The sequence below is a fragment of the Perna viridis genome, chromosome 6 (assembly GCF_037379345.1).
Source record: "Perna viridis isolate PV_CMFRI_1.1 ecotype Kerala chromosome 6, ASM3737934v1, whole genome shotgun sequence".
NCBI lineage: Eukaryota > Metazoa > Mollusca > Bivalvia > Mytilida > Mytilidae > Perna > Perna viridis.
This window is the reverse complement of record NC_142450.1, coordinates 1,401,516-1,471,654: the sequence shown is the minus strand read 5'-3', so window position 1 is coordinate 1,471,654 and position 70,139 is coordinate 1,401,516. Positions and strand designations below refer to the sequence as shown.

Sequence of the window (70,139 nt, the reverse complement as noted above, 5' to 3'; positions counted from 1 at the left end):
GATTTGTAAGGAATTTTGGGGGAAATTGTTCCAATTGGCTTATCAATCCATCCAGTAAAAAAAACAGAATGTATACTTTTCTGTCCACCAAAGAAGATCAAAATTCATGTCATCAAATTCACTGATTATGCGAAATATTTACCATGTTTACCTTGCTTGCCTTGTCTTTGATGTTTCTGGCTTCTACACATGATACCGACATGTGAATTCCATATGTCCACAACTCTTTGCGAAAGAACTAAGTATATTTAGGTGTATGTATAGACAAGTATAATTAATTGTGAACATTGTCCATAAGCTACTAGGTTAACTTTCGTTACTTTGTATGTATAATTTTTGATATTTTATGTTCTATGTTGTGTGTGTCTGTTTTCCATGTCTGATCTTTGTCTCTGAATTACATTCTTTTAATTTCCACTAGAGAGTTGGTTCCTTGATTACTCCTTAACTCAAGATTTTAAATTTTTGTATAGAAATGCCACATGCCTATAGACAGAAAATCAAGAATGACTCTCGCAAACGTGTTAATACATTGTTACTTTGATTATTTCAGTTCAACTTAATACATATAATGATAGCAGCAAAATGCCGTGTTTCTGATATAGGACGACCGATGACGTCACACTGCCCAGGCTTGTCTGGCAAATCAACCGTCGGACATCGGAGTAATCTCAGACTTTGCTCCTAGCTAAATAGTTCTTTTTTAATATAATGCCTCTACAGTATGGAATAATTTGCAAATATCTGTTTAAAAATATCAAAGAAATCCTCATATAAAATAGCAGTAAACTAACTTTTGCAGCAATTGATGGCAAGTAACAATGAGGATGATGAATTTATTTATGATAAATTTAGAGTGTACATGTTCTTTTTTCTATTTTTAGGATAATAGTGTTGAAATATACAATTAGATATACATATACTATTTGGGTTTTTAAAGAGAGGCACCCAATTGGAATTATAATTATATAGCCTCAAGAATGGCAAGCCGAAGTGGACAGAAATCAATATTTTGTATACTCCAGCAGTGCTAGAGGTTGTTTGGCAAGCTATTTTCTAACTTGGTGCACGTGCCATCCTAACCTCTAGCGCGGGTCCAGGTCTCAAAAGGATAGGCCCACAGCAGCGCTAAGCCTGTCGTAAAAGGCAGCTAAATAGTGCTCAGAACCATAGCCAGGGGCTAAAACCTGTGTTTAATATATATCATACTGAATATGAATAGTATGTCCACATTGGTCCCCAAATGTACATAGTTCAAAAGGCTGTGGGCGGTATCATTCCAGTTAAGGGGAATGTTTAATTTGGTTATGCCTTATAAATCATTTCTTTTGAAGAATCAATTTATTGGTGACTTAAGTTACAGTCGCTGTAAGAATCAGGCAATGGGTTAAACATGGTGTGGAAAAACCCACCATTTTGAAAATGTAATTTGACTACATGTATTTACATCATCAGGATCAAGGAAAATAGACAAAATTTTCCATACTGTTTTGTTAATTTTAGTTACAATTTCATTAAAATGCACTGCAAATGAACATTTTAAGGAGAGATAACTGTCAAGGACCTTATTTTTCTATAGAAAAAATTTCTAAAGATTTATGCAGAGATCAAATAGTGGTCTTTTCAAATTAAGAAGTCATCCTTGGGTAAAAGCATATTGTCAGATTGGTTGTTTTTTTACATGCATGTTCCTGATTTTTCCCATTTTGCCTGGTTCTTACAAAGACCTACACAATCATTTTTTTCATTTTCGTCACTGCCCGATTTGTTTTATTTCAGGCTACTACCACTGTGCTAAAAATATAGATCATTTCGTTTGACCATGTTACATCAAATTTACATTGATGTCACCAATAAACCGAATAACATCAACTATGAACGTATTGGTAAAAAATCACATCTCACCCTATTGTGACAATTGTGATATTCTCTGTCTCGACTTCGAAACTGTGGTTATTATGTATAATATAAAAAACCAAAAAAGTCACTTCGCTGATAAATTATTCTGGCCACAACAATGTAAAAAAACACCCTCTTCACTTTTTTGGGGATTAAACATGGATGATAAGAGAGTAAAATGGAAGTCCCCCTCCTTGGTTTCAATTAATAATTGCATGAGAACCAAGATATTAACAAAAAATGTTTTTGTGGCACAAAATTGATTTTGATTACAAAAAGATCAAGTACCATTCGGCACCCCGGCGGGACTCTCATCCCTGTTTTCTTAATTATAAAAAAAAGTTGTGAGCATACTGAAGACCAGGAAATGTGGTCAACAACCGGATCTTTTTTTTTCAGGATATTTTACTATTTTTGTTTAAACGAGTCCATATATGTGGATTTTTTGTCAGAACATACTTTCACTACGTATAAAGTCACATTTTAGGATATGCTGATTTGAAGAAAAAAAAGATCAGATGTACTTGTGAAGAATAATAAGAAATATTGGCCAAATAAGGTGTCTATAAAGAGTGGAGAAACATTGACCACTATATGGACCACAAGGAGCCATCCTGCCAAAGGAAGGCTTGGGTTGATTTTTTTTTTTTTTGGGGGGGGGAGGGACAAAAGACAGTAGAAATGAACATTTTCTTGATGTCTTGAAGATAATTTATAAGTGAAAGGAAATGGGTCGCTTTGATATTGAACCACAATGTGCCATACCCATAAAGTTAGCATAGAATTGATTTTGGAGGTTGAAACTGGAGCCACTAAGAAATAAGGGACTGAAAAGGGACTTCTTTAATTTTGACCAAATTTTTATTTTGTGTCAAATGTTTAAGCTGCATCTCGTGAATTTCTATGGTTGTGTCATTTTCACACAATAATGACTGCTTTTGCTTGTATGTGTACATGCACCCATACGACAAATTTAATTTAATCGACTGCAGGCGGTAATGTAGTGATTTTTTTTTGTCAGCTTGAAATTATATGGCTGTACATATATTACTTGTAATTGCATTTTAAAGATGTGCATATTAATATTGGTCTCAATCAGATGAGCATTCTGTAAAAGCTCAGTTTTTATGCAAAATCACAGATTTTTTTAACCCGAAATCTTTTAAGCAGAACTCCTCTTGATTAAAATGAGACTTTACTGGATCTTCATATGAAGAATGGCATTTAACAGGTTACTTTTTAATGTTACCTAGAGTGGAAGCAGGTCTAATATTAAATTTTTCTGGTTCAATTAGTTTATATATACAAATACAAGGGGGTTTTACCCTCTCCTCCCTTCAGTCCACAACATGCCATGCCATAAAAAGGATAGCTTGGACTGATTTTAGGGGTTTAAACCCTCTTAGGAATTAGTGTTAAGAAAAAAAAGAATTTTTGTATTGTCGGGATAATAACTTGAATATGAGTAAATGAGTCTCTTAATTTGTACCATGAACTATTATACCACCAAAAGAAGTATGGGATTTATTTTGGAGGTTATGACTTGAATCATCTATGAGTAAGGGACCCAAACAGGGGCACATAGATTTTGGTCAAATTCTTTTCATGTGTCAAATATTCTATCACGATCAATATTTGGAGCTGTATCAAGCTTGAATGGTGTGTCCATACTTGCCCCAAAAGTTCTGTATTCAGCATATGTGGTTGTGTCAAGCTGCACCTTGTGAAGCATTAATTTTGGAAATTAACTGCCATAGATTATTGACCAGGACACTCATTGGTACAGGCCTGTGGTTTTACTAAAGTAGTAAATTTTGAACTGCTGTATAATTGCCAATTACATTGTAGGTCCGAGTTATCGGGCGGATCCAGGTGAGAGCATAATGGGCGTATGCCCCCCTTTTTCATCGAAAACAAAAAACAGAAAACAGAAAAACGAAACAATATCGTAATCTGCTAAATATTGTATTGAATATGGCAATTTATAATATTCATTCATCAAACATGTCATAATCTGGTTTCCTTTAATACTGATTCTCGTAATTACGCCTCCCCTTCATAAAATCTTGGATCTGCCCTGGTTATAGCTCCATCTGTTTTACATATACAGATGTACCAGCTTCTAACTGGTGGTTTTTACGGTCTTGACTATCCTTACGGATATTCCGCGATCGTCCATTACGGGGATTGTGTTAGTAAATGTTTGTTAGTAGTTGAAGGTAGCGGAACCCAGCCGTCGGGATACCTGACCGGACAACTCGGTCAGAGTAATTGACAATAAATAGAAGATTATGTTAGTGTTTTCCTTTGAGGTTCTTTTTTCGATGGATAGCCCAACTTTCGAAAGTATCCTGGTGTTCTAGAACACTCCCCAACCATCGCCATTGTTTCGTGCATTTACGAAAAAAAAAATAAACGGACAAAAATGTAGCTTATTTTTGACATGGGACACTTTTCTGTATATCCTTCTAAATGAAAAAAAATACTGTATCAAATAAAATATAAACTGGCAACTAAATTGAAAACAAATTGCGCACTGATCTTGACCTTGACAGGTTTTTATTACGGTTATCGTCTCGGCAGCCCGTATATTTTAAATTGATTTGCCATCGTCTTTAGCAAAGTTTTCTATTTACTTGTCACCTCCGGGCTGCCGAAACAGATTTGGCAATGCAATAATAGTTTCTAAAGCATGTTAGTCTGTGGGCTAGTGGTATTGGTTTTTGTAATAATAATTCTGTTTGGCTGTTTGACGTGTGTTTTGGTAATATAGTTGTTGGTAGTTCAGTGACTTAACTTGATTCAAATCGAAGAAAAACATTAAACAATTCAAAACAAAAAGCCTGTAGTCGGTTCCCTTTTTCCTTTTGTCTCATCCTTATTATTTGCAGGTTGACGATTATTTGAAACATTCGATATAAATTGATTCAGTACATGGGTACTTTGAATTTTAATCACCCTCTCACCCTAGTCCGAGATTGCTCTGAGGTCAAACGGCTGATTTCCAGTCAAGTCTCGTGTTTTTGTTATGGGACGAGCTCTGACGTCCCACGACCTCAGCTTGTCTGGCAGATCAACCGTTGGACGTCGGAGCAATGTCGGGACTACCCTCTTCCGTATGTTATGTTGATGCAGCTAAGTGTCATCCTGACAATCATATTAATCTACTTTAAGTAAATACCTACGTATTCCAAAAACAATGCAACCGATCATCTGTAAGACACAATAGAATGAAACTCAAGACCTTTTTGAAAACTTGTTGGAAGCTACTCCTCGATATCATCCTGTTACGAGATTGAGGCGCGTTCGAGCAAACCGACAAAACCACGCCCACCCTCAATAAACAAATTATACATTAACAAGTCGTCAAGGTATCATGTACTTCTTACACCGGAGACAATGATGAATTGTTTATAAATGAAATTATGATATGCATGGCAGATCTACTAGATTTACTAAAGATCTGAGTCCCCCCCGAGATATTCACTTGATTTGATAAAACAATGTAACGAATTAACTCGTCTCAGAGTTCTTTATCAAGATATTTTCATTTGAGTTTATGATACATAGATCGATCGTTAACTCGCATGATGTTTATCATACTATTTTACTTTTTAAAAGTTTTCATTATTTTAACATGAGAATACATTTAAAAGGGATTCAACTGACCAGAAGAGATACTACTCAATATCGAACACTCTCTGTAAGAACCAGGCAATAGGTGAAACATGGTATGAAAAAAAACAAAATTTTGAATGTTTAATTTGACTATTTGCACCATCAGAATCAAGGAAAAAAGACAAAATTTCCCATATCATTTTGATGCATTGAGTTATAATTTCATTAAAATGAATTGAAAATAAAACTTTTCAAAGGCAGATAACTCTGTCAAAAACATCATTTTTCAAACATTCTATTGAAAAATTTCAGAGCAAATCCAATGATACAGAGATCAAATAATGGTCTTTCCAAATAGAGATATTATCCTTGAATGAAATTATAGTGTCCGATTTGTGGGTTACTGATACATGTATGTATGTTTCTGATGTTTCCGATTTTGTCTGATTCTTACAAATATTTACACTTAATGTGAAGATTTCCTTTTCATAAAAATGCTTAGTGTCGATACTTAATCTCGACAATATCCTACAAAAATAAGAGAAGGACTATCTAGGTATTTTCGATTAAACCCAATGTGTTCTGAAATTCATGCACCTGGCTACACCCGAAATTTAAGGTAGGAAAAACGTATGTTTTCAAGTATACTTTGTTCATAATTTAATTACTTGTACATGTAATCCAATATTGGTAAAAATCGTTTGAATATTCCGGCAAATAGTTGTAACAGGTCTCGGTCCTTAACGCCCTCCATTCGCGATAAAGCTTTTTTTATACTTGACATATATCAGTTGTGTCGTTTGTGTGGCATATTATCTTTACCCAAAGCTAGTAAGACAAGATACTTACAACAGACCAACATTTTTCACGTAAATTTGCATTATTTTCTTTTTGATAATGCTTAAGCTAGGTCAGTTACCTAATAATATAGAGGGAACAACTTTACATTAACAAGTTGTGCGACTTAATATATATTACAATGCACGACTTGTCATAATTGCTGGACAACATTTATTAATCGTGACCATGATATACTAGTACCATTTACGGGGGCAGAATAAGGCCATGTGAAAAAAATATTTTAATGTCGTTCCCCCCCAAAAAAGTTATCTTGTTTCCTCAAAATAGTATGTTGTTCCATCTATTTATTATATAGATACTACGTCGTTCCAGCAAGATAGTTGTCTCGTTCTGCCAAGAAACTGTCGTTCTGTCACGAAACCGTCTTCTCACAGGAAACTGTCATTCTGTCAAGAAACTGTCGTTCTGTCAAGAAACTGTCTTCTCACAAGAAAATGTCGTTCCCGTTGTTCAATAGGTACCATATTTTACAATAAATTCTTCCAATATTTCTTGTATTCCTGCATTTTCACATGGCATCAGCGAAACGTATGAGCAAAGTTGGAGTTCTGACATATCATGGTTTTTAATACAATTTTCCGCTCCTCATTTTGCTTAGAACACTTGAAAATAAAGTGAATTTCACATTCAATCTCGCCCGAACCACACTTGGTACAAAGTCTGAGGTGTAGAAGAATGCCTTGGTATTTGCATCTTCTATTTCTAGGTGATTAGAAGACATTCTTAATTTGCTGATACTTCTCTTGAACTCAAAATTAATGATGATGTTGATATACTTATCATACCCAAAATAAGATACATTTCAAATAGGTTGTCAGTTTACCATCCGAATTCCTTGTTGCATCGCTCGAGTTTTGGATATATACATTTCTCAACAGTCTTTTAATTAATATTTGCTTAGTTTTTTTGATGGCCATGCTTTCTTAATGTAGATTTGGAACATTCTGAAGAATTATTTTGATAGGTCCATACCATGATGATTTGGAACATTCTGAAGGATTATTTTGATAGGTCCATACCATGATAATTTGGAACATTCTAAACGATTATTTTGATAGGTCCATACCAAGATGATTCGGAACTCTCTGAAGGATTATTTTGATAGGTCCATACCATGATGATTTGGAACATTCTGAAAGGTTATTTTGATAGGTCCATACCATGAATTTTTCGGATGGTGCACCCCAATGCGCATGCGCATGACGTCACATCCGGTGGCTGTGGCCTGTAAGTGACCGGTAGGGGTGGGACCGGAAGTGGACCATGGGTGACCGGAAGATTATTAATACATTTAATTTATAGGTGCAACTGGGATGTTTGTTTCTTGTTTTTTGTTTTTTTTTGTTGTTTTAATTATTTTTGTGTTATTTATTTATTTGTTTGTGATTTAATTTTCTCTTTGAGATGTTCAATGGATTGTGTAATTTGAATAGATGTATCGCGGATTAGACAGATGTTTTAAACTTTCCATTTTACTGGTGATTTTTTTTAGCCCGTGTATTGATTTTAACGGCTTTTTATTGTGCTTTATGAATACAATACAGGTGTAATGACGTGTTGTGCAATGTTTACAACAGGAAAATCACTAAGAAATAATTTTTTATCATTGTTTGAAATCGGGATCAGCGTGCTTGCATTAAAGTATTTTGAAATGTGCTTGCACATTCGTTAGTGAAATATGGTAAAATCAACGTATTTCATGATCGTCTAATTACCTCTTGACATTTATTTTAGCTATAAGATATGATAAGCTGTACAAATATTGCGAAAATATTTTTTTGAATTTATTTTTCAAAATGGACCAAAAATAAAACAAAAAAAAAAGATTTATTCTGGTGTGGCCCTTTTGACCCCTTATAACTCGAAAACTGTAAGATATATCCGAAATCTGATTGAAAAAATGCAGACAGGATTATTAATGAGGAATCCAATGAAGAATCCAAATTTAATGAAATAAAAAAATTCGAAATCGGACAAAAAAGTTATGAAAATGTTTTTAGGCGATGCCCAACTTTGACGCCCTATAACTTGAAAACGGTCCAAAACACATAAAATCCACTGTATATTTTTTAGCCGAATTAAATAAAGAACACATTAAAATAGAATATTTAAAATCGAAAAAAAAGACCAAAAACAATCTTTATTTTTACCCTTTTTGGCCCTTTTTCTAAAGCGGCAGTGACAGCAAAGTACAAATTAAATAGGAATCTTCTTAGAGGGAGATTTGCCAATGTTTTGTTTTCTCGAAATGTTTAGCAATGTTTCAAGTTTAGCAACAGACCTTATAAAATATCGAAACGAGTACATATATTCGGAAATATATCAACGTACATCTACATCAGAGATATATAAACCAAATAGGAAAGATTCACTTTATACGCTTTTACAATTTGATTTCCTGGGGGGGGGGGGAGTTACTGACTTTTTGCTAGTAGGTTTGTTGGCTTTCTGTTTTAGTGAGGGTGTTTTACTTTTGTTCGCATCGCGAAATTTGTTTTCATAATTCCTATAATTATTTTTCTCATAGGATAAAATTTCCTTCAAATCATTTTTAAATGGTTGATGCCAAACTATTTACCATATCAGGATGTAACCTGATCTATTCAATTGACCAAAACGTACAAAAAATTAATATCGAATCGGATAATTAAATAATGAAACATGTCGTGTGTGTTATTTTATGTAAAAAATAAGTAAGTACAGTTCTTTTACATATAACGAATATAGAACGATGTACGTCGCAATACAAAGAAGACGTCAAATTTTGCCGATTTCGAGGTTACCAAAAATGACACCAACACCGTACGCTACGTCATACCAAAAAATATGTCGATTTTTGGAGTGTGGCCCTTTGGCCCCTTATTACTCGAACAACTTTGAGATATCTGAAATCTGTGGCAACATCCTTTCAGCTCCTGCGTATGGAGTTTTCATACCACAACTCACACGTTATGACAGATCTTGCCGTAACTACGCAGTTCTTTTGTATCGCACTAGACTTCTTACAATTAGGCTTCTGGAACAGGGTTATGTTGTTACATGATTGAAGTCATCATTTCAGAAGTTTTATGGTCATCATCATGAACTCATGCATCGTTACGGTGTATCTATCTGCACTATGAGAAATGATTTGTCCAACGTGTCATAATTTGCTCTTTTGTTTACCCCGGACTTGACATTTTATAAGCAAATCGGCGGGTGTTTCTGGAAAAGCAGAGGGCGCTTACCCTACCGGTGCACTTGGTCCATGCTCCCAGTTTTTTTAGGAGTCCGAGTTGCACATTTACATTTGTTATTTTGTACGTATTATTTTGGTTATTATATGTTCTTTGTTGTGTCTTTCTGTTTTCCATGTCTGGTCTTCGCCCTTAGATTACATTCTATTGATTTTCGACAGCAATTTGTTGATATCTTGACGCAAGCTCTTCAGTATGCGTCATATCGTGAGATAAGGTTTCAGACTTTGTAAGATATAACAGCTGCCGGTTTGTCGGTTGTATCTTGAACATAGACTAACATCGGGATGTTCGGCTAACACTAGCAGGGATCTGCTTACACATTTCTGGTTCTTTTTGTTGGTGGTCCGTATAAAATGGTTCAGAGTTACGCATTTGACTTCTATGTAGCTGGATAATTTCACAAATGTAATGCACCCGTAAACATTTAACCCCGGTTACCCTGAGCGTAATAGAATAGACATTTTGGTAACACGTGACTCAGTCTGTCTCTCGTGGGTTATCTAATCGTGGTCTCCTATATTGATACATGTTACACTAACATACAGCAGGCAGAGAACATGTGCAACATCTGTGGTGGTTTAAATGACTGAAAAGGCGAATTTGTGAATGCATTGGCCAGAATGACATAATCACTGGTGACAGTAACTGGAACGACAAGATCACTCCTGACTGTGACTAGAACGACAAGGTCATTCCTGACTGTGAGTAGAACGACAGGAGCACTCCTGGCCCTGACTAGAAAGACAGGAACGCTCCTCACTGCGACTAGACAACAGAATCGCTCCTGACTGTGACTAGAACATCAGGATTACTCCTGACTGACTAGAACATCAAGATCACTCCTGACTGTGACTAGAACGACAGGATCACTCCAGACAGTAACTAAAACGACAGGATCATGCATTCCTGAAAGCGACTGGAACGACAGAATCACTCCCGATTGTGACTAGACCGACATGATCACTTCTGACTGAGACTGGAATGACATGATCTCTCTTGACTGTGAATAGAACGACAGAATCACTCCCGACTGTGGCAAGAACGACAGGATCACTCCTGACTGTGACTAGAACGACAGGATCACTTCCTCCCGACTGTGACAAGAACGACAGGATCACTCCTGACTGTGAATAGAACGACAGGATCACTCCCTCCCGACTGTGACAAGACCGACAGGATCACTCCTGACTGTGAAAAGAACGACAGGATCACTCCTGAATGTGACTAGAACAACAGGGTCATGCACTCTTAACTGACTACAACAACATGATCACTCCTGACTGTGACCAGAACGACAGGATTACACCAGACAGTAACTAAAACAACAGGATCACTTCTGACTGTGACAAGAACGACAAAGATCACTCCTGACTGTGAATAGAACGACAGGATTACTCCTGACTGTGACATGAACGACAGGATCACTCCTGACTGTGAATAGAACGACAGGATCACTCCCTCCCAACTGTGACAAGAACGACAGGATCACTCCTGACTGTGAATAGAACGACAGGATCCCTTCCTCCCGACTGTGACAAAAACGACAAGATCACTCCTGAATGTGAATAGAGCGACGGGATTACTCCTGACTGTGACAAGAACGACAGGATTACTCACTCCTGAATGTGACTAGAACAACAGGGTCATGCACTGTTGACTGACTACAACAACATGATCACTCCAGACAGTAACTAGAACGACAGGATCACTTCTGACTGTGACCAGAACGACAGGATCACTCCAGACAGTAAGTAGAACGACAGGATCACTCCCGACTGTGACAAGAACGACAGGATCACTCCTGACTGTGAATAGAACGACAGGATCACTCCCTCCCGACTGTGACAAGAACGACAGGATCACTCCTGACTGTGAATAGAACGACAGGATCCCTTCCTCCCGACTGTGACAAGAACGACAAGATCACTCCTGAATGTGAATAGAGCGACGGGATTACTCCTGACTGTGACAAGAACGACAGGATCACTCACTCCTGAATGTGACTAGAACAACAAGGTCATGCACTGTTGACTGACTACAACAACAGGATCACTCCAGACAGTAACTAGAACGACAGGATCACTCCAGACAGTAAGTAGAACGACAGGATCACTCCCGACTGTGACAAGAACGACAGGATTACTCCTGACTGTGACAAGAACGACAGGATCACTCCTGACTGTGAATAGAACGACAGGAGTACTCCTTGCTGTGACAAGAACGACAGGATCACTCCTGAATGTGACTAGAACAACAGGGTCATGCACTCTTGACTGACTACAACAACAGTATCACTTCTGACTGTGACCAGAACGACAGGATCACTCCAGACAGTAACTAGAACGACAGGATCACTCCTGACTGTGACTGGAACGACAGAATCACAAGCAATTAAATAATTCAAAGCAATATCTACCATTTATTTAAATCCGCAAACCAGTGAGTGCGTGTTCCTTCTTCCATTTTGTTTTTGTTTTTGAAGCTGTGACACTATTTTTTTTGTTTTTGAAGCAATGACTTTATTAAGTCTACATCTCTACAAACCCAAGAAAGCCAAATTTTCTTTCTTCCATTTTTTTTCATGAAGCAGCAACTACCAACTTTAAGTTTTTGAAGGAATGACTTTATTTAGTCTACATCTCTACAAATAACTGACAATTTTCACGTTGTATCAGCAGTGATTACTAAAGAGGACGCTTACCCTACCAGTGGAGCTCAAGTTGCTCATTATATTTTTGTTGCTTTGCCTGTATTATTTAAGTTTTTTTATGTTCTTTTGCGTGTGTATCTGTTTCCCCGGCCTGGCCTTTGTCCATGGATTACATTCTTTTGATTTCCGTTAGAAAATTGGTCCTCTTGATCACTCCTTTAAATCATCAAGGCCATGGGGTGGATCCATACACTTTGAAAAGGAGGGGTGTCAGCAAGTGTCCCTAAGAAGTAATGGTAAGGGAGCCAGGACATTATTTGTCATTTTTTTGCCAATTTTACACATGAAAATGACAAATTTTTGAATAAAAAGGGGAGTACCAAAGCCCTGCATACATCCCCTCTGGATCCACTACTGAAGCATTGACTACTAATTTAAGGACTCAACCTCTCGTACTATCTTACTGCTTCTTAAGGCATGGACCATTTGTTTCTGTTGGGGATGGGAATGCTAGGATTTTTATGCAAGACAGAATTCTTTGTATGCTGTCCACCTCGCCATCCAAATTATTATTTTTTCTATATGATGAATTTAAGAAAATTCAGATGAAAAATTGACACGAGATTGCACACTTTATCGGGTTATTCATACCCACACTTGTACAGGAAATTGATATTATTGAGCACAAAAAATGTTTACAACATATGCCCTATCTATATGAAGCAATACGCCAAATTTAAAATCAATCCATCAATTGAGGGCAAAGATAAGTCATTTGGTTGGACAGATGGATGGATGGACAAGGTGATTCCAATATACAACCCACTAGTTTAGAATAATTTTTTAGTCTTTCTAGACGATGCTAAACTGTTATTTGGACAAAAATCTAGGCAGAAAATTTTTTAACCCCGCCCCTTCCCCCCAAAAAAGTCTGGAAATAGATATCAGTTTGTGTCATTTTTTTATCGTCAAGTAACTAACAAACATTCATCTTTTATTTTCTGGTAAAAAATAAATACACCCGCAAGTCAGGAAACAAAACTTTCATATCAGCTAAGATTATTCCAGAAAATTAATATGAATGAAAAATTTTCTAACAAATTGTTAAATTACTGACATTTTCTGATGCAAAATGAGTTGAGTAAAACAAGATCCAACAACAGGGATCAAAGACTTAAAATATAAAAATAAATCACTAAAATCAACTCAAAATATAAAATCTGCACTGTACAGAACGTCCAAAAAAAAATTTAGAAACACAACTTTTTTCCACGTATCATAAAATAATTATATTTTCTAATTCAGCACAAAAAGACGATTAAAACAAGATCCCCACAAGTCATGTCAAATATTGAATATAAAAAATCATCATGAAAGTTGTCTGCTTCATTTTTGTGATTTTTCAAGGACAGAAAAAGTTGAAAAGCAACTTTTTCCCACAAATCCTAAAAATACCACTTTTATCTGATGCAGAACAATGAATTGATTAAAACAAGACCCCACATTAGGGGTCAAAAACTTAAAATATAAAAATAAATCATAAAAATCAACTCAAAATATAAAACATCCCGTTTATAGCGGTAATCAAAAGAATGACAAAGACCAGACATGGAAAACCGACATACACAACAAAGAACATAAAGTAACTAAAATCATACATACAAAGTAACAAAAGCAAATGAGCAACTCGGACTCCACTAAAAACTGGGAGCATGGACCAGGTGCTCCGGTAGGGTTAGCCTCCTCTGCTTTTCAAGAAACAGCCGCCGAGTTGCTCATAAAAAGTCATGTCCGGGGTAGACAAACGAGGAAAGGAGAACTGTGAGCTGTTGAATAAATCAGTTTTCATGGTGCAGATGGATACATCATAACGATCCACGAGTTCATGATGACGACCATAAAACTTCTGTAGTGATGACTTCAATCTTGTAGCAACGTAATCCTGTTCCAGAAGCCTATTTGTTAGAGTTCTAGTGCGATACAAAAAGTTTGCGTAGTTTCGGCAAGCTTTGGCATAACGTATGAGTTGTGATATGAACACTCCATACGCAGGTGCTGAAGGGATGTTGCCACAGATGAAAGGAAAGTTGACAATTCTGATTGAAAAGTCATTACGTTTGTCGTAAAGTTTGGTCAATAGTTTTCCTTTATCATCGATTTCTAAGTGTAGGTCAAGATATGATGCTGACTTCACAGTGTCTGTAGTATCCTTTATCTCAAGTTCTTTGGGGTAGATGTAATGTATCAAATCCCCGAAATTAGGATTGTTTAAAGAAAATACGTCATCTATATAGCGGAAACTGAGATTTAAGGATCTAGCCAGACGATATTCTTTCTTTCGGATCAGATCAGCTATAAAGTCAGCCTCATAATAGTGAAGGAATAGGTCAGCAAGTAAAGGAGCACAATTTGTTCCCATTGGAATGCCGACCGTTTGTTGAAAAACACGACCACCACACTGGACAAATATGTTGTCGATTAAAAATTCCAACATTTTGTAAACATCTTCTCTGTATATTTGGAAGATGATTTGGAAATATTTCTTACAAAGTATGAGGAATCTCTACAAAGGACTGTATATTTGTATATAGGTGTACCATCTTTTTTGGAAAAACAAAGATGTATAATGTTTTTAAGTCGGGATTTTAACTGAGTATGGGGAATAGAAGTATACAGTGTTGAAAAACATAGGTTTTAATGCTATTATATTCAGATAATAGTCTTGAACTGATTGTCTCCAAAAGATCTTTCGAATTTTTAGGTCCACATTGAATTAATACCACAACGGGAGTAACAAGTGTTGTGGTAGGACTGCAGACCCATACTTTGACAGTTGTGAGTATAGAAGTTAAACGTTTTGAAAGAGGTTTGGTGTTACATTTTGCAGATCCAGCTATGAACGTTGTTTGTATGGATTCTTGTGGAGTTTAGGAATCCATTTTATAGACGGTAAATCACAATCATCGTCCTTGGTAGAGAGACCCAAAGAGGATAGCACAGATTTATGGTTTTCCACAATCTCTTTGGAGAGTGTGGTAGCAGTATAGGTCTTATCACTGCTATTATTTTCTACGTCTACCTCTGATAATAAACATTGGATGTAAAACGTTTTGCAGACAAACACAATGTTGTTTTGGGCTTTGTCTGCTGGTACGACAACATATTTGTCATGTATAGTAGACAATATTTTTGCTACATCGGGGTCTTCGAAAACTGATGTAGTCTTAGCACTCATTGACCCACTTAAAACTTTCATTCGTTTCAAAATTAAAGACCTCACGGTCTTTAACCACTCTGGCAGAACATCAATGTCTTCCTGTTCTCGTTTTATCCATTTTCATGCGTAGTCCTCGACGGCATCCATAAGAACTTTAAAGTTATAATTCCAATTTATGGAGCGTGGTTCACGGTACTTTGGATCTTTAGAAAGGATATTACGTAGAGATTCGTTTTCGATGATGGTTAAATCTCCCGTAACGACGTGACCAGAAGGACCATATTTGAATGGAGAGTTTTTGCAAGAACAGTCTGGTGGTTTAGCCTTGAAGTGCTCAATCTCGAGGTTCTGCAATAACCTTTTATAATTGAAAATTTTGGATGCAATGGGTGAAGTATAGGAATATGAAATAATTGGTGTGGATTTGTCTTTGAAATGTGGGGGAATTGTGTTGGTAACGCTTTTGTGATGGAGGATGTTAGCCAATTAATTGCATCAATACCTTTGTTGACAAACGGTAGTGGAAGAAATGATTGTTTTTCTTTATCTTGACTTTTCACACAAACTGGTTTAAAGAGTCTGTGGAAACCAATATCCAAAATGATGGCAACAAGTCTGTATAATGATGAGGTGGGATCAGAAACAGGAGTGTTAAGACTTGTTTTGTAAAGGGAGTGTAGTAGAGTGAGAGGTATAGAATAAAGTTTGGTTCTAATGTGAGGAAGTCCACACACACACACATTCCAGAAAATGAAAACAAAATTTTTCACATATCATAAAAATAAATATATTTTCTGATTCAGCACAAAAAGACGATTAAAACAAGACCCCACAAGTCATGTCAAATATTTAAAACAAACGCAGTAAAGGGTCATTATAAATAAATCATGTATAGTTTATTGAGACATGAAGAATGAATATCAATCTTTTATGTAACTCTTTAGAAGGTTTTCAATTCTTTCATAGTCTGCTACATGTAAAGGTGTGCGACCCCCCTCCCAGCCTCTCTGTCTGAGGTCAGCAATACTCTGTGGTAACAATCTTATAATATCAGTATGACTGCAGTAACATGCAACATACAGCGGAGTCCATCACACTGTGACGCATCAGCATTTCTCTCTAGACACATTCTCACTACAATAATATTACCCCACCAAAATGCCTCACACAAAGCATCTTGAATGTTTACACCATTTGTTATTAACAGTTCTACAATATTTACATGACCATTTCATAAAAAAAACAATATTACAAAGGTGAACGTCTAAACCCATCTGTTTTGTTTACATTACATTTTATAGAAATAAGATATTTAACTAATTCATAAAAACCAATCTTTGAGGCTTCAATAATTGGTGTAATTGTGTGATAACCACGTTTGTAATCAAAATATCTATTTTTATCTATAAGACCTTTATAATCCAACTCAAGGAATACTTGTTTACATGAATCTGTGTGTTCCTTTATATATCCCATCACTTTGTCTTTATATCTTTTTTCTTTCAACTGTTGATTATAAAAGAAGGACTTTCCATCTCGTTCTTTGAAATCTCTGAATATTCTGTCAAAGCAAACATTCTCAGTATCATCAGATATATACAGGAAGGATTCATCTTGTTCTAGATTTTGACCTGATGAAAGAGTGAATCTTTCTGCTATGAATAATGAAGGTGAATGCTCGATGAAAAGTTCTACAAGTTTTTGACCACAAGTTACAGCAACCATATCATACAGTTTATCATGGGCTATACTGTAGACTGATCCTAGTCTTTCAAGGGCAATAAATTCAACAAGGAGTTGTCCAATTTTGACTCAAGAAGACTTTGGTAGGACTATCATATGGATCATTTCAATGATAGAAAGTTTATTTCTATTTATTATAGTTTTCAAGATATTGGCTGAAAATTGAAAAAAAAGTCATTTTTCATCTTTCAAGGGCAATAATTCTTACAAGGCGTCGCCTGACAACTTTGATCCTTGAAGACTTTTGAAGGTCTTATAATAAAGTTCATTTTAGCTATAGAAATATAGAAATTTGGCTAAATCTAATGGTTTTTGAGTTATATGCGAAAAACTACTCTCTGACCCCTATGTTCAATTTTCAATAACAGCAGCCATGTTTTTCGATGGATCAAAAATTCTCACAACAGTTCTATGCATAATACCCCAAGGAACATTCATACCAAGTTTGGTTCTTATTGGTTCAGTAGTTTCAGAGAAGAGTTTTGGAAAAAATGTTAACGACGACGACAACAGATGCCAAGTGATGGCAATAGCTCACAAGGCCTATGGCCAGGTGAGCTAAAAAACCAAAATCTAAAATTCATTATTCAATTATTTGCGCATATAAAATAATTAAGTGTGCCTGTTCGTGGTATATCAGTGTTTTGTCTTTTTGGTTGTGTCTTTGTAAGCATTGTTTATGGTGTCACCATGTTTATGTCTTTGGTGTATTAATGTTGCATTTGTATGGTAATGCCTTTGTTAGCTTGTTCAGAATTTTCAATGTTTCCTGGTTTTCGGTGTATTCATGCTGCGTTACTGAGGTCTTGTATTTATATTTGTCCTGTTCAGAATGCATCAATGTTGTTCTTTTTATCAATAAATTAATGTTGTGTTTTTATTTCCCTGTGGCACCTGTGCAGGATTCATCAAGGTTGCTCCTGTTTTTAGTATACAAATATTTTGTTTTCTTTTGTCCTATACAAAAAATATTATTGTTGTCCCCGTTTTTGTTGTATCGTTAGCCTTGTTCCTGTTGTGTTAATGCTGTGTTGTGTTTGTGTGGTTACGTCTTTATTAGTCCTGTCCAGAATGCATCAATGTTGTCTCTGTTCTTGTTTATTTATGTTTTGTTTATATTGTTAGTTTCTTGTCAGCAAAATTCATAGCCTCCCTATGTTGCTATTGATCTTGATGTATTAATGCTGTGTTTGTATGGTTGTGTTTTTATGTTGCTGTTGTTCTTGATATATTAATGCTGTGCTTGTATGGTTTTTTTTTATGTTGCTATTGTTCTAGATGTATTAATGCTGTGTTTGTATGGTTTTGTTTTTGATAGCCCTGTTCAGATGTTGCACTGTTTTTTTTGTGCATTATTGTTTCTTTTCTAAGTCTTGTTAATAGTGTAAACAAGTTGTGCTGGTTTTTTATGTACTGTCACTGAACCGATCTGCACAATTATTTGACGGATCGATGTCTACTGACTGAATGATCGCTGACAGATTGATAACCGACGACAGATGATCAATTTGATTGTAGTTGTAATGTAAAATGATGGATGATCGTTTATTTAAATTCTAAACTTTGAATTGGAATGGATCCAATAAAATACCATGTAAACCTTCTCTTAAATTTAAGGTATTTTAAATTCCACATTTTGTATTTTGCTGAAATTAAAACAAATGTGAAAAAAGTACTTAATTGATGTTAAAATCTATTGCATTTAGTATATATGTAAAAATTGACAAACGAACCATCGAAATCTGTAAACTATATTTACTGGTCAATGGTCACTTGATGCAATCATCGAAATAACAGGTCAATTTGACGGATCAACGATTAACAAGAAACTGATTGGTGACCAATCGTTAAATATAGTTGCATGGATCGGTTCAGGTACTGTATTAATGTTCTATTCTGAATGCATAAATGGTTTTCATGTTCTTGGAGCTTTCTTGTATCCTAAGGTAACTTTTGATATCTTACAAAAACAAAATATCTTTTCCATCAATTCATCACTAAATCTTCTTCTTACCTTTCATGTGGTTAGGAATACTATCTTCAGGTTTATCTGAAAAAGAAATCTATACTGTATACACATTTCAGGACAACAATTGTGTCATACTAAAATATTTCAATGAAGACACAAAAAAAAAGAACTTAACAGAATTTGACCAAGAACTGTTGAACAAGAAAATGCACACACACACACACACACACACACACACCGAGAAACTGAAAGAACACACCCATAAACCTGCTAGTTGGTAGTAAATAAGTAACAAGGTTTCATTTAAAACTTAAAACATGAACCATGTGCCCTGGTTGGGTAAGATTCAAATAATGGGACTTATTAAAATATTTCTGTATCTACTGACGGAGATATTGAATTAAAGATGATGTCAATATAATTCATGCTGGCATTTAAGGTGTACGAAGAAAAAAAGGAAGAAAACTTTTTTTGTAACCCATGGATACTCCATCTTATTGTCATTTAAATCATGCAGAAGCAGAAACAAATTTCAATGCATTCAAACACAAAGTTTTAATGTTAAAGTGCTTAAAAATTCATTCAGCAATTACATGTTCACTTCTTAACTTGGTAACCATAAAGTGGATACATGAACATGCTAAAATTCTGCCAGAAATCTGGTAACCATGAAGTGGAGACATGTACATGCTAAAATTCTGACAGAAATCTGGTTAACAGGAAGTCTGTGCATGTACACGCTTCTATTCTGACAGGAATCTGGTCAACAGGAAGTGGATGCATGAACATGCTACTATTCCGACAGAAATCTGGTAAATAGCAAATGGATATATGTATAAGCAAAGTTTCCAACAGAAATTTTGGACACAGGAAGTGGAAGCATGTACCAGCTTCTATTCTGACAGAAATTTGGTAAACAGGAAATGGATACAAGTACAACTACTGATCTGACAGGAATCTGGTACACAAGAAGTGGAAACATGTACTGGCTTCTATTCTGACAGAAATCTGGAAGTGGATACATGTACAAACTTTTTTCTGACAGAAATATAGTACACAGAAAATGAATATATGTACAAGCTGCTATTCTGACAGAAATACGGTACACAGGAAATGGGTACATGTACAAGTACTGTTCTGACAGAAATCTGGTACAAAGGAAATGGATACATGTACAATCTACTTAATTCTGACAGAAATCTGGTACACAGGAATAAGATGCATACTCCATTGTAATATGTTAACTAAGTTAAACATGTCATGATCAACATGATAAAGCTTAATCTTTATACCAAATTTCAAGTCATTCTGTAATACGTTTCTGTTGTTTCTGCCGACAAAGTTATACAATAGATAGCCCAAAGGTCAGGGCAAGAAAAAAGCTTAAGTAATTATCATACACAATGGAAACATCAAACTTTATTTTTTACCATGGAATCTAAAGGGGTGTTGTAGGATCTTTATGTTACAAAAGTGGTAACAAATTTGGAGATATTTCATGTGTATAATACTCTAAATGTAGTAAATACAGTTTCTTACATATTTATTTTTCTAATTTGGAGAAATATCTCAGTGTATTCAGCTGAGTTTTCTGAAAAAAGAAACAAACGGGTTAAATTATTTGTTTGTAATTTCAAAAAATGATAAATATATATACAACTAGAGACTTAAAAAAGCCTGAATCAATCACCTGGAATAATAAGCAATGTCATCATTTTTTTTGTAAAAGCATCCATGTTTTTTTCTAGTATACAGTGTATATATAATTTTCTAATACAATACCTCAGAAAGAATCATATTGATTTTCAATGAATTTCATCCGATAGTTTCTAAGGAAAAATATTTGAAAGTAATTACATCAAAAATAGCAAAAGGATGTCATGAAAGGGCAATTACTCCAACATGGCTACACAGATTTACACAAATATTTGACCACAGATAGATCTCAAAATGCCAAAGACTTTTACTCACATCAAAATTTTGCTTAATATAGCGGTTTTGTCTGCATGACTCCTATGTTATATTTTCAGGTAAGGATAAAAAATCCCCACATCATTTCTATGCACAAAACCTGAAGGAATATTTATACCAATTTTGGTTCTAATTGGTACAGTAGTTTCAAAGAAGAGCTTTAAAAAATTGTTAAGGACCATGACAGATGTCAAGTGATGGCAATATTTATTTCACATGGACCTTCAGGCCAAAGAATAAATAAAGGAAAGTTACTGAAAAAGTTGAATACAAGCAACTCTTAGCCATATGTCCCCTGTCACAGCTGTAAGTTAAAGTGCAAAAGTACCATAACTCCAGTAAAATTTGTCAAATCAAAATGATGGCGCAATATGATCAACTACAAATATTAATGGTGACTAATAATACTACAAAACTTGAACAAATCTGTCAAGTGGTTTCCTAGATTTGTATCCATAAGAGTGACCAGACAGTGTAAATGCAATCATTTTCAAGTATTACAATTTCACTATAGAATTCCGTAATTTGAAGTCTATTCTGGTTTCCCTACTGTTTTTAGTATGTCTTTTACGCCTTTTGTAAAAGCATGCCGTTTTTGCACACGATATGTCTGCAGCGACAAACAACTGTCTCATTTTATGTGAAATTTTGAGTTTTATAAGCCCAAAGAGTTTTGACGTAGATGGTTCACTTTGGATTGATTTGGATAATTCTTTGATATCTGTAATATTGCGATAAAATTGCGATTTCCTTTTTGTGACATTTGCGATTATTACATGTGACATTGCGATATACATTTGTTTGGAATAAATACCATCTTTAGTATTTCAGACGAACGTTTTGGCGACACGTTTGTAATTGGAAATGCATTCAGAGATAAACTCGAGCAATGGCCTAATATTGCCTCTATAGACAGCAAGGCTCTCTTGAAGTTTGCTGATCTTCTGAAACAATGTCATGCGGCTATGAATATCATCGGCACTCTGAAGTTCTCGACGACGACAAAGAAAATAGAAAATTGATTTCAAAGTTGCCAGATTGGGTAGTTACAAGGTGGTCAAGAGTAGTATTTCAGTGGAAAGAAGATCAAAGACAGTTTCCCTCCTTTAAGCGCTTTGTGGGCTTTATTTGCAAAGAAGCCAAAATTGCGTCAGACCCGGTTACATCTTTGCAGTCATTTAAGCCTGATGACAATAAAACAGCCAAATCGTCATTCATAAAACCAGTAAGGAAGTCTGAAGGACGCTTATTTGCCGTTGATACTGCAGAAGAGCAGAAGTCGAAATTTAAATGCCCATTATGTGCGAAAGGTCATGACTGTATAGCTTTTCTTAACACGACAGTAAGTGAACGAAAAGAATTTGCAAGAAGTAGGAATCTGTGTTTTGGTTGTCTAGGATCAGGCAATATATTTAAAAACTGCACCAGAAGGAAAAAATGCAAGAAATGCTCCAAGTTTCACCCAACTTGATTCCATGGAGACATTGGTGATAAAACTAAAGCCAAAGACAACAGTAAAGATAATCCTGTCTAGTCATCAGACACTGCTAAAGAAATTCAAACATCTTTTTGCGATAGCAGTGTAAAACTTTTGAGCAATAGTAGAGTGCACGACAAGAGCTCAATGGGTTTGCCCGTATATCTTTCACATCGTGATAGTCCCGAACACGAGAAACTGATTTATGAGATGTTGGATACTCAGTCAGATACAACTTTTATTTTAGATGATACATGCAAGTCACTCGAACTTTCGGGAACAGCAGTTTCATTAGTACTTTCTACCATGCTAGCAGAAAACAAGAGCGTAGATAGTGCAAAGATTAAAGGATTAATGGTCCGTGGGTATGACAGCACTTTGAAAATTGCACTTCCGGATACCTTCTCAAGGAACAAAATACCTGCGAACAGAGACCACATTCCTACACCAGACATTGCAAGGTCTTGGCCACATTTATCCTGTATTGCTGGCAAATTATTGCCGATTACAGATTGTGAAATTGGTCTTTTGATAGAATATAACTGCTCACAAGCTCTTGTGCCTCGTGAAGTCATTCCGCCAGATGGTGATGGACGATATGGTCAAAGAATAGACCTTGGGTGGAGTATTGTGGGAATGGTTGACACTCTCAGCACTACAAATGACGAGGATGCTATAGGTGTCAGTCATAAAACTCTAGTTTGTAATGTTCCAACAGATCTAGTTACCTCTTGCTATAAAGAAAATTTAGACAGTGTTGCGTTTGCGTTCAGAACAAGTATAAAGGTCGTTAATCCTGTTGATGTCTCTAAAATGTTGGAGTTGGACTTTAGTGAGAATACTGCATGCGAAGATACATGTACGATGTATCAAGAAGATAAGAGATTCTTGAAATTGATCAACGAAGGAATTAAGATCGATAATGGACCCTATAGTATGCCTTTACCATTTAAAAGAGATTCACCAAGTCTTCCTAACAACAAGTCTGTTGCCGTGCGTTCACTGACCAATCTTGCGAAGAAATTTAAGAAGATGAAAGGTATTTCAAACTTTATAAGGATTTTATTGAAAATCTTGTTAAACAAGGACATGCAGAGAAAGTACACGAATCAGATAAGTTTGTAGAGGAAGGATCTGAATGGTATATACCACATCATGGAGTATTTCATCCTAGGAAACCAGACAAATTGAGAGTAGTCTTTGATTGTAGCGCGACGTTTAAAGAGCAAAGCCTCAATGCACACCTGCTACAAGGCCCAGATTTGACGAATACATTAATTGGTGTTTTATGTCATTTTCGACAATGAAAGAGAGCTTTTATCTGTGATATAGAACAGATGTTTCACCAGTTTTTTGTACATCAAGTACACCGAAACTATCTTCGCTTTCTTTGGTGGACTGACGAGGAGATGACTAATCTTGCAACTTGTCGAATGTGTGTTCATCTTTTTGGAGCAACATTGTCACCTGGTTGTGCTAATTTCGGATTGAAGCAAATAACATCTGACGATGAATCCGCATTGGGAAAGGATGTCGCAGATTTCTTGCGGAAGGATTTTTACGTCGATGATGGATTAAAGTCTGTTTCATCTGTTGAAGAGGCTGTTGAGATAATTAATAGAAGTCAAACAATGTGCATGAACGGTGGGTTGCGCTTAAGCACAAGTTTTGTAGTAATTATAAGGAAGTTTTGAGTCAGATTTCGCCCGAAGATATGAAAGATATAGACATTTTCAATGATAATTTTCCAATTGAATGTACTTTAGGAGTCCAGTGGAACATAAAGTCTGATACGTTTCAGTCCAGAATAGTTTTAAATGACAAGCCGTTAATTCGCCGAGGCATTTATTATCAACTGTTAGTTCCGTATACGACCCTCTTGGTTTCACAGCACCAGTGATTTTAGTAGGCAAACAGATATAACAGCGAACATGTGGAGAAAACATTGGATGGGATGACCCGATTCCTGAGGATTTGCACATGTGCTGGGAACGATGGAGAAATAATCTTAAGGAGCTTACTGATCTTCAGATCCAACGTTGTGTGACACCTGTCGACTTTGATATTAAAGTATGCGAGTTTCATCATTTCTCAGATGCCAGCTCCACTGGTTATGTACAGTGTACTTACCTGAGGTTAGTTGATAATGCGGATAAGGTTCATTGCTCTTTGCTCATGGGAAAAGCTCGAGTAACGCCCAGAAAAGCCATCACCATTCCACGTTTAGAACTTACTGCAGCAGTGGTATCAGTTAAAGTACATTCTCTACTAAGGAAAGAATTTGAGTTTGAAAACGCTTTGCTCTATTTTTGGACGGACAGTTCAGTAGTACTTGGTTACATCATGAATGATGCAAGACGTTTCCATGTCTTCGTTGGCAATCGAGTTCAATAAATTAGAGATCAAACATCACCATCGCCGTGGAGATATGTGTCTTCTAAGGATAACCCTGCTGATATTGCATGCTGGGGAGCCACTACCTCTGAATTGATTAAGTCAAACTGGTTACCCGGTCCACAGTTTCTTTGGCAAACAGACCTACCTTCACATGAAGATTAATCCGAGTTATCAAGCATGGAAATTTTGAAGGATGACCCAGAAGTAAAGAAAGTTCAGGTCTTTTCAACATCTATTATTAGTACAGAATCTTTGTTACATAGACTAGAATACTTTGGTGACTGGAATAAGGCAAAACGCGATATTGCAAATTGTCTACATTACAAGAGGATTTTAATGAATCGTATTTGCAAAGATAGTAAAGGCATTGATATTGACAAGACGTCTAATAATGTTGACGATTTACAGAAAGCTAAAGTTTCAATATCGCGCATAGTACAGAAGTTCATTTTAAAAAGGAACCCGACAAGCTCAGTCGAAAGGCTTCAATTGGTATTGAGTAATCATTGCATCGTTTAGATCCAATCCTAGATGACAATGGTCTTATCCGTGTTGGTGGTTGAATGCGTCAGTCAATTGATACCTATGAAGTAACACATCCAGTTATCTTACCAAGGAAAGGTCACGTAACTCAGTTGATAATACAGCATTTTCACGAAAGGGTAAAACATCAAGGACGTGGTATCACAACTAATGAATTGCGTAGTAATGGATATTGGATTATAGTTCCGCAGTCTCAAACATGATTTACCATTGTTTCAAGTGTCGAAAGCTTCGAGGACGATCACAAGACCAAAAAATGGCCGATCTGCCATTTGATAGAGTTGATCCTGCGCTACCTTTTTCATACTGCAGGGTAGACTATTTTGGACCTTTCTGTATAAAAGAAGCAGAAAAGAATTAAAGAAATATGGAGTCATTTTTACCTGTTTCACAAGTAGAGCCGTGCATTTGGAGATAGCCAATACACTGGATATGGACTCGTTTATCAATGCACTTCGTCGGTTCTTGTGCCTCTGTGGTCCTGTGCGCCAGATCAGATTGGACAGAGGAACTATTTTCATTGGTGCCCAGAATGAACTAGAAAGATCATTAGCAGAAATGGATGATGAAAGAATAGCTGAACTTCTTAAAAGGGAAGGCTGTGATTATTTTAAGTTCAGGACCAATGTTCCACATACCAGTCATATGGGAGGTGTCTGGGAGAGACAATTAGGACAGTATCTTGTCGACTTTATTACTCAGTTTGGGTCAGCAACTCGACGATGAATCCTTACGTACATTTATTTGTGAAGTGACTGCTATAATCAACAGTCGTCCTCTCTCAGTAGAAAATCTGAATGAGCCTCTTTCTCCAGTGCTCACTCCGAATCATCTACTTACCATGAAGTCTAAAATTATCTTACTTCCTCCTGGAAATTTTACAAGACCAGATCTTTATGTACGAAAACGTTGGAGACGTATTCATTACCTCGGAAATGAATTTTGGTTCAGATGGAGACGGAATATTTAAATAATCTCCAATCAAGAGAGAAATGAATTAAGAAAAGACATTATTTACAAGTCGGTGTTGTAGCCATAATCAAATATGAGAATCTCTCTAGGAATATGTGGCGTTTAGGCAGGATAAGGGACACTTATAAGGAAGACGATGGACTTGTGAGGAAGGTACTATTGACTGTTGGTACTACAGATCTAGATAAAAGTGGAATAAGAAAATCGAAGTTAATTGAACTTGACCGTCCTGTGCATAAACTAGTTTTGCTTCAGGAGACCGAGGAAGTCCCCGCCGAGGAGCCTCAATAAACATGCATTTTGGGAACATTTAAAGGATAATATACATTTATTTGATAAGAATTAATTTGATTACATGATTGTTGTTAATAAATATTTTGTTTTTGTGTATATAACATGATATGTTTTTAATTTTTCAAATGTAAGATTTTGTGATAGTTTTTGCTTTGAAAATTGTAAAGCTCAATTTTGGGAAGCCATGTAAATGCAATCATTTTCAAGTATTACAATTTCACTATCGAATTCCGTAATTTGAAGTCTATTCCGGTTTTCCTACTGTTTTTAGTATGTCTTTTAGCGCCTTTTGTAAAACATGTGGTTCAGGCACACGATATGTCTGTAGTGACAAACAACTGTCTCAATAAGTGTAATTTTGAGTTTATAAGCCCAAAGAGTTTTGCCGTAGATGGTACACTTTTGATTGATTTGGATAATTCTTTGATATATGTAATATTGCGATAAAACTGCTATTTCCTTTTTGTGACATTTGTATGGCAAGCCGTTGTGGAATTTATTCCCCATTTATTGATATCAATAAATATTTAATAACATGTTAATGAATATTTATTAACATGTTAATGAATATTTATTAACATGTTAATAAATTGAACAATTTATTGATATCAATAATTTATTATCAACATGTTGATAAATATTTATTAACATGTTGATAAATTATTTGTTGATATCAATAAATGCCAATTTATTGATATCAATAATTAATCTTTAATATCAATAATTCATTTATTAATATCAATAAATGAATTATTGATATCAATAAATGGGGAATAAATTCCACAACGGCTTGCCATACATTTACAATTATTACATGTGACATTGCGATATATATTTGTTTGGAATAAATACCATCTTCAGTATTTCAGTCTTTGGGTTTTTTGCGCCACACGACAACGCCCACCACTGCTGTGATAGACAGAGAGACACCGGTATTTCTATGTCCCCTTCCGCGTAGCAGCAGGCACAACAAAATAAGTGGCTATATCAACCACTTTTCAAGTTTTATACTATGTAGCTGTGACAATCCTATCATTCTGTATAATTAAAGATTTTCACCTCTATTTCAAAAAAAATATATCTACATCCTTTCTCTAACATTCAGCTGTAGCTCTGAAAATGTCAAAAGTTTATTGGTCTGCACTCTTATATTCCAATAATTTATAACTTAATATTGTGATAATTTTCTAAATTAAAAGTGATTTGTAGTGTTAATAATAGGTCTATATAGATGTATAATATGACCTAGTTTGGGGAAGTTCCAACAAGGCCTTATCAAATATGTGAACTGCCTGAAATAAAATTCTTTCGAAAAAAATGCTAATAATAGAAACATTTCTTATATGAATATTACATTCAGATTGACAAACAGGGGACTAATGCGCGCATTTTGGAGGGTATCAGAATGATATCTCCCCATTTTGTGTGGCAGAGTATTACACAATACAAAATGAGTGGAAGTTGAATATGGCAAAATATCAACTCAATTGATATAATTTCAATTCCAGAACAAACGAGTCTTGCCGAGTTTGTAATGATGTTGCAACTTATAACACCCTTTTCTCAATGACTTGTACTCTTTTGAAATATTTTAGCCGTTTGATATTCGACATTTGTCATGGCAAAAATTCTAGCGATAATACATCTATGACATCACCAATGTTGTCAGGAAAACTAAGAAACTTCACAACGGGCTTTCAACAGATTACATACTAATTGCAAAGGCAAACTTTCCATATCGGTAGTTCACATCACATTGTCCATGGTGTAATATTACAAATATCAATCCATCAAAGAAGTAGATGACCAAATCATAATCAATAAAAATTGAAACACCGCTTTATGTATATAGTTTTTTATTAGTTTGACCCATATATATATATAAATTTACAATCAGCTGTTCTCTATTTTGAAAGTTGTCAATTAGATCTTAGAAAACTGTAATTCAAATGAGGAAATCTGTTACAGCATTGATTTATCTCAGTGTATGACGTTAAGGGTTGTCCTATTGGGACAAATGAAAGTGCCATTCGGACAAGTAAAAGTTAAATTATATTGGCCTCAAGGACAACCAAATCTTTTTCAATTTTTCAACATTCATCTACTAAAGGACAACTTAAATTATATTTGGGCAGGTAGAATTTTCATCAAATCATTCATTCAATCAAATTGAGACAAGCTTTATAAAATGTTAACGACGTTATCCTCAAAGTCAATTGTTCTTGAAGACATCATTAAAATCTTTACCACACAATTCTTTTTGTCTAGGCACAAGTGCTCTTTGCCAGCTTTACCGCACAATACTGATTATCTAGTCACAAGTGTTCTATGGTAATGATTCAAAAGTTAAATTTACATTATTTAATCGTATAGGTTTTTGCCATGATTAATCCACTGCCTGAAATATACAGAGACCAGTACTTAGTTTATAAGGTGTTCTTACTAGTTTCAGGTCTTGTATTCTATCTGCCATGTCTGTGAGATGAGTGTTGACCTCATTTAACTCCCTTTTCAGATCTTGGATTTCATCTGGAAGATCAGTAAGTCCGTCAACATGTTTCAATAATACTTGTACTTGTGTAAGTATTTCTGCTATTGATACATCTTCAGTACTGGTTCCTTCAATAAACTTCCTACCTGAAATAAGACAAAAATGATATGTTATTATTGTATAATGTTAGAATACTGTATACCCCATAGACCTTAAAGAAGACATAACTTGAAATACTTTGAGCAAGCTGACGAAGAGAATATCCCCCACTTCAAATGAACAAAAATGTAAAACCTTTAATTTTGATTATCTCCCTTTGGAGTAATCCAACATTTATTATACTCTGCACATCTACAAATAATGCCCAACGCTCACGATGTTTTAACACATAAAACTTAAATTTGGATTATCTCCCTTTGGAGTCACTGGACAGTTATCATATTCCATTTTGCAAATCTACATGTACATATGATGCCCAAATTTTCTATGAAATTTCATCAAAATCCCTTTAATTGTTTTTAAGGAGGAGTTGTGCTTACGAGAAATATGGACAAACGGAAACCGATGGATGGATGGACAGACAGACTGACAGGATGATTCCAATGTATCTCCAAACTTTGTTTGCAGGGGGTAGGGGGTGGGGGTACAATTATACCAAAAAGTCTCACTGTATTTTGTTTTTGGTCACTTTGTAGTAATGGCGACCATATTTTTCCCCAGATCAAAAATTTCCGTTCAAGGTTTTAAGAAATACCCTAAGCTAAAGAACATTCAAGCAAAATTTGGTTACAATCAAATTCTAACAAAACTTTGCTTGAATCTATACAGTAGTTTTAGAGGAGATGTTTCAACAAGAGCCTGAATTGCTCACCTGGTTCAATTTTTGTCTTTCAAGGGCAACAACTCTAATAAGGAGTTCACCAGCATTTTTTACTCAAGAAGACTTTGGTAAGGACCATTCCAACAATTGAAACGGTCTTTCTCTCTAAGTAGTTGTCAAGACATTGGCTGAAAATCTCTGAAAAAAATAATGTTTTTGCCTTTCAAGGGCAATAACTCTAAAAACACAACAGGCTCCAAGGAGACTTAATCATTCACTTGGTCATTTATTTTTTTTTTTTTGTCTAACAATTTTGACTCAAGAAGATTTTAGTAGGCCATATCATTAGAATCATTTCAGCAATTGAAATTTTCACTCTATCTATCATAGTTTTACTGGAAACTAACAAAAAACTTTGGGCCAATGCATACTTTTGTAAGCCTTATAGTAAGTATCATTTAGACAAATTAAAGAATTTGGCTAAACCTAAGGATTTTAAGTTTATTGATTGATTGTTGTGGGTTAACGCCCGAGCAGTAATATTTCAACTATTCAGGCGAAAAAATTTTGAGAGATATTCGAAAAACATCTGTCTGACCCCTAAGTTTTATTTTATTTTCTTTAAGTAACAGCAGCAATGTTTTTGACAGGTAAAAAACCCCACACCAGTTCTATGCACAATACTCTAAGGATCATTCAGTTCTATGCACAATACCCTAAGGATCATTCATACCAAGTTTGGTATAATTGGTCAACTAGTTTCAGAGGGGAAGATTTTTTAAAATAATAACGTTAAAAATAGCCAAAAAATATAAAAAAGGCAACAACTCCAACATGGCTTAACAAATTTCCACGAAAATTTGACTACAGATAGATCTCATCATTCTAAACACTTTTTCTCTGTTAAAATTTTACTAAACCTATCAGTTTTGGAGATACATAGGTAGAAACGTCAAACTCCTGTTGTATTTCTATTAAGAGCAGCTAAGTTCAGTTTTATGCAGAATACCGCAAGGAACATTCATGCAAATTTTGGTTCCAATTTTTCGTCCAGTAGTTTTGAAAAATTGTTAACGACAATAAATAAGAGGATTCTAGGAGCCTGAATCGCTTACCTGGTTAAAGTTTGTTTTTTAAGGGCAATAAATTTAACAAGGAGTTGTCCAACAATTTTGACCAAAGAAGTCTTTGGTAGGACTATCATATTCATTTCAGCTATTTAAAATTTCTTTCTGTCTATTATACTTTTCAAGATATTGGCTGAAGACTGTAAGAAAAAAAAACGTTATTTTTCATCTTTCAAGGACAATAACTCTTACAAGGCGTCCCCTGACAACTTTAATCTTCTGAAGACTTTTTAGCAATTGAAATAATTTTGCAATAACAAACTGTTTTGGAGATGTAAGGGAAAAACTACTGTCCAACCCTTATGTTCTATTTTTAGTAATGGCAGCAATGTTTTTCAACAGATAAAAAATCCCCACCTTAGTTCTATGAAGGATACCCCAAGGAACATTCATACCACGTTTGGTTCTAATTGGTCAAGTAGTGTCAGAGGAGATTTTTGTTAAAAAAAAACCCATTAAAAATGGCAAAATAAGTCGAAAAACGGGCATTTAAACAGATTAAAATGAAATTTTACTTCAGATAGATCTCATCATAGTTACCAGTAACACTTAAATCAGAATTTAGCCAAAACAGGTTTGGGGACATGTGCAAAAAACTTCTGTCTGACCACTATGTTCTAATTTTAGCAATGGCAGCCATGTTTTTCAACAGATCAAAAATCCCCAAATCGATTCAATGCAGAATACCCTAAGAAACTTCATACCAAAATTGGTTCAAACTGGTTAAGTAATGTCAAAGAAGAAGAGTTTTGAAAAACTGTAACGACAACGGATGCCAAGTGATGGCAATAGCAGTTTTCCAGTTATCCCGAGACACAACAGAACAAACTATTTCTTGATAAAATCATAAAAAATGTTTACATTTCATGCTCATCATTGATCAGCCACAATATCATCTTGATTTTGTACAAATGAAACTCATTAAAATTCACGTTTCTCTAATTTTGCTTCAATTTTCATATCGCTTGACCTGTGTGGAAAAAAATGTTCTCATCACTAGTGACTTTTTTGTTCTCAGAGTTTGATTGGCTTAGAAATCGTTTGTCTTGGACTCCATCTTGAATCCATGTTTATACCATTCATTTTGAAAAATTAGAAATATTTCCAGCCATCAGCTGTGATAAAATCATTCAAAAGATATCCAGGAAAATGTCAAAGATAATTTGACTTAAAGCTTGACAGACAGACAGACAGACAGACAGAGATATCTGGGTAAATGTTTAAGAGAATTTGACCTAACGCTTGATAGACTGACCGACAGAGATATCTGGATAAATGTTAAAGAGACCTAAAGCTTGACAGACAGACAGACAGACAAAGATATTTGGGTAAATGTTAAAGAGACTTTGACCTAAAGTTTGACAGACAGACAGACAGACAGGGATACCTGGGTAAATGTTAAAAACAGAATTTGGACCTTAAACATGACAGACAGACAGACAGACAGACAGACGGACAGACAGACAGACAGAGATACTGGGTAAATGTTAAACAGAGTTTGGATCTAAAACTTGACAGACAGACTGAAAGAAAATGTGATATATAAAATTCTGTATTGTTGAAAATTTAATGTATAGTACATGTACAATAATTTATGGTCATGTATAAAAACGAACAAGACTGTACTTACCTTTATAGCACTGTCTTTTGCACTTGGAGGACATATACTGCTATTGATGATAATTGATAGGAGAGCAGATGCATCACAACTATCATCAAATCCTGTGTGCTTGATCATGTTTGTCTCGTGAATGAACAGCTTTGATAGATCAACTGAATTCTTAATATTGTAGTCATATTGCTCCTGCCGATTCCTTCCTCTTACTTTACTATTATTATTTATAGCTTCATAATTTAAATATGTTGTCTGATAGCTTGGTAACTGATTTGGATAATGCTGTACATCTATTTTATTCTTCATCTTCAGATCATTCCAAAGTTGATCAAGCTTTTTGGCAGCATTTTTCCTTAGGAAAGGAACTATAATCGTATGTAACTGTATCCCAATAAGAAGCCATCTTTTCTTGTCACTATGTACCTGATCTAGGTAACACATATTTAATGTAATGAGAAATAAAAAGCCTCACAGAGTGCAGTATGATATGACCTAAGTGGTCTGACCCTTAACACTTGGGGCAAGTGTGGTTTCACACACTTAAGCATATGGACTTTATATATATACAACACCTGGTTTGGACACAATAAACCACAAAACTTGATATTCAATTAAAAATTTTCAAAATCATACCAAACTAGAAATCACTGAGATGGAATGCATCTCTGTGGGCCCTACCGTGGCAATTAAGGCATATATACTAGTGAATATAGGTGATCTACCCACGTGCCAAATATTAAAACCCACATTGGAAGACACAAGAGTTACAGCCTGGACAAAAATTTGTCACCAAAATGACCTTGTGGTCAAAGTTCAAGGTCAAAGGTCATAATCCATGGAGGACACATCATCTGTAAGTGATCTACCAACATGCCTAATATCGAAAGCCCACACTGAATCACAAAAAAGGTTACAGCCCGGACAGAAGTTTATAACAGACGACTACTGTTCGTGCTGAGGCCCTAATAACAAAAAGTCACTCTTTTGGGGTGTGGTTTCTCTGACCCCTTATACTAAAAAAACCTTAAAGTTATCTAAATTCTCATAAAAAAATGCAGGCAGGGATTTTCATAAGGAATCCAATAATAAGATATTCAAAATCAGACCAAAAAAAGTAGATTTTTTGGGGTGTGGCCCCTTTGATTGCTTATACATGTAACTCAATAACTGTATGAGGTATCTGAAATCTGATCAGAAAAATTTTTTTAATGGGACCAAAAATAAATTAATTCATGAAATGCTTGTTGTAGGCCACTTTTTCATGCCACAAAAACCAAGTTTCTATGAACTTCATGGGGTCGTATAAAAAATGCATGTATATGGATGGTAATAAAATATTTTGCTGGGTTAGATATTAATGAAAAGGTTTGTTTGTTTGTTGGGGTTTAACGTCCGAGCAGCAATATTTCAGCTATATTCAGACAATGAACATGAAATGGATGATAAAATGAACATGAAATGAAAAAAAAAGGATGGGTCACAAGGATAATAGGGTCGACAAATTTTGATTGCCACTGGAAAAAGAGGGGATGGGTAAGGTCGGGCAATTTAGCCTCCTGTGGCGGAGCGCAAAGGTTCCTACTCCTATCGAATACCACAGCAGGGTTCTTTAACGTGCGAGGAACGTGGCATCTTTCCCAACATGGTGCACCACTATGGTTTGCGGTCAGGTTTTCCGTATTATAGCCTGACAACCCCAGCATGTAACACGCCAGGGGTACCCCATTCCACCACCTGGGGCACACATCCCAGTTGCTCTGTGGGCAGAGCGCCTAGCCCCCGGCTAGGTTTCTGAGCACTATTTAGTTGCCTTTTACGACAAGCTTAGCGCTGCTGCAGGCCTATTCTTTTAACACCCGGACCTGCACGGGGGCCGACCGTTTGTTTGCTTAGCGCTGCTGCAGGCCTATTCTTTTAACACCCGGACCTGCACGGGGGCCGACCGTTTGTTTGCTTAGCGCTGCTGCAGGCCTATTCTTTTAACACCCGGACCTGCACGGGGGCCGACCGTTTGTTTGCTTAGCGCTGCTGCAGGCCTATTCTTTTAACACCTGGACCTGCACGGGGCTATTCAAGCTTGAAATTGATCTGAATTTCTGTTGTGATTATATAAATAACATGGACAGACAAACGGACAGAAAATGATAAATAAATAAAGAACAACATGATATGATTGTAGTGGTCAAACCCTAAACATGTAAGACTTGCCAATCCTGCAGTTAAATGATTTATGGATGATTTCTTTTAGACGGGTTTTCATTTTTTTATCTTGAAGTAAGTAAGTAATGCATGTTGAAAAGTCATAAGTTTTAGTTGTAACTGTTACTAAAAATACATGCACATTAAGCAAGCATTAACTTACAGTTAATATCTCTGCTTCAAAGATATATATATATAATCTCCACAGACAGTAAATATTTTCCTTCTCACTACCTTCTTATAAAGATCCATTTAGATATTTAAGAGGAGTTGCACTTTCAAGGTTATTACATGTAAAACCCTTAAGTTGGATAATCTCTCTTTGGAGTCCTCTATCAGTTATTATATTCCTTCAAGCAAATCTACTTATTATGCACAACCTTCTTATTATATTTAGTCAAAATCTTTTGAGAAGTTATGAAAAAAATTCCGCTTAGAAGGTTTTAACATGTAAAACCCTTAATATTGATTATCTCCCCTTAGAGTCATCTGATAATAACATCCACATATCCTATTAAATGTTATCAAAATCTATAGAACAATTTAGACATGTTAGGAGTTGGGCTTACAGGAAATGTTGACAAACAGACTGACAGACAAACAGGCATTCCTATATACCCCAAAACTCTTTTTGAGGGAGTTATAATTAGTTTCAATGAAGGGGCAAGATTTAAGGCTATCTAATAGATCTTTAGACTTTTTGAAAATCCACATTCGCAAAGTCAAAACAGAGTGATATTGCTAATATTTTGATATAAACATTTAGATTACCTTACTTCTCAGAAAACATGTACAAGACATATACAGTAGCCACAAAAATGACTAGAACAGCAATGATAACTAATCTGAAAAAGACAAAAATTAAAAAATCATATAGAAGTTAACGAGGGTATGATTATAAATTTCAGCAGGATTTAACATAAAGATCAAGTCTTAGTCATCAATTTCAAGTTCCTTTTTATTTTATCTTTTGTATCAATACTGTATATTGTAATCTAAATATGAGTTTTTATTTTAAAAACTTTATTTCACAAGGGCATTTACATGTGTACATTAGTCAAATAACTTCTTTTTAATCTCTACAATAACAACTCTGGTATTATGTCATAGAATACTTATATGAGTTCCATAACTTGACTCCAGATCTGCAATTTAAAAAAAAATACAATTACTGGTTGAAATATAAAAACAATGACATAGTCATAAATCAGACTTAAAATAAAGTGCTTCGCAGGATGTAGCATATTATGACTGCTGGAGTTATTTTTGAAAATATGGGCCAAGTATGAAGGCACCTATCAAGCTTGATGCAACATAATATTCAGAACATTTCCAGTCAGATGTGACCAAGATAATGGCGCTTTTATTAGAAGCCTTGAAGAACTTAATTGTCTGAAGATTTTAATTTTATTTTGTAGAAATTCACTAAAATATTATTGAGCTGAATAACTACCAGAAACATATTTACTGGATATAAAAGAGATATTGAACAATATAAAACGAATTTCGTTTGGACTTTTTTTTGGGTAGAGTTTAGAAATAGTAGTGAAATTCCACTTGACTAACTTAATTTAAATTTCATTGCAAAGTCAAACTTGCACATTTACACAACTGAAGTCGTTAATTACAAAAGAAAACTTTAAATATTTTTAACTAAACGGTAAAACTGAGTTAAAGAAATTTACACTTTTTGAAAATTCCAGAAGTCTGAAAGATTGAACTCTACAAGAGAAACCAAAGAGTCAAAAAGTTTCTCTAAAAGTCTACATTGGTTGTTTAATCCCATAACTTTCTTAATTTTGAAATAGGCTTTTCTAGCTTTGTCAAAATATTCATTGCTTAATTGAAATTCCATTATATTTAATGGTTAAACCCAAATATGTATAATGTGTTACAGTTTCAAGAAGTAAATTGGTTTAAATAAATGAATTTTCATGTGTTTTACCATTAGAATTGAAGATAACAACTTTAGATTTGTCTTCATTGACCTCAAGTCTCCATGAATGATGTATTTGTATACATTGATATGAGAATATTTGATATTAACGGTGCAAATTTATTTTTTATAAATTTATAGAAAAGCCCTTTTCTCCACACGGTATCAAAAGCCTTTCTAAGATCTATAAAAGCTGCAAAAACTTTTTTGTGTTTTGATATTTTTTTTTGCATTGACAATTGACTTTAATGTAAATAAGTGGTTAGGAGTGCGACTTTTTTCTTTAAATCCAATTTGGCTTTTACTTAGTAGGTTACTTTTTTATATAAAATTTAAGATTCTGTTAGGTATGATTTTGTTGAAAAGTTTTCCAAGGTTAGATGTGATGGATATTCCCCTGTAATTACCAGGGTCAAATTTGTCACCTTTTTTATATATTAGCACTAAGTAGCTTTCGTTCCATATTTTTGGAAACGAGCCACTTTTAAATACTATATTAAATAGTATATGAAGTGGTTTTATTAGAAAGTCTACAGCATTCTTAATCATTTCGTTTGATATCATATCAGATGACGTTGATTTCCTATTTTTTTGTGAACTAATAGCTTTTTAAATTTCATCTATTTTGATTTCCTCTTCATATTCGGAAGTGAAAGATGAATGATGTCTTAGTTCATTAAATAGTTTATTTTATTCATCATCTTTATTGTTTTAAAGTTAATTTTATTATTATTTTCCTTATTTAAGGTCTTATAAAAGTATTAAGAGGATTATTCGTCATTTCTGATCTTGATTTATATCTTGTCTAGTTTGTTAACTAGATTCCAAAAGGATTTGGGGTCTTTATCATTCATTGAGGAAAGTTCTGAGCAAAGTTTTTTCTCTGTGAATCTTTTCCTCATATTTACACAATCTTCGTTACTTAGATCGAAGTGAATAAATTTTTTTCCTGTATTCAGCATTTTCTGGAAATTTGTTGACAAGTTTTTGATAATTTTTAACTGATCTATGGAGGTCTGTACAACTCTCAGACGTCCATTGTTTCTTTCCACTCTTTTTTTCGTTGAGAGTTAATATTTTTTATCATAAATTTTGCTGATTTTTTTTTTTTGTATTATCAACCGAAATAGTATTAAACATGTTGACTGCTGTATTGGATTCATCAAAAGATGTATTCAGAAATGTTTTAACTTATTAGAACTGTCTTCACAGTTTATGAGAATTCTATATTTTTCTATTGCATCAGGAGACCATAAAAATTTTCCTGGGAGGGGATCCAGTGGACATTGGTCATTATTTCTTTAAGTAAAAGAGAACAAAGTACAACATATTGAACAGTGATTTGACAATGAAGTAAAATTGTTTACTTCAAAATATCCAACACTATTTAACAAGTCTTGCGATACAATAATATATTCAACTACGCTACATCCATTGTATGTTTGGCATGTAAAGTTTCCTAGTGGATCCCCTACTTTCCTTCCAATTTGAATTCTAAGGCCAGATTCTTTGCATAGATTTACCAAAAGTTTCTACTACTGTTTAGATATTTAGAGTCTTTATTATTTCTATACATAAATTGGTCTTCAATATACCGATCATCTTCACTGGGAATATTTTTGTAATTATCATTAATAATAAAGTCGGTCTTAGTACCAGTATATGCATTAAAGTCTCCCTGTATCCAAATATGTCCGAATTTACTATATTTTGAAGTCTCAGTTCGAAGATGATCATACACTGATTCTATACCATTTCCTTAAATATCATACACGTGTGTTCTACGTATGTGTGCGCGTGTTTTTATTTATTTTTTGCTTGTATGAGAATGGAAAGTTTACATTAAAAGATGAAATGATCGGTAAGCATTGAACATATTTCGTTTTTGTTTCGTTGCGTTGCATTTTGTTTACGTTTCTCAGTTTACCAGAACCAATCACCCCTTCAGGTTGGCCAGGATTTAGCTATGAGTGACGGGCCTAAATATATCTGTACTCAAGTAATATTTGACATAAGGGACGGAGTTGTTCATTTTGTTTTGTTAATGCAATATACATTCGAACAGGGGATGTGTATATCAAGTCCTTGATTCAGATCTACCTGCTACATGTACCTACGACTACGTTATAGCCTATAAGATAAACATAAAATGCGTGGTTTTAATTTATAGAACTATACACACCCTTGTGTGAAAGTACCCCTATGCGTGGTTTTACGTTGTAGAACTATGGTATGTATATCAAGTCCTTGATTCAGATCCTCATGCTACATGTACCTACGTTATAATGGTACATTCACACAGGGAGTATGTATATCAAGTCTTTGATGCAGATCCACATGCTACATGTACCTACGTTATAGGGGTACATTCACACAGGGCGTATGTATATCAAGTCCTTGATTCAGATCTACATGCTACATGTACCTACGTACCTTATAGGGGTACATTCACACAGGGAGTATGTTTATCAAGTCCTTGATTCAGATCTACATGCTACATGTACCTACGTATGTTATAAGGGTACATTCACACAGGGAGTATGAATATCAAATCCTTGATTCAGATCTACATGCTACATGTACCTACGTTATAGGGGTACATCCACACAGGGAGTATGTATATCAAGTCCTTGATTCAGATCTACATGCTACATGTACCTACCTACGTTATAGGGGTACATTCACACGGAGTATGTATATCAAGTCCTTGATTCAGATCTACATGCTACATGTACCTAGCTATGTTATAGGGGTACATTCATTTATTTTTTGAATAAAATGAGAACTTTTTTCACAGCACTATGAGGAACAGGGACAATTTCTGCGTAGGACTATTTTTGCGTATTTTCCAAATGCTCATTGGTTGAATTGGTGGTCTGTAACCTCAAGTCCTTGATTCAAATTCACATGCTACATGTACCTAGCTACGTTATAGGGGTACATTTGGGTTCATTGTGCTATTATAAACATCCATATAAAAAACAACACTGCTTTAAAATCTTATGTTATAAAATAGCAAGTGGATCCAGGAATTTGGAACAAAAAATATCCAGTTTCTAACAGGGAGTACGTTAGGGGGGAGACTAATATTTTATTTTTGATATCCATAATCAACTTCATTTGCTTCTGATAAAGTTATATGAAGCAAGAAAAAATATAATTGAAGATATATGAAATAATTAATAAATAATCTAATACCAAATGAATAAGATATAAAATGTTATTTCATTTATTGTTATACCAGTATAAATAATTATAAATATTTTATAAATATCTCACAAATTAATATGTGTCATTTTAAACATGTGCTCTGCCTCTTAAGTATATATATAAAAAAAGTTGTTTTGAATAAAATGGGATCACTGCACTTACCATCATCACTTACTTGGTTTTTATTACAAAATACAAAATGTTTTATATTGCAATAATATCCTTTTATGTTTAATATCTGTGTGTTACTAAAATTATTCAAATGATGTTAATCACATGTACATTTTCATTTTTGTTTAGTTGGTCAGCTCATTTTTGGGCGTCGTAATTGACAATAAAGCATTTGTTGTTGTAGTAGGAACTGCCGCTGTATGATAGATTTTAAACAACGGCTGTTGTTAAGTAAACACATTTTATCTACCAGCTGAACATGTATTAGATAATTCAGCCATGGATAATTCCTAATGGGATTCAGTGTCCAGTGTCCAGCTTCAGCTGTTTTCTGATTTGGCCAGCTATTGCAAAACAGCTCCAGACAATGAATTCTAACATCCTTCATGAGGAAATACATGTAGTTTTGTGTTTTTTCTGGTTTATGTAGAGATTACCTTGATCATGTGGTGTACCCTGCATTTTAAATTGTGCACCAAAGGTATTGTCTAAGAAGGAAAAAAATATAAAAGTCATTCTTTACAATTTAATTTTAGTATCAATATTTAATGATGAAATCATTAAGAAAGGTTGATGACATTGCAGTTACATTACAGAATTGGTTAAGGAGGGTGGGGTGCAGGAGCAGATCCAGAATTTTAGATTAGGGGTGGGATGCACAATTGTTTTAGGTTAAATTTTTGTGGAAAAATTAGAGAGAAATTAAAGTTTCAATCTAAAAGTGCCAAAATCTACTTGTGACAACCCATGTTTTGCAAATTTTAGATGGGGGGGGGGGGGCCTGCCTGCTACACCCCACCTGAATCCTCCCCTGGGATGTTGGAATGTGGAGTGGGAGGCATTAATAGATTTAAATACAGAGCCAAGAGGGTCAGAAATTGAAACAAATCAGACCTCCTACATACATGTAGTGGTATTAACATGTAGGACATAACTGATTCTTTATCACTTTTAACAAGCCCTGTGTACATGTAGCTGTCTATACATGTGTTCAATAGACCGATAATGTTCTATAGTTTATTTATGAATTTTCAAGGTTTTTATTACAAACAGAACCCTTTTCAGACATTTTTATTAAGTTAAGGTATCTTTTGCCTTCTTGTGTAATGAAGGTAGATTTAAGGACAGATTGTTTTTTTTTTTGTTTTTTTTTTTATAAATGTTGGGGTCTGATCCAGAAATCTTAAAAATGGGGGTGGCTTCTGGTTTGTTATTTTTTTGGCCCATTTTTTGCACAAAATTTGAAAAAAAAGTAGGGTGCCAACCCTGGGATTTTATACTCCCTTATGTATCCACCACTGCATGCATAACATTAAATTCTTTATGATCCTTGAACCAGATCTTTCACCATTCATATGTTTTGTAGATTTGATATCATATTGAAGACAACAGATAATCATTGATGGACAAGGAGGTAATAGTTCAAGTTATGCTATAATTATAAACTACATGGATATACATTATTTGCTGGACCTGTGTGTAATAATGTTTTCGGGGCCAGATGCAGCCTGTCCTGTCATGTGAGGGTATCCTCGTCAATCTTTGAAGACAAATGGGTGGCTTTGAGCTGATGTTTTCATTCCTGTGGGGTTGTCTCTGTTTTTATACATTGATGTGTTATTTTTATAAAGCTCATGTCATTAGTTTTAGAGACAAAATGTCTTTTAAAACATTGCTTAATAAAATCTAAAAGAATTTTTTTACCAAGTCTTTTACTTGATATGTCAATCTGGGTTAATTTCAGTTGGGCCTGTCCTGGCATTAACTGATCATTGCATGTTGTCAATATTTTTTATTACAATACACGTTTTGCAAATTTAACATTTCATTGAGAATTTGAATTTGACGGATTGATTGAATTGTGAAAATCATGAAAATCAGTACCATGCGGACCATATGTCATTGTGTTTTCTAAATTTAATAATACTATACATGTATTTTCATTGTTCTTAAAATTAAGAGAATCAGAATTTGAATTACTACACAGCCATATGTCATCAAGTTTTTTATTGTTCTAGGAGTTAGAGAAACTGTATTCTCCTTCAAGATGGTCTCATAGATTTTCTCCTGATGAGGTTATCAAGCAGCATGTTCTTTCAGTAAATGAAGGTTTGTTACATTTAGTTTTATAATTTTGGACGTTTTAGTTTTTTACCATTGATCTGTTTTTTCATTAACTTAGATTAATATTATATTACTGACTAACTATCTAACCTATTTGTAAACTGCAATTTTCAGTCCCCTACCTGCAACTCTTGTCAGTCAGGTTTGCATTCTGTTCATCCATCTGTCCATTGGTCACTCTGTCAAACAAATCAGTTTTCGACACTTTTTGTCATTATGCAGAAAAACGAAAGGAAGGTTAGGATTCATTTGGGGAATTATAGCCCCAACTGTTTTAGAATAAGGGGCCAAAAACGGGGCATAAACAAGCATTTCATATAATTCAGCTATAAAACTCATAACTCAAGAAAAAGCATTGGAATGTTTACGATATTCTTCCACAATATTCTATATCTTAATGGTTAGACTTGAGTGATTTTGAGGGTAAAGACTTGAACTTTTAAGAAATTAGGGACAAAAAGGGGGAGCTATAATACATATTTGTATTAGTTACTTTTGTTTTGTTTTGTTTGTTTGGTTTTTTTTCTAGTACTATTTTGTCATGTTTGTAAACAGACTTATGTGTATACAATTTCTGACTCCATTTGTGTTGCCATGAGGGCCTCAGGGAAGATTAGTTCTCTTACACTAACTGTGTTACCCTCTCAATATAAAGTTTATTATTATCATTTTCCCAATGACGATAGCTTAACGGGACACCTTATGAAAATCTGTGTCGGCATTTTCCTATCAGATTTCAGATACCTCTTATACGTTTTAAGTTATAAGGGGCCACACCCCAAAAATTTGCTTCTTACTTGGGTCTAGTATCAAATTCTTTTTTAAATGGATTTCTTATGAAAATCCCTGTCTGTTATTGTCAATCAGATTCCAGATATCTCTTATTATTTTTGAGTTATAAAGGGTCAAATGGCCACACCCAAAAAATCTATTCTTTAATATTGAGTCTGATATTGAACATTTTTAATTGAAGTTTTGTGCTATATTGTGTCAAAACCATTTGCTGTGTCAATAATGAATTGTGAGACCCTATACTTAAGTGTGTCAAAAACTAATATTGTGTCGACACTTGCCCCAACTGTTCAGAGTTTGACCACTGCAGTTGTATCATGCTGCACTCTGTGAAGCTTTTTCTTGCACATAAAACACATAATAACATACCTTCTAAATACTTTGGTTTTATTAGAAGCATTTTTTATTTTATTATACATGTAAAGTTAGTGTTAATGATGAAATTTCCCAGATTTGATACCCCCTTATTAAATAAGCTAGAAATAACTTTGATACATTTATATTTTATGATTACATATAGCTGAAACACAGGTTTTTTTTTCTTGGCCTATGTACGTGTACATTTATTGTTTTCAGGAAGTGAGAGAGCCAAAGCAGAGTTAGAGTGTCAGCTAGGAAGGATTTATGGAGAAACTGAAGAGCAGAAGTTTGATATATTTGGTGCAGATACTTTACCAGGAGGTATATTTCTGTGAGGGAATGATACTTTACCAGGAGGTGTATTTCTGTGAGGGAATGATACTTTACTAGGAGGTATATTTCTTTGAGGGAATGATACTTTACCAGGAGGTATATTTCTGTGAGGGAATGATACTTTACCAGGAGGTATATTTCTGTTAGGGGATGATAGTTTACCAGGAGGTATATTCTTGGGGGAATGGGAGCGCTTGTGAAAAATAAAAGCTTCCTTAAGTGCAAAGTACTCATCTTGTGTTAAATTCAATCATTTATAATAAGAGAATAATATGTAATGTAATAATTTTTTCAGTCACAGTTTTCTCAGCAACTATTCAACACATTGGCTTGATATTTTAACACATTCTTTCTGTAGGTATGCCATATGATGGGAATCATTTTTAGAAACTTCCTGTTTACCAAGGACTTTGTTTATTTTCCTTATTTATTGATTGAAAGAGGATTCTTGTTCAGGAGTAGAACTGGTATGGGCCCTTATGGCCTCATAAATTGTGCATTTGATATGAGTTGTTTTTAATTACTCATGTACAATTGGGAAATTTAAGACTTTGTATTTAATTTGAGTTATAATTGAATCAAAGTAATAACGACAATATTCCCTTTTCAGTTCTAGTAACATATGTAATACACATGTAATAACGACAATATTCCCTTTTCAGTTCTAGTAACATATGTAATACACATGTAATAACGACAATATTCCCTTTTCAGTAACATGTAATACACATGTAATAACGACAATATTCCCTTTTCAGTAACATATGTAATACACATGTAATAATGACAATATTCCCCTTTCAGTTCTAGTAACATATGTAATACACATGTAATAACGACAATATTCCCTTTTCAGTAACATATGTAATACACATGTAATAACGACAATATTCCCTTTTCAGTTCTAGTAACATATGTAATACACATGTAATAAGGACAATATTCCCCTTTCAGTTCTAGTAACATGTAATACACATGTAATAATGACAATATTCCCTTTTCAGTTCTAGTAACATATGTAATACACATGTAATAGACCAAATATCAATAAAGAATTTAATTAATGAGTGAACAAGGGAACCAACATTCTTGCAGAATTTAAAAAAAAACGAAATCCAGAGACAAAGACCAGAAATAGAAAACAGACACACACAAAATAAAGAACATGAAACATCCAGAATAACATGTACGAAGATACAAAAGAAAGAGCATATTGGACTCCACCAAAAACTAGGATCATGGATCAGGTGCACCAGTAGGGAAAGCATCCCACCTGCTGAGTTGCTCATAAAAAGTGAAGTCTGAGCTGGAGATGAATGAGGAATGGAAAACTATGACATAGTGAGCAAATAGGTTCTTATGGTGCAGATAGATACATGGTATTGATCAATGGGTTCATGATGACGGCCATAAACACTTGAAATGAGGTATATGACTGAATCAAAAATGGAGAATGACATCCTTGATGGTGTTCTCAATGGTGACAGTAGTGTTCTCGATAATGATGATTATAAGTGTTCTCAATGGTGACAGTAGTGTTCTCAATAATGATGATTATAAGTGTTCTCAATGGTGACAGTAGTGTTCTCAATAATGATGATTATAAGTGTTCTCAATGGTGACAGTAGTGTTCTCAATAATGATGATTATAAGTGTTCTCAATGGTGACAGTAGTGTTCTCAATAATGATGATTATAAGTGTTCTCAATGGTGACATATCAGGACATTTCAAAACCCATTGCTTATATAATGAATAAAATTCCAATGTCGTACCAATACAAATTTTTACTGAAAATAATATTTACTTTAGAAATATCAAAACCAGTCCACTATTTTAAGCACTTTTTTAACAAACTGTGGTTTTGTTTTCAAATAGGCATATGTATTAAATGTCAAGAAAATATTTCTTTACATTGTATTTAAACCAAACAAAGAATTGATACAATATAAAAAAAATACACTTACACATGTACTGTATAATGAGTAAAATCCATTAACTAAGTTTAACTAAGGACTACTTTATAACATATAATTTTAGAAAATCCTGAGTAAGTTATTATTATTTCAGATGCTCCAATTTTTGTGTACATTCATGGTGGATATTGGCAGCAGCTTGGGTATGTAACAAAGATTCAGGCGATGAAGCAGGAGTTTATGGGTGGCATCTGTTTTCTAGCTTTGTTCCTGATGGGTGGCATCTGTTTTCTGGCTTTGTTCCTGATGGGAGGCATCTGTTTTGTAGCTCTGATTCAATGTTTGGTTTCGTTGCCAATTTCATACACAATCCATACAGATGAGATCAGTTCTAACTTCTTACAAAACTATCCTAGAACTGTCATAAGAACACTTCTACGACAGATTAAGAACAGCTCTTCTGACAGTTCTAGCAGTAAAGCCAGTAGAACTGTTCTCATAGAGCTGGCACTTCAAGAGCTGGCTCTAGTAACAGAACTGTCACAAGAACTGTTCTAGTAACAGAACTGTCAGAAGAGCTGGCTCTAGTAACAGAACTGTCAGAAGAGCTGACTCTAGTAACAGAACTGTCAGAAGAGCTGGCTCTAGTAACAGAACTGTCAGAAGAGCTGACTCTAGTAACAGAACTGTCACAAGAACTGCTCTAGTAACAGAACTGTCAGAAGAGCTGGCTCTAGTAACAGAACTGTCAGAAGAGCTGACTCTAGTAACAGAACTGTCACAAGAACTGCTCTAGTATCAGAACTGTCAAAAGAGCTGGCTCTAGTAACAGAACTGTCAGAAGAGCTGACTGTAGTAACAGAACTGTCACAAGAACTGCTCTAGTAACAGAACTGTCAGAAGAACTGGCTCTAGTAACAGAACTATCAGAAGAGCTGGCTCTAGTAACAGAACTGTCAGAAGAGCTGACTCTAGTAACAGAAATGTCACAAGAACTGCTCTAGTAACAGAACTGTCAAAAGAACTGGCTCTAGTAACAGAACTGTCAGAAGAGCTGGCTCTAGTAACAGAACTGTGACAAGAACTGCTGTAGTAACAGAACTGTCAGAAGAACTGGCTCTAGTAACAGAACTGTCAGAAGAGCTGACTAGTAACAGAACTGTCAGAAGAACTACTCTAGTAACAGAACTGTCAGAAGAACTGCTCTAGTAACAGAACTGTCAGAAGAGATGGCTCTAGTAAAAGAACTGTCAGAAGAGCTGGCTCTAGTAACAGAACTGTCCGAAGAAATGGCTCTAGTAACAGAACTGTCAGAAGAGATGGCTCTAGTAAAAGAACTGTCAGAAGAGCTGGCTCTAGTAACAGAACTGTCCGAAGAAATGGCTCTAGTAACAGAACTGTCAGAAGAGCTGGCTCTAGTAAAAGAATGGTCAGAAGAGCTGGCTCTAGTAAAAGAACTGTCAGAAGAGCTGACTCTAGTAACAGAACTGTCAGAAGAACTGCTCTAGTAACAGAACTGTCAGAAGAGCTCGCTCTAGTAACAGAACTGTCAGAAGAGCTGGCTCTAGTAACAGAACTGTCAGAAGAACTGGCTCTAGTGAAAGAACTGTCAGAAGAGCTGGCTCTAGTAACAGAACTGTCAGAAGAACTGCTCTAGTAAAAGAACTGTCAGAAGAGCTGGCTCTAGTAACAGAACTGTCAGAAGAACTGCTCTAGTAACAGAACTGTCAGAAGAACTGCTCTAGTAACAGAACTGTCAGAAGAGCTGGCTCTAGAACTGTTCTATGACACTTTGTTGGAGCTGTCTCTTCTGACAGTTCCCCTGAAAGGTTACAACTGTCCTAGAGCCGACTCTTCTGACAGTTCCCCTGAAAGGCTACAACTGTCCTAGAGTCGACTCTTCTGGCAGTTCCCCTGTAAGGTTAGAACTGTCCTAGAGCCGACTCTTCTGGCAGTTCCCCTGAAAGGTTACAACTGTCCTAGAGCTGTCTCTTCTGGCAGTTCCCCTGAAAGGTTACAACTGTCCTGGAGCCGTCTCTTCTGACAGTTCCCCTGAAAGGTTACAACTGTCCTGGAGCCGTCTCTTCTGGCAGTTCCCCTGAGAGGTTACAACTGTCCTAGAGCCGTCTCTTCTGGCAGTTCCCCTGAGAGGTTACAACTGTCCTAGAGCCGTCTCTTCTGGCAGTTCCCCTGAGAGGTTACAACTGTCCTAGAGCCGTCTCTTATGGCAGTTCCCCTGAAAGGTTACAACTGTCCTAGAGCCGTCTCTTATGGCAGTTCCCCTGAAAGGTTACAACTGTCCTAGAGCTGTCTCTTCTGACAGTTTCCCTGAAAGGTTTCAACTGATTTTATCTGTACAATTTCTTTCTCAAACATACCAAAAGTGGAACAACCCAATGAAAAGCTTACATTTGTTATGTTATGTTTGTGGTCAGTTATTGTTTAGATCCTGAAATTTAAATAAAAACTTCGAAGACTGTCTGATGTTCTAAATATACTCTTAGATGCTGCATTCTGCTGCCGATTTCAAGCCAAAAACCATCATGTCATGTATTGTTCATGCTCTTGTTCAGAATTCTGCATGAATCATTAAGTGTAAGTTTTTGTAAGAATCAGGCAAAACGGGAAAAATCAGAAACATGCATATCAAAAACCCACCGATCTGACAATACAATTTCACATAAGAATGTTTTCTCTATTTGAAAAGACTATTATTTGATCTCTGCATTACTGGATTTGCTCAGAATTTTTTCAATAGAATGCAAGAAAAATGAGGTTTTTGGAAGAGTTATCTGCCCTTGAAATGTTGATTTACAATGCATTTCAGTGAAATTATAAACTCGGTTTACCAAAATGATATGGAAAATCTTTGTTTTTCTTGATTTTGATGGTGTGAAAAGTCAAATTAAACTTTCAAAATGGTATTTTTTTATACCAAATTTCACTCACTGTCTGATTCTTACAGAGACTGATACTTAACATGATTTGTATCTAGTCTAATCAAGTTAAATTTTCTTGCTTGTACACGAAAGTTGTGCTGCTTTGTGCAATATCTTAGAATTAGTTTTACTTTCAGTCGTGAGGTATCAAGTTTCATGGTCAAACCTTTATGTAAAGCTGGTGCTGTTGCCATAGCAATAGGATATGATCTTGCACCAAAAGGTAACCTGTAAATGATGAAATTATGTGCAACCATGTCTATGCCAATATTTTTTTCGGCAGTTTAAGTCTGAATCTTTTAACTTTTCGTGGATAAGTGTAAGACCAATTCTACGAAATGTTCATTAAGTTATTATACGTTAAGTGAAGATAATAAAGAATCTCAGTAGCTGTTTTTTCTTTTTTTTCGATACCATATTTAAATCAAAGTGCTGAGGCACTGCGTCACAGAAGAACTCAAATTTATCGAAAATATACATATAACCAAATATTTAGTTAATTAGACCATTGAAAAACTCGTCATTTTTAAGAATAACTTTTTGTATAATGCATTGTATATTTATACTGCTTGTTTATTTATGAAGTTTTGTTTCTTGATAAAATATAATCAACTGTTTAAATTTAGCAAAACTTTGGACAGAAGGTTTGTAAAAACTTAAAAAAAAACTATTGTCTTAGGATGAAATGATTTATAGATGCTATAGTGGATTTAAGCATAAAGCTAGAGACACAAATTGTTTTTATAATGATGAACATATTTCCTTGTAAATGTTTCATTTTATGTTCAAACAGCCTAAAATTAATTGGGTAGTTGGAAGTTTTAAGTACTTACTTATGAACTGATATATACCATTCTCTATTAATTGTATGAACGTACCACTAAATAGATAATGAATAAATTATCAACAAATAAATAAGTTATCAACAAACAACAGCTGATTAAAATTCAATTTATTCAAATTAAGGAATAGATTCTCAACTTTTCCCTCTCTTAAAGTTTTTTTGAGTTTGAAATATGAGTGCAAAGTTCTTAGCATGTGCAGAACTTGAGATTTTGTATAAGCCTAAATTTTGTTTTTGGGGTTAAGTATAAACTTCTTGGTTGTCAGTTTTTCAAACAAATCTGTATTTGACCATATACTTCATTTTTGATACATTTCAGCTTCTATGCCAGAAATGGTTGGTCAGTGTAAGAAAGCCATAGCATATGCTCTCAATTTAGCTTCACACAGAAAATCAAGGTTAGAAATCAGTTACTGGTAGCTAGGTTATAACTCAAGATCCATCTGAACTTATGCACTACTTGGGGTCAACTGTTTGTATTTCTAGACATGGAAAACAGGCACATACAACGAAGAACATAAAATAACCAAAATGATACATACATGTAGTAATAAAAGTGAAATGAGCAACTCGGATTCCAGCAAAAACTAGGAGCATGGACAAGGTGCACTGGTAGGCTAAGCATCCTTAGCTTTTTTAGAAACACATGCCAAGCTGAATTGAGTAAAAGAACTACCAGGTAATATTCATTTAAGAAATAATTTTTAGTGGTGTGGTGTGGTACTCCTTTACAAATGGGATGGGTCTATATATTCAAGTGTTTTATACCGAATACTAGCAGAGTATAAATACAAATATAAAGACCAACTTAAAGAGTACAACACCATACCTAACATGTATTATTTCTTTTCTAATATGACAAAAATGACTATTTTTGCATTTGAGTCACCCTGGGTAAATATATCAGGTATTATAAAACTTTAAGGTTTTTTGTTTGTTTACTTTAATTGATAATCTGTGTAATTGGTAATTTTCATGGAATTAAATTTTTATGTAAATTATTTTGGTTGAATTTAATATTTGGGGCACACCAAGCAAGTTAGATACAACCTTTCACTTAGTTATTACAGAATGAAACTACATTTTACTGTATTTTCGGACTATGATTTAATCAAATTTATTAATTATGGTCAGACATTTTGTTTTGTTGACCTGTGAAATTTCAAAAACTATATACAGAAGGTGTCATATAGCAAATAGTTTGTTCTATCAGAGTCAGATTGTAATAGACCGGCCTGTGACTCCTAAAAATTCAATGGACCTTAGCTACCCTTTGATATGATCTTCAGCATCATGTACTATTTTCTAAGTAATTTTATTTATGGGTATCAATTTTTGTGGTTTAGGGGAAAATGATCAGTTTCTAAATTTTGTGGATTTGACCACTCCTTCATATAAAAGAATGGGAAATTTCCTTTTTGTTGGGAACCAAATCTACGAATTCATTGGTACCCCACAAACAATAATACTTTAACCAAACTTATGAATTCATTGGTACCCCACGAACAATAATACCTTCTCAGTGATATATGATATGATGTTGATATAATGCCATATTAGAATGAGAATGATTTTTTGTCAAATTTGAAATATAACCATTTAAAAGTTTTAGTGTTTAAAACTATCAACCAAAAACCGCTAAATGTAAATGCATTTATGTATCTTTCTTAATGATTTTTTTTTTGCCAGTGGTGTATATCTTTGTGGACATTCTGCTGGAAGCCACTTAGCTGCTATGATGCTGTCAGTTGATTGGATGTCAGAATGCATGCTGTCAAACTCTCTGATTAAAGGTCTTCATTTACTTCATACTCTCAGCAGTTTTTATAGTGTTCTTGGTACCCACTTCCTGTTAAGCAGGGCAAGTGTAACCTTGGTGTGGGAAAGTTTTTTATAATGATCCACTTTCTCTTTAAAAAAAAATGTCTTGAATTAAAGGATATGTAAAATTTGAAAGCTGACTTTAATTGTTGGAAAGTTAATCTTCAGTAAGAATTTTTTCACTAAAACTTAAAATTTTGAAAAATCCTGGAACACTGTTAGTGCTGAACTATAAGGGCAATACAGCACAGCCTGTCTCAACCAAACTCCTTCTGAACTTAAGAACTTGTTTGATTTGCTCTGGTGTTGGGTTAACGAAATGGATAAAGAGCTGACTCCTCAGGACTTCAGATTATGTCTGATTTAGACAGGTTGTTGGATTATTCTGGGTTCAGTTTAGACAGGTCTTTTTTATTATTCTGGGTTCAGTTTATACAAGTTTGTGGATTATTCAGGGTTCAATTTAGACAGGTTTTTGGATTATTCTTTGTTCAGTTCAGACAGGTGTTTGGTTTATTCAAGATGTAAACAGGTGGTTGGTTTATTCAGGGTCAGTATTGACAGGTGTTTTGTTAATCAGGGTTCAGATTAGACAGGTTTTTGGGATTATTCAAGGTTCAGTTTTGATAGGTGTATGGTTTATTCAGGGTTCTATTTAGACAGGTGTTTGTGGTTTATTCACTGTTCTATTTAAACAGATGTTTGTTTATTCAGGATTTTATTTAGACAGGTGTTTGAGTTATTCAGGATTCTATTTAGACAGGCGCTTGGTTTATTCAGGATTCTACTTAGACAGGTGTTTGTGGTTTATTCAGTGTTCTATTTAGACAGATGTTTGTTTATTCAGGATTCTACTTAGACATGTGTATGGTTTATTCAGGATTCTATTTAGACAGGAGTATGGTTTATTCAGGGTTCTATTTAGACAGGTGTTTGTTGTTTATTTAGGGTTCTATTTAGACAGATGTTTGGTTTATTCAGGATTCTACTTAGACAGTTGTTTGGTTTATCCAGGATTCTATGTAGAAAGGTGTTTGGTTTCTTCAGGATTCTATTTATACAGGTGTTTGGTTTTTTCAGGATTCTACTTAGACAGGTGTATGGTTTTTTAAGGGTTCTATTTAGATAGATGTTTGGTTTACTCAGGGTTCAATTTAGATAGATTTATGGTTTATTCAACCAACTTTGTCTTGACTCTTGGCCTCAAAGTCAAAAGTATAAGTTTTTATACGCTGTCAAAGATAAGATGTACACCGTTATCCATCCATCGTCCACATTTCCCACAATAACTCAAAAATGCTTTGACCAACTTTAATGCAACTGTGGTGAATTGTTCATATCTATTGACATAAGCTCCCTTTCAAGTTTTATAAATTTCAGATTTTTTCGTTTCCGTGTTATGAATTTTTTTTCTTAAATAAGTGGGGATTTTTAAGTTTTCGGACAATAACTTAAAAACACTTTGACCAATTTTAATGAAACTTTGGTGAATTGTTCATATCTATTGACATAAATTCCCTTTCGATTTTGATAAATTTAAGATTTTTCGTTTCCGTGTCATTAATATTTATACTTAAAAAAAGGGAAATTTTTCAAGTTTTCGCACAATTACTCAAAAACACTGTCACTAACTCTTTTGAAACTTTGGTGAACTGTTCATATCTATTGAAGTAAGCTCCCTTCCAATTTGTATTAATGTCATATTTTTAGTTTCCGTTTTAAGAAGTTTAACTCTTTAAAAAAGGCCCAAAACGGCCAAGGAAATTTTATTTGTTGAAAAATCATTTAAAACAGACCATTTGTTATGATCATCGACTGTTAAATATAAAAGGTACTTGGTAACCTTGTCAGAAAAGTGTGTTTTAAACAAGATGAAAATGTATGGGTGTAAAAATCAAGACAACAAGCTTAGTTAAAATTGAGGTAACCTTGATAATGCCAAATTTTTTGTGCATTTTTTATTTACCTTTTTTTTGGGGGGGGGGTATTCACAGTATTTCTAATTGATCATATAAATTCATTAAAAGCATAAGGACAAGTTAAAAGGGCAGCGGGCATATCATGTGCTTAAAGAGCAGCAGTTTATTCTGACATGGATTCAGTGTGAATCACCATTAGACTATATGTCAGCTATATGTACATTCATGACCTCAAAATGACCTTACCTTTGTATCCAAGTTAAATTTATTGGATTTTTGATATTCATGCCATAAGTATGTGAGTGGTGGGGAATATTCTTTGTGAGTTTTACATTATTTTTAGTTTTTTTTTCCTGTCAAAGGATTTGTTATTTATCTGTCTTTTTGTGGTGTTTACCAGTCACATATCAAACCACATCTGCATGAATGCCTTGGTGTATTTTTAGAATTTTTGGTACAGTGTCAAAGAGACAACAACCCAACCCAGATCAAAAATTTATAAACAACTTTGGTTTAGAAATTTTCACCTGCACCTGTCTTAACTTAAAGCTTAATGATGAATCCTGTCTATTATGAACCAGCTGCAGGCAAATTTATCACATGGAGGAACAGCATTTGTTTACCTGGCTGGGAATTTCGGCTTTGTTATGGGACATTCACATTGGACTGGAAAAGTGAGAGGAATATGTATTACTGTGAAAGTACTTTAATTCATGGAATACAATTTTTGTGCATTAGTGAAGAAACACACTATCCAATACATTGTATATGTACCTGTATACAAGCCATTATGTGCTATCGATAATAAAAAGAATAATTACAGATTATGAGATGAAGGACATGTAAATATATGTAAATAAATTTTGCATAATACTGAGACCTTCAGGTAAACAGTCCTTCAAAATGGGTATACGGTGAATCCTGTCGAATCTGAACCAGCTGCCAAAAAAATTCTCATGTAGGATCATCATTTGTGTCTCCCAGACTCAAATATGTTTCTGAATTCTTTGTCCTACTTTTAGTGATTTGGTCAAACAAAATTGTGTCCTTGTTGAGTGTGCAGGCATCACATTTTTTAACAACTTTTTTAGGACCGTAGATGTATGATCTACAAAAGGGACCCGAAAAGATACAGTACAGTTCTGCATCTAAAACTTAATTACCATAAATATTTTGCAAAAATTATTGTCCTCATTGGCTGACTTATCAGACCAACACCAGTAGTAGGGCCTTTTGTTATAATATTGATATTGTCAATTAAAATATAATGTATTAAATGTATTGGCTACTAACAATACATTTATTTTTTTACAGGTGCCTTATTAGTAAGTGGTGTTTATGATTTACAGCCATTGGTTAATACCTATGTCAACGATCCAATCAGAATGTCACAGTAGGTTGTTACTATGGTATTTTTAATATGATTAACAGCCATTGGTTAATAGATACAGCAATTATCTAATCAGGATGTCACAGTAGGTTTTTGCTATGGTTTACAGCCATTGTTCAATAGCCTTGTGCGGGTCCAGGTGTCAAAAGAATAAGTTCGCAGCAGCGTTAAGTTTGTTGCAAAAGGCGACTAAATAATGCTCAGAACCCTGGCAGGGGTCTAGGGTACTCTGATCACAGAGCAACTAGGTTGTGTGCCCAAGGTGGTGGATTGGGTTACCCCTGGCATGTTTAATGCTTGGGTCATCAGGCCATAATACGGAAAATCTGACCACAAACCATAGTGGTGCAACGTGTTGGGAAAGATGCCATGTTCCTCACATGTTAAAGAATCCTTCTGTGGTATTCTACCGGAGTAGCAACCAATGGGCTCCACCACAGAAAGCTAAATTGTCTGACCCTACCAACCTCTCCCTATTTCCAGTGGCAATAAAAATTTGTCAACCCCATTATCCTTGTGTCCAAACCCTTATTTCATTTCATAATCATTTCATGTTCATTTTAAAACCCATTTCATGTTCATCACCTGGATATGACTGAAATATTGCTGCTCAGGGGTTAAACCCTTATAATCAATCAATCAACCTAGGTCAACAATCCTATCAGAATGTCATAGTAGGTTGTTACTATGGTAACTTTAACAGGATATACAGCCATTAGTCAGTATCTATGTCAATGATTCAATAAGAATGTTACAGAAGGTTATTACTGTGGTAACTTTAACACGATTGACAGCCATTGTTTAAAACCTTGTCAACAATCCAATCAGAATTTCACACTACTTGTAGGTTGTTACTATGGTAAATTAAACATGATTGATAACAATTGGTAATAACCTATGCCAGTGATTCAATCAGAATGTCAAAGACAGGAAATTGTCAATTTTTACAGTATATTGGATTAATCTTTTAACTTGTATCAGTGGTGCAATTTAATCAACAATTGTAATGAAAAAAAGGGGCCTGTACATGTGGATCTTAGGTCATCAAGGTCAAGTCAAGAGGTGTTTACTTACATATTCAAACCATCTCAACATTCCATATATGGTATATTATTCTCCATTTGATTTACTGAACCCCCTAAAAGCTGCGTAGGCATTTAAAGTTAGATTCATATTTTAATATTGATTTTTAACCTACAATAATTTAATCAGAACTTATAAATATTCTGTTATGTAGGAGACATTCCTCACTTAAATCAGATGATAATTAAATGCAGGTACAGTGTATAACCAAGAATGTCACCTTTGCACTGGAACTAGATTAAACAAAACAATAATTGTGGCTGATGACTCTTATCTTTCATCCATCCCTTAAGTAGATCAGCATATACAATCATAAAAATTTGTTTGACATTTAATAGAAGAATATTCAGGCTACATATTTATCAAATATTGTTTAATATTTCAACCACTTTAGTTGGGTTATATTAATCTATAAATCATGATAGCTAACTTTTCTCAGCTTTACGCATAACTTACTGTGACCATGGTTAGGGAATTATTTTATCCACAGGTAGATCATTTGTGGAATACATTTTTTTCTGTCTGACATCTGAGTTATTCCCTCCTAGGGATCTGAGAAGGACTACTGGTATTTCCATATTATTTAAAGGATTATAAACATTGGCATCTGAATGTGAATATACATATACTTAATACAAAAAAATATCAGTAAAATCGAGGGAATAGAAATGTATGAAGTTTTCAGCTCCCTGGCTTGACTCAATCGCTGAAAAATATATGCTGTTTCACTAGATATTTTCCTGTGATTAATAAGAAATATATTATGGAAACTCCATTTTATCATTGTTTTACCATAGGCTGGTCATTTATATTGCATTATTTTACTCAAAGGGTAACCAATAGCGAGGGGTTAAATAATGACACACATGGCCAGTCTGTGGTCTATGACAGTGGTCACATGTTTATCACTTTCTTAACCACAGCTGAGGTCTGAAGAGCCTTGTAGCACATCATATTAAAAACCAGATAACATATAGTTATGTGCCAATCTAATAATTACTAGTTAATGAAATTTGATGACTGGGTTCCTTCATTCGGATAGATTGATCTATGTCGATTGTTTAATCAGTAAATGAACTAATCAATAATTTATGGTGTATCCATCTGCACCATGAAAACTGATTTATTCAACGGTCATAGTTTTCCTTTCCTCATTTGTTTACCCCGGACTTGACTTTTTATGAGCAACTTGGCGGATGTTTCTAGAAAAGCAGAGGATGCTTACCTTACTGGTGCACCTGGTCCATGCTCCCAGTTTTTAGTGGAGTCCAAGTTGCTCATTTGCTTTGTATGTATGATTTATTACATGTTACTTCATGTTCTTTGTTGTGTCTGTTTTCCATGATTGGTCTTTGTCCCTGGATTACATCCTTTTGATTCCTGCTAGAACCTTTGTTCCCTGGATTATTCTTTCAGGGAAGTTGCCTGGGATAATAGTCCAAAGAAGTACATAAATGATATAATCCGTCACAGCTCTAAAAGACAGATCACTATAGCTGTAGGTCAACATGATTCACCTGTGTTCCATCAGCAGAGTACAGATTTTGAACAGGTATGTTAGCATTAGTATAATATTCAAAATCTGAAGTTTTTAAATTCTTTAATTGTAAGAAATTAGAAGATGGAAAGTTAAGAAAAGGTACACTTTGCTTGGACAAAATGGCATAAGTGATTTATGTTTTTTTTATGTAGACAGCCTTTTTAAATGTAAGATACCTTTGGGGAATTTCTTGCTGTTGTTAAGTAGTACTCCAGATACGAATCATGCAAAATGTGATTCATGGTTGGAAAGCTTACTTATTTTTATTTGATATTTTGTTTAAATTGATATAGTGAACAGAAATTAGCATGTGGCTTTTCACATAACCCTTGTTCTTACCAGATACAAATTGTACAGAATGTACTACAGAATTCAAAATTAAGGGAGGTAACTCTGAATGACACTAAAATACAATAGAAACTTGAATTTTCAATGTGGATTATCTACTAAGAGCAGACAATTGGAATCAATAATTATATATTTCATCATATAGACCCATTTAACAAAATTTGCATGATTCTTACTAAGACTACTACTCAAAGGCCTGTCTTTGGTTGTTGTATTTTCATAATTTTTTTTCATACTGGTACATGTAGCAATCTTGTTATTTTTAGAGCTTTATGGATGTGGTTTTCTCTAGTGACTTGGATATGAATCTTTGTCACAAATTTAAAATGTCATATAACAAAGTTTTGTACTGAAAAGGCATTCAAAAGTGCAAAATTATAATGTTGAAAGCAGTGATTTATCTCTGATTTGGGCCAGCTGCAGCCTGCCCTGTGGTATGAGGGTTTCCTTGTCATTCATTGAAGACCAATGACGGGCCTTTGGCTGACATAATCATCCCCATGGAGTTGTTGTCTCTTTGACATATACACCATACCTATTCATGTTATATTTTTCAAAACTATTTCAGTTTAAAAAAAAAACTTGATCTCAAATGTGAAATATCTTTTTAGTACCCTACCAACTCTACTGAAGAGGAGTTGTACTCTGTCTGTCCATTACACACCATAGGGCTTGGATTTTCTTTCTAAAAGCTCTGATATTAAATTGATTTTTTGGTATGCAATTGTATTGTGATGTTGCAGGTTTACATTGAGTTCCTTAAAACATTCTTATGAATATATTATGTGCCTTGGAGTGGGTAGATTTCTTGTTAAATGGCACATTTTGCCTTATTTTCTGAACTTTTCTTTACAAAAAAAAGACAGTTTTTACATCTGAATTGCCCAGGGGTACATATATCTAAATATATTGCTTGACATTTACAGGACGTCAAATTAGAATATTTTTTTAAGCAGGTGTCTTACATTTTCAGACTGAAAATTGCTCATAAATTTCTTCTTTAAGTAGTATTCTTTTTTACTTGTACAAAATTTATATTCTGAAGTGATTATGCAAATAAACTAGTTTCATACGCTCAATACGCATTTAAATTTGCATAAAGTAACAGTGAGGCCATTAATTGTCAGTCCTTGTAAGAATGAGACAGTGGGTGAAACATGGTATGAAAAACCCCATAATTTTGATAGCATGATTTGACTATTTGCACCATCAGAATCAAAGAAAACAGACAAGATTTTCCATATCATGCTGGACCATTGAGTTACAATTTCATCGAAATGCACTGAAAATAAATGAACATTTCAAGGGCACATAACTCTGTCAAAACCTCATTTTCCTAACATTCCATTGAAAAATTTCTATGCAAATCCAGTGATGCAGAGATCAAATAATGGTCTTTTCAATAGAGAAAACATCCTTGAGTGAAATTATATTGTCAGATTGGTGGGTATTTGACATGCATGTTTCTGATTTTTCCCATTTTGACTGATTCTTACAAACACTTATACACTTTAGATTTAAATAATTGCCTAATGCTCAGACCATTTTTCTTTCAAACCAACAAGGGAAGGAAGGGCCTTTTCATACTGTGAAATTACTATTATTTGTATGATACCAATTTTTGTGGTTTTTGTGGGTGAGCCAGATCACGAAATTTGGTTCCCAATGAAAAGCAGATTCCCATTGATGTGTGTACTGAAAACCACAAAACCATGAATTCAAGAACCCACAAACCTGTGTATTTTCCCTGATTACGAAAATTTGTATCCAAGAATTAAAGTTCTTTCACCGTAGTCCCAAAAATTTAATGAGGATATGTTTTACATTGTTAAAGAAAACTATAGTTATTTTTATACCAACGCTGAAAGTTTTTATATGATTGCTTGGCGTTGTTGTTATTATTTTCTTTGTCATCCTCTATAGACACTTTTTTCGTACAACAGTATAAATATTGCTTGGTTTTTATCTGAATTTTCAATGTTCCTAACCACAAAAGGAAGATTGGTATTGATTTTTGGCGTTATGGCCCGAAGCATTTTGGAATTAGGGGCAAGAAAGTGTCCAGAAACATGCGTTTTCCTGATATTCTTGCAATAACTTGAGTAAAGCTGATTGGATCTCTTTGAAATTATACTGCAAGTTATCAATTACCTCCAAAGAAGACAGAGATTGATTTTTGGGGGTGTGATTAGAGCCAATCAGAATTAATAGCCACATAGGGGCCAGAGGCAAGGAATTTTTCTGATTTCTGAATGATAACGAGTGTAAAAACAGTGGATCTTTTTGAAATTCTACCATAAAGTACAATTACCCCCTCAAAAAAAGAAAGTTCAGATCAGTTTTTGAGAGTGCTGCTGGAACTGTTTTGGAATTAGGGGTCAAAAAGGGTCAAACTGTTATCCTGTGTCAAATGTCTATCACAGTAAAAAACCTAAGCTGTATCAAGGATGAATGGTGTTTCCATATTTGCCCAAACTGTTCAGGGTTCTACCTTTGCAGTGGTATTAAGCTGCGGCCCGCGAAGCATTTTATTATGATATTGATATAGCAATGAAAATAACAAGTAAAGTATTGTGAATTAAAGAGATAAGAGGGTGTTCAGAATATAGAAGTAATTTTAAGTTGGCCTAATAAATTGTTTTTTTTTCTACTAGGAATTGAGGAAAGGTGGCATATGTACAAAGTATATAGAAGTTCCTGATACAGACCATTTTAACGTGATAGAAGATATGCAACATGAGAACTACATTTTAACTAAGGTATGATTTAAAGTGTAACCAAGGCAACCAAGATTCTGGAGGAAATCAGAAGTCCAGGGACAAAGACCAGACATGGAGAACAGACAGACACAACAAAAAGATATAGAATAACCAAAATAATACAAAGTTACAAAGTAAATCTGCAAATTCGACTCACTAAAAACTGGGAGCATGGACCTGGTGCACCGGTAGGGTAAGCATCCTCTGCTTTTCTAGAAACACTTGGACCAATTACTTGTGCATTAACTTCTTCTTTATTTAAAGGACAACAATACAAAATTATCACTCGTATATATTCCATAGTCGATGCTAACCTCCCACAAGAAGCCTTAAAATCAAATATAGAGGAAGATCTAAATCCAAATATTGATTTTACAGAAGAAGTATTTGAAACCAAAACTGTTGAAACAGGAAGCAAAACCTAAAACATTCAATACTTGGTATTTTGAATACAAATTTAAGATCAGAAAGTATTGCAAGTGATGTGTTGCAAAATTCTTCACTTATCAGGATACATGTACTTGCATATTCAACATTTTATTTTTATCATTATTCAAGATATTTCATGGAAATAATATTTGTACAATATTTTTTTAATATTCATCATCATTTTATTAAAATGCAAGATTTTTTTCATTTATATGCAACATTTTTAGGTTTTTTGATCCTTTCGAATTAAAATACCTTATGTCACTGATTCTTCATGAGATCTTCCCTTCTATTTCCAAGCATTACATAAATATAGTCCATATGTAATTCTTTTTATGTTATTCAAGATATCCTTTAATTTCATGCAATTATACGGGTAAATGATATTTTATAATTGCTTCAAATAAAATCAAGATCTACTCTTTACATCCCAACCATGTAAGACCTCACAGAGTAGACATGGACATTTAAAAATCCCTCAGCCAGTCCTTAAATCAAATGCTGATTTGAGGGACTTCTTTTTGGCCTTAAAAGATGTCAATTAATAAATTTGCATTTAGGAAATATAGTTTTTGCAGATTGTATTAAGAAGCATTGAATATGTTGAACAAGTTCCATTGTACATGTACTTATCAGTCAAAATCTTTGATTTAGGAGATTGTTAACGTCCTTAACTTCCTTTTTGGGTCTCGCATGGATGGAATAACAAAATCATCATTTATTAATCCTTAATGATTAATAAACAGGATGTGAAGAGCAGTGATTTTGATCCAGTATAACTGAGCAGAAAAATCAAATTGATGGAAAGTGTCTCTTATGCACTTCAAGGACATTATTTTCTTTATCTAAAATTGGTTTTATCTGAGTATAATTATGTTGTATAAAAACTAGAATTTAGAAATCAAACGTTATTTGAAATTCTGGTATTGTAATAACATTTCTGTTCAGAGGAGAAGGGGCAATAAAGAGTCTTATTGGCCTAAAATTCAATTTAAAATTAATCTTTAAGTGTTGAATGATTTGATTATAAATTGGATACTTGAATCCATCACAAATGAGAAAACATACAGACTTTTGATAATTCTTGCATTGAAAAGAGACAAAAATGCTTGAAGTTAACTAATATTGAGATTTTCTGTCAAATTTTGTTCTTTTTGGTCACTTTCTGGTCATATTATTGGCAAGAAAATGGTATCCACTCCCTAGAAACAATTTCATATTTAGTGAATACATTCATTATTACATATAGTTTATCATATGTGAAAATATAAAGTTGTTTCTTGGGTGTGGACATAGTTTTATGGATGTAAATACTTGTATGTCAGAAAAAAAACCCACAAAATTTATAATGCTCAGCATTTTTTGCTAAATGGCCTTAAACTATAGTACTATTATGACATCATTACAATGAACTAATGCCACAAAATAATTTTTCCTTATACTTATATATTTGACTTTGTTATGAACAACTTTTATGTTATGACAACAAAGTGGATATTTTCTTGCAATATTCATAGCTTAATGGCCTTACACCTTTGCATATAACAAATACATACTGTGATGGAAAACATGCCCCTAGTTTTTTAATTGAAGGAAGTAGACCTAGGATAAGGGAAACAACTCTTGAAATCAGTGATATATTTGTATCATACTTAATTTCACCAAAGCCTTTCAAGCTTTCCTTTGAAACAGAATGAAATCAGTCAAAGTTACTTTGATGTTTACATGAGATTGATGTAAAATGGTGTATACAAACGTTCCATTGATTTGTGTCCCTTACCTTAGTTCTACTTCCTTAATTGTAAAGTAATTTTTTGGGTGGTTTTAAAATTTGTGAAATAGGTGAAATGAAACAAAATTTGTAAATGTGTGTGAAATTGAATACTGCTTAACTAATGATCTACACATTGGCAATCAGTTTGCATATTAAACATGGTAAAAGATAATGCAAATTTATAATTAGTATTATTGTAAATCATTCTGATCATGCTACAATCATCACAGTGATTAACAGCACTTTCATTGCGACAATCATCACAGTGATTAACAGCACTTTCATTTTTACTATTTTTCAACAATATTTATTGTAATACAAGAATCTGTCTGTTCGTTTGTCCATCTCCCAACAGTTTCCAGATTATAACTTGAGAACTGATCATTGATTTTTTTTTAAACTTTGTACAATTATTTAGTACCATAAAATACCCAGTACAGCTCAAGTTCAATTTTCAGCAAAATCAAGATGAAAATCACAGGTTTTGAGTTTCTTTTGAATATTTTATCATCCCCCTTTTTTCTCCATTATGTGGAGGAGTATCATTTAATGTTTCATTTATTCCCTATCCTTTTTTTATAGGAAATGGTCTCCATGATGAATCTAAACCTGGATGGGTTGATAGTATGCTTATCAAAGACTGGATGTTAGACTGTGATCAATGAACAGTTCAAGTTGATTCAGTTATCTTGGAGGGTTCAGGCTTTATGGTGAAGGACATATATTTGGATATCTATTTTAGCTCACATGGCATCCATTGTTGTTGCAAACAAGATTAACATTTTTTCATACATTTTTTGTTTTGGAAATAATGGACAGAATTCAATGAAACTTTTTATGCTTCTTCCTTAGTGTATACTTTACAAAGTTTGTGCTTTGATTTTTGATCAGTTGAAAGAAAAACATGGCTGTTCAATAACTAAAAATTGAATAGGGGTCAAATAGTATTTTTTTGTAAATATCTCCTGAACCATTAGAATTAGCTAAATTCTGACAGGGTATTATGTTCAGCATGATGAGATCTAACCAAAGACAAATTTTCATGTATGTTGGAGTTATTGTCTTCTTTGTTGTTTTTTTTCTGAGATTAATTTATTATTTTCAAAAATTTTCTACTCTGAAACTACTGGACATACTGGTATGCTTATGATTTTTTATCCATTAAAAACGTGGCCATTGCTACCAAAGAAAGAAAATGACATCCAACAGCAAGTTGACCCAATATTTTGTTTAAAATGTTATAATGAACAGAAATTAACATGTGTCTTTTCATGTAATCCCTTTTCATAGGAGATATAAATTATAAAGAATGTACTATAGGAATCTAAATTAAGGGAGATAACTCTGTGAACGACACTGAAATACATTAGAAACTATTGAAATTTCAGCGGGAATTATCTTTTAAAGAAGAAGACCATGTATTGTGCAAGTAATAAATATCCAAACTAATCTGCTAAATGTTCATTAAAATTGAAACAAAATAATTTCCTGTCTTAACTAATAAATCACGATTAATAATAAGGAAATTTGAATTTCCTGCGCCTATGGGCACCACCATGATCAGTTTAGCTGTGACGTCACAAAGTCAGTTTATAAAGTGAAAGTAAATAGGTAATTGATTACAATGTCCTAAGAAAACCCTAAACTTAAGACTTTTCACCAATACTTTCAAACCAAAATATAAAGAAGAAGAAGGTGAGGAACAACGTGTAAACAAATGTCAAAAACATTGATGAACAATGGGATTTGCAGCCAGAAGACTTGTTTGTGTAATGGCTACTTCCGAAGAATGTTCGTGTTGCCGTTCAAGAAACTTTTTAGATATTTCTTTTTAATCATTTGTGTAATCTTAAGCTTAACAAGACAGCATGTGTTATTAGATTAACAGGATTGTAGAAATATTTATGGAATATTCTTTGTTTACATATTATATGCAGTACTGGTATCAGTACCAAACTGACTTAGTTATGTCATGAGCTAATCAGAAGCTATCGGCAAAAATCAATAAAGTCTGCCAATGATCTTTCTTCAGGTAGGAGAGTTCTGCAAGATGGCTATCCACATATATTTCTTAGATTTCAAATTTTGCATAGCCTTGAGCATTTTACAAAAGTGCATTTTGCATTAAAGGTTTTTAATTTTTTGTTTACATGGGTATGACTTTTCTTAATGCAAAGGTGGTTTTTCCCTTTTAGTGCAGACAGATTAGAATGAATGATTACACATTTCATCATATAGACCTATTTTTTAAAAGACAAAAGAAAAACAATTTTTTAACAAAAATAAAAATGTGTAGCATTTTATGGGTTGTATCACATATTCCAGAATTTGCATGATTCTTGCAAAGACTACTACTTGATTCTGTAAATGTGTTACATCCATTATAAAGCCTGTTTAAACCATACTCCTTTTTTACTGAAGATTTTACTCAGTTTAAGCAAGTGTTTCAGGATTATGCAGGGTTAAAATATTAATTGAAATTTGCATTTACTGGTACAGTCGTGTTCACAATGGATGGTAAGCTATCAATAAATACCTCAACTTTATATAGAACCGTTGCAATATTTTGTCTTGCCCTTTTATTTTTTATACACAAGTTTTTGCTTGTTGCTTTTTTTATAAGTTGTATTTTGAAAAATATTCTTACATATTTTTTTGTGAAAGAATGTTTGTGTCAGTTATAGAGTTTGATGCTTCACATATGGACTTTTTGTGATTTTCCTGTACAACATATTTTTTGATAGTTTAAATAGACTGTAATGTTTTCTGTAATCAAGAATACATATATCTATAAAGTCTCATCTAAATCTTATCCTGCTCTGAATTTCATGTCTTCATAAAGTTTCATCACCAGTGTTAAAATATCTGAAAATAAGGGGGACAGTGTGGGTGGTGGGGCAGGGTTGTATGAAGTTTTGTCCATTCTCATGCAGTGCTGCCAAGCTTTCAGTATCGCAAATACTTGAGATATGGCAAAATTTTGGTAGGTCAAAGAGAAAAAAAAACAACAAATATCACTGGTAAGTGCAGCTGAATCAGCTGCAATTGTGTAAGTCTCATGCAAAGTTTGTGAGAGTTGAGAGTGACCTATGACTTACACATGTAGTGTTGACCAATATCGCTTCATACACATGTATATGGTGACCTATTACTTTATACATGTGTAGAGTTTCCTCTGGGTTGAATATTTTTTTTCGGCCAACCCTTGAGCAAAATATATAAATTTTTTCAGCATCTTTAAAATATTTTGATCCAAAATATTATTCCCCATTTAAAAATACGTTCACGATAGCATCATTCATTGGCAGGGTATTTATTTCGTCACCTGTTAAGTTTAAAATCAAACTTAATTGAGCTTTAATCTTAACAAAAAGTAAAATTATTTATAAATACATATGCTTCAAAATACCATCAAATTGAGCAGTCCATATTTTTTTTTCATTTTGTTCAGAGTTCTTAAGACAAGAATCAGATCATAGTCTGTAATCAGTTCTGGTAGTAACTGTTAAAAATATTAGGACTGAAACAATGACTGGTTATTATAAAAATAGATTTGTATCGATAAATAAATTTTATATTACCATCAGTTGAAGGCATATGGTTATTATTATTTTATTCTTTTTACACCTTCTGAAGGATTTACACATACATGCACATGTCATTTTTGAGATACCTACACATTGTATTTATTATCGATAGGAGTTTTGTTTGTTGATATGCAGGGGAGGATCCAGACACTTTGAAAAGGTGGGTTCCAGCCAGGGTTCCTCAGGGCACCTAGGGGTGCTAGGACATATTTGCCATTTTTTGTCACATTTACACATGAATGAGTAATCAAGGGAACCAAGGTTATAGTGGTAATCAAAAGAATGTAATCCAGGGGCCAAGACCAGACAAATTTTCCAATAAAAAGGTGGTTCCAACCCCTGCATTCCCCCTCTGGATCTGCCAATGATATGTATCAGTAATCCTCCTGGAATTTGGATAGACGGGAATTCTTTAGCACTAAAATAATTCTTAAGTTTTACTACATACATTTTTATGAAATTATGGTTGGTTTAATTTATTATTTCTTCCTCAGGTACAAAGCAATATAATGTAAGAACTACAGGTACAAATAACGGGTTTTATTTTGAAAAAAATGATGACTGAAATATTTCTCATGTTCTCCTAAAGGGCTGAGGGGATGGCGGCTGCAAATGGAGGAGCCTTTACCAGTATTTTAAGTTAGTTTGGTGTTGTGTAAATACTTTGTACTATTTTTTTTTAATGTGTGTTTTGGATTCTTAAACAAGATGAATTGTATATGCAGTAAGAAAATATAATACATGTCAATATATAAATAAACATTTTATGAAAACTATTGTGTTGATTACTTTTAAAAATGTCGCAGTTGTGGATAGGGCATTTCAAGCAGATTAAATGTCTGTAACATATGAACTGTAGTATTTATGGTCTATGAAGTATCTAATTCATGCCGTACTTCCAGTATCTATAAATAATATAATTAAGGATAATTATATAGACAGCAATCATGTTTGCTGTGTAAAAAATTTTGATAATTCACACTGAAATAAATTCTATAATTTCCCCTCAGACTTTTTCTTACCAAAACGTCGCAAAATATCACAACACGAGAATCAATCTGCTGTTCGCAAAATTGAAAATAGCGACAAATAATTACCAATATCTATATAATAAATAGGAAAATGAATTGGTTACCGTAAATAACCAAAATATCTGCAAAGATTTACTTTATGAAATTGTGGAACACGTGGGTTTTGAATTTTAGAGAGAACAAGGAATAAATTTAAGATGCAATAAGAAAATTATTTCAAAATAAAAATCTATATTTGATAAAAAGATTAAACTTTAGCTGAGAACAAGTTCCGCACATTCATTAAATCTAGAAGTTCATTGGCACTCATGATCAAATTTTAATTATTCACTCTTTCCAATTAATTATCCTATTAAGAATGGATGTGGTGGCTAATTATAGACTACACAGGTAATGTGACCGTCATTTAAATTGATAAATTTTTGGTAATTAGGTTTTTTTTTATTGTGAAAACAAAAAACAGAAAGTGGCATTTCTTCAAAATATAAATGTGCTATTTTTATTGTTCATAGACAGAAAAATGATTCATTTGAAGATACTAAAAGTGAAATTACACTGTTGATGTGAAAGGTTTTTTTCCACCATGCTTCATTCACTGCCTGTTACTTGGCTGAGAATAAGGACCACAGTAAATGGGATAAAAAATATATAAAACGATCTTTTAATATTTTATTCTGTGTCAAAATTTTTATATAATTCAGAATGATATGTTATAGGTCTGTTAAACAGGATACATATTGGACTTAGAAAAAAAGATTCCTCTTTCCACCAGAAATATTTATAATTGGGGATTATCTCCCGTTGCATGCATCTGACAATAGGTACCAGTATCGTATTGCATATCCCTGAGCGGGTGTACGTCAAAACATGGATGCTATAAAAATATAGTGCATTTTCTTTTTGCCTCTCTACAAACTAATGTTTTGTCAAACAATATGAACAATGACTTATAAAATAGAGCAAACATCACACTATAAGATGAAGAATTTTTTTAAAAGAAAATCGAACATAATATCATAAAAATGTTCCACTGAAAAGGTTGGTTTGGTGAGTGCAAAACGAAAATGAAAGTAGGGAAAATGGCTATTTATAGTTCAAGACTACCTTTCTGTCCAATCTTCGTGGACTCACCCTATTTTCTTTGCGGGAAATTATTTTTTCACATGTCCTTAGAAATGCTACATAAGTGAAAGTTTTATTGAATCAATTTACATTTTTTTTTTAAATCCTTAAAATATGCACTTCACTATAGAAGTCTATGGGAAAATTAATACGATACTGAGATCAATACTATATAGCTACTCCAACAAAGTTTCATGTATAGAAAATTTGATAATCGAACAAATTTAAATGATTATCTGGTGCATGGAAGGGCTTGGTATATATGCGCACCTTTTAATTTATAACCTACGCTTTTATTCAAAGTTTTAAACGAATTCTTTTAATTGTAGGTTGAGGCAGAATTAACTTTAAATTTTTAGTGAAAGAGCTAATTTCTTTGTTTTTGTATGTAATCATTATACATCTAAAATATTGATCAAAATGACTTAATTCAAAGTGTTCATTTGTTTTGATCCAGTTTTCCCCTCTATTCTCAATTGGTATATATGACTGGAATAACAGGGAAAAAAATCATAAAATATGACAAATAATGTGTTATTAAATTACTGTAATCGTATTTATTTCCACAGTGTACACAAATTTTTGCTTTTTTCATGGTGGACAGGAAAGTGAGAAAAATAGTACCTGCAAAGTTGATATTTAACACTTTATTACACTGTTTTTTTGAAACCAGGAAAATTGATATCTGCGAATATGTTCACTTGACAGCATCCGTGAAAATAAGAAACTGAAAATTTATGTTAACAGTATATTAAATTTTCTACTGAAATGATGAAAGAAAAACTTTTGATACTTAAAACCCATTTTACAGTGTAAGAATCATTGAATCCTATAATTTATGTTTTTTTCTGTTAGAGTACCTATACTATATTCATTCATATCTACAAATCTAATTGGCTGATCAGAAAGGTCATCAGAACAGAAAGAATGGAGTGTTGTTAGATCATAAATGCTGTGACTGAATGGAATAATTGATAGGTTTAATTGTGACTGAATGGAACAATTGATGGGTCTAATTTTAATTAGATCGTCACATCTATAGCCACATGGACAAGCACAGTGATTCTCTACATTTATATCATCATACAGCTCAACTACCATTAAAATAAGAAAATTAGAATAGTTGCAGTAATTTGATATCAGGGCTAAGTTTTTAAGTGGTTTGGAAAACTTGTGTTTTAAAGGGATTGAAATATAGAGAAATAACATGACAAAAATTGTTCAATTAAAATACATTACTAGTACAGGATACAAATGATTTTCTTGGATTAACATAACAAAATAATAAAAAAATCTAAGAAAAATTAACACCTAACAAGTAAAATGCTAAAAACTGTTGAGAAACATGAATATTGCTTACATACACTGACCAATTATGTGCTGAAAATAAGCAATGTATATTTCATATTAAAAATAGAATGTTGAAACGGTATATACATAGTAAAAGTTAATTAAGAACATGTACATGCATATTAATGTTCAATGTACAAAATTGGAATGGTTTCGAAATAGTATATAAATAACAAAAAAATACTACATATATACAATATAATTCTACAATTTACAATCATTAAAATGATAGAATATTTACTTCCTGATTTGCTTGTGACT

General features: G+C 33.9%; 2 protein-coding genes across 3 annotated transcripts; both read left to right on the top strand.

Annotated features, from left to right (window-relative positions):
- The first annotated feature begins 24,053 nt into the window (after nucleotides 1-24,053).
- LOC148613173 (uncharacterized) lies at nucleotides 24,054-25,038 on the top strand. The gene is made up of 2 exons (XM_088586264.1): nucleotides 24,054-24,288; nucleotides 24,740-25,038. Exons 1-2 carry the CDS (start codon nucleotides 24,054-24,056, stop codon nucleotides 25,036-25,038), a joined length of 534 nt encoding a protein of 177 aa, XP_088442390.1.
- A 13,921-nt stretch (nucleotides 25,039-38,959) lies between these two features.
- LOC148613172 (kynurenine formamidase-like) lies at nucleotides 38,960-67,148 on the top strand. 2 transcript variants are annotated; one of them, XM_088586376.1, is made up of 12 exons: nucleotides 38,960-38,986; nucleotides 41,786-41,833; nucleotides 42,438-42,528; nucleotides 43,912-44,016; nucleotides 46,097-46,145; nucleotides 49,019-49,104; nucleotides 50,045-50,123; nucleotides 51,415-51,518; nucleotides 54,780-54,858; nucleotides 57,355-57,490; nucleotides 60,481-60,585; nucleotides 63,371-67,148. In XM_088586376.1, the coding sequence occupies exons 2-12, from the start codon at nucleotides 41,822-41,824 to the stop codon at nucleotides 63,437-63,439; spliced, it is 915 nt and encodes a 304-aa protein (XP_088442502.1). In that variant the 5' UTR covers nucleotides 38,960-38,986; nucleotides 41,786-41,821; the 3' UTR covers nucleotides 63,440-67,148. The 2 variants fall into 2 exon arrangements, with proteins under 2 accessions (XP_088442502.1, XP_088442501.1); XM_088586375.1 differs by having other exon boundaries at nucleotides 38,960-39,037.
- Nucleotides 67,149-70,139: the final 2,991 nt, after the last annotated feature.

What these genes read in the sequence shown, in the direction of transcription:
- LOC148613173 (XM_088586264.1), top strand. Translation starts at nt 24,054, where the DNA reads ATGACTAATCTTGCAACTTGTCGAATGTGTGTTCATCTTTTTGGAGCA. An exon ending in TCAAACAATGTGCATGAACG is followed by an intron (nt 24,289 to 24,739) that starts GTGGGTTGCGCT and finishes ATCATTTCTCAG; the next exon opens with ATGCCAGCTCCACTGGTTAT.
- LOC148613172 (XM_088586376.1), top strand. An exon ending in TGTTCTTTCAGTAAATGAAG is followed by an intron (nt 42,529 to 43,911) that starts GTTTGTTACATT and finishes TATTGTTTTCAG; the next exon opens with GAAGTGAGAGAGCCAAAGCA. An exon ending in AGAGTACAGATTTTGAACAG is followed by an intron (nt 57,491 to 60,480) that starts GTATGTTAGCAT and finishes TTTTTCTACTAG; the next exon opens with GAATTGAGGAAAGGTGGCAT.